This window comes from Taurulus bubalis (assembly GCF_910589615.1).
Source record: "Taurulus bubalis genome assembly, chromosome: 20".
Taxonomy (NCBI): Eukaryota; Metazoa; Chordata; class Actinopteri; order Perciformes; family Cottidae; genus Taurulus; species Taurulus bubalis.
The window spans coordinates 8,345,789-8,417,877 of record NC_136608.1 but is presented as its reverse complement, the minus strand read 5'-3'; positions in this window follow the sequence as shown (position 1 = coordinate 8,417,877).

Below are 72,089 nucleotides of genomic sequence, written 5' to 3'. Positions count from 1 at the left end.
TTACAATTTCTTTCAAACCCAAACGGCACCGAATTGATGGTGTCTGACCGCGGCCGACAGTGCGTGACGGCAAAAAACAGAGATGCATTCACATGCACAAAGAAAGCAATGTTTAATGTCAACCAAATGCACAACACGGGCGCTGTTACGAACCAAAAATATCTGCAAAGTAGATTTGTGAGGCAACGCCGCTGTCATCACAACCACCTAGTGTGTGTATCAGCACAGACAGACGGAGAGTAAAGAAAAGAGGAGGTGAAGACACTTTGCCTCTGCTCATGACTCCCGAAGACTAAATATAGCGTCTGGCTTTTGTAGCCTCCGTTAGATCCCATATTTCAGTCTGACCCTGATATGAAGACAAAGCAGTACTGCACCGTCTATCTCTCTTTTTTTGTTTTTTACTCTGTGACCCCCCTTTCTCACTGACTGAGTTATGCCTGAATTTACTGCTAAGACAACAAAGCGTGGGCCTTTCAGATGTGTCATCTCAGTAAACTGCTCGTTTGTTAGCGGAGATGTTATAATCACTGTCACGCCGGGGTCCCATCTTGTTTTGCCAGGTGGACCGGGGCCCTTCCCGCCTTCTCCGTCTGACTGTTTTGATCCAAAGCAGCTGGTAGGACGCGATACCCGTTTAGTCTGAGAAATCAGCTTGTGCAAACAAACACCTCGCTTTCTCCGCAGCCCGGCACAGGCCAGTGCATCTGCCAACCATTATATCTGAATATCTGCCTCGTATCAGCCCTCATGCAATGTGTAAGCCAGGTCCTGTTTCCAGGCCAGCAAATAAACAAAACAGGCCTCAGGCATCATTATTCATTATTAAAGATGATACGGTCCGAGGCGGAGGCAGTTTACAAAGTACACCTGCATTGCCCACAGTGATCGGGTTCGCATACCACATCTCTCAAGGGAGATGCCGAGTGCTACTCAAAGGTGTGGTGGGTTATGCATGCCGCAGCCGACGAGGTTAGGTGACATGTCTTTAAGATATGCCATTACCTCATGTGGAATTCATTCATTTGTATTCATGTATTCATCTTTTCATCAAACACAAAAGCCAATTCAAAGTTAGTCGAGGGGTGAAAACTCTAACTCATGGAGAGTCTGCCTGACACATACGATGCACAAACATGCAGCCAATGGCTGTATGTTGTCAGTCATCCCAACGCAAAACTGCCAGGCTGATGGAAAAAAATGCTGCGTTAAGCAACTCTGGAGTGTCACTGCGGTTGAAGTTAACTTGTAGGCCTACTGAGCACTTCTCCCAGGAGTACAAACTTACAAAGTAAGGAAGTGCTTTTGTGTTGATGGAGGGAAACTGAACGCCGCTATAGTTCGTTACAAGGACTTAAAGCTTGGGAGACACCTTGCTGCACCGCGAGAGAGACGGGAAGAAAGAGAGAACGAGTAAGTGAGAATAAGGGCAGATTGGAAGCAAAAGAACGACAGAAAAGTGAGGTGAAAGAGGCGGAATATAACAGTGTGTGTGTGTGTGTCTGTGCAAATTAATGTGGATGTAAAAGGGTTAAAGGGAAGGTTGGTAGTTGTGGCTTGTTTTCCTTGGCGCACCTGCCCGGAGAAGCAGCCACGAACAGGAAGGTCTAAAAGTTAATTACAACAGCTGTCCAAGCCAAAATAAATGTCAGCCCCTGATGGACGCCGCAACACCTCGTCGCCTCTCGCTCGCCTCTCAGCAGCCACTTCACCTGCTTTAAGTTAAATATGTGAGTGCCAGTGACCTGGATAATATTATATACAAGATAAACCATCTCTGAGACTCACTGAAATATTTATGTGACTTGTACATATATGTTCACGTTCTACACGAAAGCCATTAGATTAGAATCAACTTTTGACTTTGTTTAATCTAAACTCTGGATGTTGAGGAATGTTTTTGTCCACTTCTCATGCTTGTTTCCGTTAAAGTCTCTCAGCCATGCTCTTTCCCCCCTAGCTATATGTTCATTGAGCAAGCCTTGTTCAAAAGCACCGCTCCCGGTCTTTCCTCGCCTCTTAATCGCTCTTAGTTTCCCACAGCACCTAAGGGTGCCCTTCCTCGGCTAGTGCTTCTACCAATCCGGCCCCTCTGGCCTCCCCTCCAACGCCGTCCAGCCTCAGCCTCTCACACACCCTGCACCAATCCAACCGAGAGCCTCCACGCCATGCAGCCTCGAAGCAATGTGGACTTAAAAACACGTTATCTCCCAGTACACACGGATGATCCCTGTAACATTAGCATAACTTAACCCGGCACCTCTGGCCCGCCTTTATGAATCACTACAGAGAGACAGAATAAAATACACCCTTCTATGGGGAAATATTAAATAAAGCATATAGAAAAACATAACATTACATTTAATGCGTTGTGTTGTGTGCATTACACAGTACATGAACACCAATCATCCTCTATCCATACATACTGAATTCAACAGTTGACTATATACTTTTCATTTTAACCACGGATCCTCTCCAGCAAAAAAAATTGTCCGGCAAAAAAAGGCAAACCTTACTCAACTTTTGTCACAAAACGATGCAACATTATCTGGCAACACATTGCGTTGGCCAATTACATAAATGCTTGACCCTTTGTCATAACATTGTTATTCTGCTCTTTAACTCATGATCATCACGATGAAAGGTTTTCACAAGGTTTCCAGAGTTGTGGCATCTGGAAATCTGGTGTGTTTTGTGTGTCACAGTACACATTGTTGTGGCATCTGACAAGCTTTAAAATGTGTGAAATTAAAATTGAACATGTTGCACCTCATATTATCGTCATACATGTGCATGTAGCAACAAGAGCACACCATCACAGCCCTTGTGTCCTATTTTTGGTCTGAACACCAGTTACGACTAGCGAAACACCAGCACTGTTGTTAGCACTTCAGGGCTGTTTTGTTTAAAAATGGAACTTTGTTTTTTTTAAATATTTTATATTTATATATATTTATATTTATCTTTTAAAGTACAAAGAAGCTCCCCTTCTTTGTACTTTAACCTATACCTTACACTGCAAAGAGCTTGAAAATGCTCGCTCATTAGCAAGCAGGAGAACCTTGCCACAATAAATATTACTGTACAGCTTCGATTTGATACATTAGCAAGGGTGCTAATCAGAAGTGCTTACAACTAGAATAATGATTACACCTGAAAGCCCTCTGAATGCTTTATAGGATAGATTCCTGTGTTGAAACACAGCATCGCCTGTGCATCTCTCATTGCGAAGCGGTGAAGGACGAGTGGGTGGGCAGATGGAGGAAGGCGACACGTCTCGCATCTTCCTCACGCTGTCACTTCTAGCATCCTCTCCTCTTTAGTCTCCTCTCCTCCTCTCCCCTTTTCACTCATGGCGGGAGCAGTGCGTGGGAGTTGCTCAGGAGACATCATCATGAGCCACTTCACTCGAGTGCTGCCTTCAATCAGCCCTTGAATTAATATTAATCATTTCTCCATCCCCCACACAACAACCCTTTCGTCTCCAGACTGCTGCTGATAAATACTGATGTGAGGAGAAGCAGCAAAAGGATTCACAGATATGTGACAGTTACCACACCTCGGCTTCGGGCTTCTCTTTCTTTGCCTCTTTCTGTCCCGGCAGTTTCACGGTTCAAACTGCCGTTCAAGACATAATTGTCCTAATCATTGCTGAAGGTCACGGCCACTCAGCAATATATCTCCGTCCCCCTGCCCTGTCCTTCTCATCTCTCCTCTTTTCTCTTTACCCCCCCCCCTTCCCTTAGCAACCATCACGTTACCTTTAAGGAAGAAGACACTGGGAGCAACTGTCCATTATAAATCTTCAAAAGAAATAGTAAAGGAGTGAAAGTGTAATTAGGACCTTTATTCTCTGACGTTTTTTTCAAACAAAAGAATGAGTTATCAGCTGGGAAACGTCAACTGTCCTGCTGTTACGGGCATGCTGCCTTCAAGAGAGAAAAAATGAGAGATGGGAAGAAAATATGAACCCTAAAATCAGAAGTGATCATCCAGAGGAATGTTTTTGTATGAGTGTGTGTGTGTGTGTGTGTGTGTGTGTGTGTGTGTGTGTGTGTGTGTGTGTGTGTGAAAGCGAGAGCGCTGAAGATGGCTGAAGGTCAGGGAGACATTGAGGCAATCACTCTAATGAAAACAAACGAGGGGTACAGTTGGAGGGGAGCGAAGGAAAGAAGGGAAGGGACAGAGACAAAAAAGAGAGAGTGGGTGTGTGGAGAGATAGTCTGCCTTGCCTCAGCCTAATCAAACACAACACAGTGCTATAAAAGGCTGGTGAGAATATACAGATACATAAGCACACTCTGCCACGTACTGTTCTTTTATTTACATGCCCTCCTAACCTTTAGTGAGACTTGAGGCACACATGCTGTACTGTACATAAGCACACACACACACACACACACACACACACACACACACACACACACACACACACACACGTAGACATGGCAGTGGCAATATGTGAAGGTTATTCCTGCAGAGGGATGACAGTGTTTATTCAGGGCTAGCAGGCAGACTCTGTGACATTCAGCTAGGAGAAAATGATTAATGCTACAATATACATAGGCACGAGGAAAAAGAAGAAGAGGAAGAAGTAAGAAAGAGTGTTGCACTGGTCCTTCGCAGAGAGTAGAGGCCTTTGTAGCCACAAATACACTGTCTTTCTTTAGCTCGCTGTGCTTCATTTGTGTGTCTGAGAGAATGGGTTGAAATTACAGTGATCATGACTCTTGATATCTGATGCTTTGTCAGTTTTCATATCAAAACCCCCTAATTTGTTCTAACAGGTTCAAGTATAAAGAAACAAAGAGAGAGAGAGAGAGAGAGAGAGAGAGAGAGAGAGAGAGAGAGAGAGAGAGAGAGAGAGAGAGAGAAAAATAAGGAAGGACACAAAAGTTTGATTCTGAAGAGAAGAGAGGGCGGGCGGAAGAGAAGAGACGTACATGAGATGTAAGTGAATAAAACCACCATTACCAGGCTGAATGTAAAGGAAGTGGGTTTTTAATTAACAGCGCTGCTAATTAACTAGTGGTTATAGATCAAAAAGAGATACAGAGGCACGGGGAGATGTACGGTACGCACACACTCGTCTGCACAAATTGCCTGAAGTACACACACAATCACGCCATAATCGCACTCTGCACATAATCACACGCTACCCGCACCAATCAGTAAGCATGCGGACCCAGAGGCTTCGGACCAATAACATGCGGTGGAGATCATTGAGACATTACGAGTGATCAATAAGTGGAGGGCCGACCGCTGCATATGAACCTTCCCAGAGGAGAGGCACCGCCTCGGGCAGAGAGGAGAGTGAGCTGTGTGGACGCGTTCGCTGCAAAACAATGCAAAAAAAAATCAAGAGTGGGGGGAAAAGATCTAGTGTGAGATTCTGCTGCAAAGATAAGCATTTTTATAGATAATTTTCAGATTAAATGGTTGATTCAAAATGTGAATAACTTCTCATTAACCACCCACTGTTCTGCCTACGGGATGCTAAGACTATGTACAACTTTCACAGCCTGCTAGTACTATCAAGCGTTACATTAATAATCAACATGTAATATATGTATTAATAGGTTAGATTCATAGAAGTGTGGGAGGTGCAAGAGGTTACGAGCTTGAGGGGGTTGATTTTTGTATTAAAGATGGTAGTGCAGGAGTTTGTGGAGCAGTTATGATATTACTTTGGTGCCTGTAAAAATTGAGAATATTACAAAACTCTTGTTTTACTGAACCAGCCACCTGAATCAGCCAGTCTCAGGTGAACTATATAAACAATCTATTCTTTTATCTATGCCCTGTTTCACATAGAAAGTGCTGTTTCACTAGATGAAATTAAACAAAATTAGTGCAAACACGACAACCGACTCCATTGCTCCATCAGTAAGACAACCGTCTCTCCAATCCAGGAAAAGTTGTGACGCAAGTTACTTTTAATTGGAAAACGACAACGGCCAATTTTCCATTTCATGGCCCTAAATGAATCATTTGGGAGTGATGAACGCTAAACTTATTTGGCTGATTGACCCAGTCAACAAACCAAGCCGCCACTCAGCCAGTCGATCCAACAGTCAGCAAACCGTTAAATCATCCGGCGAGCCAGTCACCCGGCCAAAGCCAAACAAACTGACTCAGCAGCTCTCAGACAGCATCCTAGCTGAGCTGCTCTGCGCCGGCCTATTCCACTTCAGAGGAAGCCCTCTAGTTTATTTTTCATTGGAAAGGGGATTTGGCTGCTATCAAGAGGTAGCAGCCCAGTATCAAACGCATGTCTGGCTTGTAAACAGGCAGCTGGCAGCTCTCCAAGCTCCCCACAGCGTGCGGCGCGGCCGAGCTGAGCGGAGTGGAGTTGTGACACTGATCCCACCCCTATCACTCCCCGACAGCCTGCGCTAATAGACCCTTCAAACACTTTCACCTCTATCTATATTTTATTTGAGACATGCCAAGTCTGTTGTGTGTACACGTGTTTGTGTGTGTGTGTGTGTGTGTGTGTGTGTGTGTGTGTGTGTGTGTGTGTGTGTGTGTGTGTGTTGGCGTGATACGACTCTGGATGTGCATCACGTTGTGTGTGTGCATGTCTCTCTGGATGAGGCATCTTCTTTATTGCTTGTTGTTGACATGGATCCCTTTAGCCCTTAACAGGAGTCAGCAGGAGGGCTAAGCTGCTAACCAGCCACTCTGAGAGACACACACACACACACACACACACACACACACACACACACAGAAACTCACACTTTGCACTGCTTCACCAGTCCAAAAGCATTATTCAGCAGGTCAACAGCCACTCTCACAGCCGGGAAGTGTGTGTGTGTATGTGCCTGTGTTTACAGTTTGTGTCTGCTGGATGTATGTGTGTGTGTGTGTGTGTGTGTGTGTGTGTGTGTGTGTGTGTGTGTGTGTGTGTGTGTGTGTGTGTGCTTGCGCTCAGCGCTTCAGGCTAAGGCACTCAGAGTGAAATTATGTTCTCAGACTGGCTCCGTGTTGCCCTCTTTATCCTGACAGGCGAGGAAACAGCCACAAATAAATAAGCAGAGAGCTCTCCCCCCAGACGTGACCGCCATGGCATACTAGCACTCCACAAGGCGGCGTGAAGAAAACAGGATTGTATTTTATTGTAGGGGTGGCAGGGGACTGTGACTCGATAAGCATGGTGTGTTTGTTGTATTTGTGCCACTTAAAGTAAAGCAGCTTCTGTGGGGATGGATGTTACGGGGGCGTGTGAGGACATAACAGGCATGGAGAGATCTGCTTCACGGCCAAAGGCCCATTTACACTTACAGGCAGTTTTTTTTTTTATGCAATACAACTGACTCCATATAATAACTGCTATTTTGAAAGGTTAAATATGAGTTTTTCATAATGAATTTACTCATTTTGTTTGTAAAAACAGTCAAGAATAATATTGAAGCTTTTTACAGATGTCATTCACAGCTAAAATCAATAATTATTTTTAGGTCAAATATAGGTATAATATCCCCCCTGAATCGTTGTGGTGTGTCATAAAGCAATATAACATAATATGACTAAAGGACGGCCACACCGTATTTTCTCTTATTCAGGCTAATTAGACCTTGGCCGGGTTGAAGTTGGGCACTATCTGAGGTTACCAGTTCATGAACAAATAAAGATGAGCGTAACTTCTCTGACATACAACATCTAAAACGAGGGTCAGGGAGCTGTCAATCGAGCTTCAGAAGAGGTCTACAAATAAGTCAAAACACCTCTGAAGGTTTTGCCAATCATGTGTTGGGCCTTCAATACCTGACAGTATAACAACAACTTAATATCCTTTCTACAAATAAACTGTCAACTGAATCTATATGGATTACCAAACGGAGATCAGTTCAAATAGAAGAAGTTGTCTGGTCTTGTCAGGATTTGCATGACAATATTTGCAAATTCAACTTAAATCTCATTGTAATTTATTGACAAGAGTTAAAGTGAAACGTCTCGAAAACATGGGCAGAATTATACATTAACTTTCGATCTAACCGCTGAGTCAGCAAAGATTTGAGTTTTATTTTTTTCATCTGATGATAACATATTGGCAGATGTAATTTTGTAATCTAAATGAACACATAATAAACTAAGTTTTTAAAGAGGATGGCATTGCATTTTACAGTTAAAAAATAAACTTTTGGACACGGTTTCTAATTGACCTCAAACAAATCTTGACATTTCTGAACTACATTTTCTTGTGTCTTGTCGATGTTAACACAATATCTTTCTGTGATAAGCTGAAATCGGGAAACATATCAGCCCAGGCTCTGGTCATATTAAAATCTCATACAGTTTTCATTAAAACATCTTGATCATATACTGTGTGAACATGGGCAGTTTAAAAAAAATTGTAATCTAATCAGTCATCAGATGTCAAAACAAAAGCGTGTTTAGATTTTTCCCATCATGAAGCTCCAGAACAAAGTTATTCTGACCCAAATCCAGCCTCCCAAATCCCATATTAAAGTCCAACCTTCGTCCTCACCTAACGGCTGCCTGTGCATGTGACGGCTGACCTGATGGTTATTCAGTCCACACAAACAAGGTCCTGTTGGAGAGACTTCTAGAGAACACAAAGGCAGCAGCCATCAGGTCGTACAGTTTCGTAATGAACAGCCATTTTGTTTTTGCTTATAGCCAAAGGGAATCGAATCGATTTTTTGTGTTGACAGCGGTTTTATTTAAATGTCCACGGCTAAAGACAAAAAAAGGGAAAAAGTGAATGTTCAAATGGTGGCTGATGATAATGAAAAGAAAACCCCTCCCCAGCTGGCCTATAAAAGACTTGCAGAGAGACATCTTTGAAGGTCCTCCTTCAAAGCCCCGGCTTGCTTCCACAGCCGCATCAGGGGATTTCTGTTATTAATTGAAGTTAATTTTCTGGGATATCAGTTTGCTGGGCACGTGGGAAAGATTGATAGCCCCCGCGCGTCTCCCGAGTGTTGGGATGTGGAGGGGGACGGGCGAGAGGACAGAGAAATGACACTGTTCCCTCACCATCCCACAACCCGGCTTTCACTTTTATCATCCCCAAATCAAATTACAAACATCGGAGGCCAACCTTGGCTGGAGGAGATTTCCATAAGATTAATTAGGCCGGCTATCCAGAGACAGAGTGGGCAGGGAAAATATAAAATAATAAATATGGGAGGGGGTGATGGGGATTGGTCGAAGGATAAGGGATGAAATGTGTGTGTCTGTGTGAGAATGGGCAAGTCAAATGGACAATGGGTAATTAGTGCGAGCAGCGGATTCTCAAAGGCACGGGGAGGACAGCCGGGCGGGGGCTCTCCGTTGGCCCCGTGATGTGGAGGGCCGTACGGCGGGGCCCACATTTAATTAGCGCCACTTTGATACCCACAGGAGTGCCAGGGGCCCGGGGGCAACCTAAACAGTGACTGACAACCCCACACCTCCGGACGCTCCCTGCTCTCCAATTATAGATGCACCAAGCTGCGAGGGCGCAGTGTAAACCATCGTACAGAGGAACTCACGTGTGCGTGCGCGCACACATGCAAAACACCCCCCCCCCCCCCACCACACACACACACACACACACACACACACACACACATTTGTACTGTATGTGCACAAAATGCCCAAACAAGCCAGCCAACCAGGCAGCTGGCTCCAGCCTCTTCCTATTTGTGTGCTACAAATTGGCATTTGGATTAAATGGAGCTTGAGATGCCCTGAAGGCGGGAAGACAAGACAATCTCTCACCTGGCCTGATCTGCGAGCGGAGCAGACGTTTAAAATGAGGATTAATTTTGGGAGGCGAGAGAAGAAAAGAGGAAAGAAGCATCAGAGAAATCCTCTGCCTCTGTTTTCTGAGACAAGGCGCATTAGCAAACAGGGGGTAAAAACAGGCAAGCACGGCAGGTGCACACACACACACACACACACACACACACACACACACACACACACAGAGAGAAAGACTTGCTGTGCCAGTGTACAATCTGCAATATTAATGTGTGGAAGAGAGTATGAATAAGTGACTGGAAAGCAGGAGCTTTCGCTGTGTTGCGCTAGTCTATTTTTAATGTGCAGGGATGTGCCTGACACCACAACATTTTACAGCGCTTGAGTTACGTGAACAAACAATGCCCGGGATGCATGAATTATGCAACCGCAGTGTTTTCACCCGACTCCAAAACACATATTTAGTAAACAAATTGCTTACTCTTCAGCTAACAAGATGTTTGTGTAAATAATAGATATTCAAATCTGATCTCCCGACAGAGAGGAAGAAAGTTGTATTATTTAACACGTTCTCTCTTCCTCCCGCTCTACGGCTCCCTCGCTGCCAATTGGCGGCGCCGCGTTGACAAACACATAAATGAAAACATCAACTGCAACACGGTTGTTGTTCTTTGCCAATATGCCCCGTGAAAACACTTTTTTTTTTCTCCCCGCGGTAACATCCGCCGCTTGTCATAAATGAATTACCAGACTTTGAAATATTAATCCACACGACACACTTCCCTCACAAAAGGAGGGGAATGTGAAGATTTTCTCGTTGACAAGGCATCGCTGACTGCTTAGATTTTGAATCAAAAGAAATCAATAGGATAAATGTTGTATGTAAAAGGCGGCAGCGCTAACAATATGGCGTCTAATCACATGCCTTTGCTCGCGCTGTCAGAGATAATTCCCCCACAAGTCTCTTACGGGGAAACCGCGCGCTCGGTCGTGATGTAACGCGGAGACTTTTCTACAGCAGATTGGTGTCGTCGGCCCCCGACAGCGGCAGCGTACACAACGGGCCGCGTGGTGTTTATCCAGGGAGCGGGAGGTGGTGTTGTTTCATCAATAAAGCTTGTTTGATTGGGGATTGCCTTTAATCGATAGAGGAAATCAAAAAAACAGACACTGCTAATGGCTGGATAATCTGTGACAAGAGATCGGAAATCCTCTAAAAGCCCAGGGGTTTGATCCGCATCACACCCCTGGGCAACGGGAGGGGGCATGGGAAAGATGAGTGTTTCTATTGCACGTGCACACACAACCGGGAACAGACGTTTTGCTCGAACCTAAAAAAAAAAAAGGCAAGAAATCAGCAGATCAAGGAGTAAAAGTGATGATGCCTCCTGTTTGATTCGACGAAAACACTTGTCACAAACTGAGCAACTAAAGGGGTTTTCCCCTGTATGGACTTTTATGTATTGACCTTTTGCTTGTTTTATTTTGTTTGTATTGATCTTTGGTTGCAGCCTCAGCAGCTAAATGTATCGATATATCATCAACAAATCTAATCTGCCATGATTCAACAGTCAAAACTGTCAGATCTCGTATCTATACACAAAATACACTTCATTAATGTTCGTAGATGAAGAGTTGTCCTGTTATCTAGCTGAGACAAGGATAGCAAAGATTGGTTCATGTGACAGTATCATATCAGGAAATATCATGCACTGTGGTGTGAATGTGACAAGTTATTGTTGTTATTGTTATGAGAAGAATAAAGCGGTCATTTTTAGTCATTGGGCATTGGTTATACCATTCGTCATTAAGGTGAAAAGACTCACCCGGAGCGCTCAGCGCCGTCAACACCAAGCTAGTTTGTCACACGACAGTGGAGCATCGTATAGGGTTTGGGGTGCTCAAACTGCCAAAAATAATAAAAACATTTGAAAAACTCAACAGCAATGTCTATTTCCAGAAACCATGTGAGCAGCCTTGCATCTATACGTGAAACTGCTCATGACAAGGTCTGTGGATTATCTTGAGTAACTGGGTTATGCTTCCTGGAATGTGGCATTCAATTAAATGTACTTTTTTGGCACTTTGAGCACCACAAGCCGAGTGCCATAAAAAGCAGACATCTCTACGGACGATACCGCCAACACTTGGCAACTCACAATAAAACAACCTGCAGTGATGCACTACGGGTAAGACGGAAAATATGTCTTTTGAATTTTGTGGTGAACAGTCCCTTTAAACACTACGCTGATAATGATCATTGCTAACATTTTCCCCAATCCTTGAAGTGCCTAATTTGTGTAGTGATATACTGGTTAAATAAACACCATACTAAACGTTAAACCTTCAGTGGCAGAAGACAACTTGTACTTGATGATCACGACCCTAAACTTGGTCTTCTTGAAATAATATGTCCATGTTCGGGTGACATATTTCTTCCACTTTAGTACACAGCCTGTATTATTTGCCATCTCATGTCTCCCCACTTCAGACTAGGCTGCATGCACACATGCATACGTACAGTATATATTCTCTAAACCCGTCCTACAGGGCTGATGTCATGCCCACCCATCTCCACCACTACCACATTAACCCATTTGTCACACTCGAGGTAGTCCATAGAGTCGACCCTCTTGACCCAGACACTCTCTCACCCAACTGCCTGAAGAGCCGGGGGTGTCCCTTCTGTAACCACCGACACCCCTCCAACCTCACATACTACCACTGCCCCCCTCTCCTCCTTCGCCACCCTCCTCTCTGTCTACACGTGCAGCCTGGGGAACCCAAAGCAGTGCCAGATGGGGCCTCTTGTTGCCACAACAGGCACTCATGCATTTGTTGCAAAGCAGCCTCCCGCTCTCCTTCGCCCTCTTGGCCTCTCTGTTCGCCTTATACATATTGATGTACAGAAACTTGGCGTGATACGTAGAAGTTGACTCAATTCGTGTAGACCCCCGACAGCTGTCAGACATTACACCCAATCAGTTTGGCTTTAACCAGCCATTGGGCAAGGAGCCCAGACTGCTGAGCACCAACGGCCTTTATTGGAGGCGACAAATTGGGCCCTCTCAAAAACTCGGCCATTTGCTCCGTGTCGCAATTTGTCACCGCTTCGCTTACGTTCTTTGGTGGTCACCGACAGTATATCACCTTTCCCAGAGGACACAATTCCACATATTGCATAAAAGGATCTGTCACTATTTCCCCCTTCCCCCGAACTCCTCCTTTCTGTCGCAGACTTCACTCTCTATCACAGCGCCTCTCTCAGCCGGTGATTGACAGAGGAAGTTGCTCATCATCTGCTATTTATCCCTCTTTACCATCCAGATGTGTTGCCTTCTTCCAGGTGAACATAGATGAGACGGAGCTGTCACATCGCAATAAACATCTGATGCTATTCATCGTGATTTGTTGTCAAGAACAACATCTGTATAAGTACATAAATCAGTGATCATCAGGTTGCCAGCTGTCTAGCGAATGTATCGGGTAGTCATCTCAGAAATGCTCAATTATTGTTGTGATGTGATTCAGTCACACACTGGGAGACATAATTAAGGCTCTGGGATTTTCAAAATCAATCTCTCTATGCATGGTTATGCAAGATGAAATCACAAAGACAGCAGGAAACAAGCTAAAAGGGATCATGTGCTTCAGTGTGATATTGAGCTCTGCATTTGGATAGCGAAACTGAATAATTTCCTTTTCTACACTCTTTTCCAAGATATTGTTTACTTCACTTATCATCGATTTCAGCACCGACAGGGGATTGATCAGACTTTACAGTGCTTGATTGCTGGGCTCCTTCGAGCTCCTTCACACTCACCACTGTACTCATATTCTCATTGCAATTTGAAATCCCCTCCTCACCCTCCTGCCTGAAATCCATCTGCCAGTTTACACAAACTGCATAGAATAAAGAAGTAATAAACTTCACATTCACGCAGCTCATGTTGAAGCCATCAAGCCAACGGCCGACACCGAGCCTCATCCATCCAACAGCTGCAATCCATTATCATTTGTTATAGATTCTGTATATCAACAAGGAAAACATTACATAAAGGGTTCCATATGGTCAAGAAACGCCATTTTGTGCGTTAGACACTAAACGGTTTGGAGTAATTTAACATGATCCCTTTGGAGAAAGAATCTTTCCCCCTTCCAGCGAAATTTCTGACACAAGACACAAAACATGTGGTGTTGATGCATGCGAGTGCAATAACATTTACCCTGCAAATCACTACCACATTGGGCTGTGTTGTATCAGGTAAGCTGCCTGAACAATAACTGTTCATACAGTAAAAAATGATGTTTCCACTAGTGAAGGAATGGCGAGAAATGTATCTGCATTTTGTGAAGCAATTAATAGGAAAAGGATTGCAGACATTTTCTGTTTGAGCACATTTAGTCAATAATAAATCAATTTTAATTTGACATTCAAGGAGTCAAATTTCACAATATGCACAATATGCACGCGTCAATCCTGACAGAGGAAGCTTTTCGAGTGAATTTGTCTGCATGTATTTGTTTGTTGGCAGGGCTGTGTGTGTCAGACCTGTTGTATCCTGGCTGCCAGTGTTGGCTGAGACCCAAGACTCCCAATTAAGGCCGATTGCCAACAACACGCTGGCTGCTGCATCCTCGTGTGTGCCAGGCAAAACGGGAGTGTTTGCTCCGCGACGCCGTGCTACATTAAGGTTTTAATGGCACATCAGTTTGTCACACAACTGCTGTAAACACCCCCGTCAGTGAACTGTGAGCAGTGCACGGCAATCTGTTGGTAAATTAATGAGGAAGGGGGGCGTTCCCCCGCCCAAAGTTGGCACCTTGCCAGGAACCCGGCTGTAGAGGCAACAGGCTGGTATAAAACTGCGAAGGACGGAGGGACCAGGTTGGGCACAGTGTGGGGTCGAGTGTGGGAAGGAAAGCAATACAGGAAATAAGAAGAAAAAAACTGTGGGAAGTAGCATGCGGAAGAAGTCGAATACAAAAAAAAAGGTTACATGTGAGAAGACGTAAATGGAAGCAAGAGTTCCTCTACATCAAATAACTTCTCATCAACAGCTTCCAAACATTTGGATGTGTAATTTTCCTGCTCGAAATAGAAATCTGAACAAGAGCTGAAATCCCACATGTTATAGGAATCACTCTGTCGCTTGGTCGAGGATCGACATAGATGTGTGAGGGCGGTTCAGATTTCACACTGAACAGGGTTCCAGACTCCGCCAGCGACGCTTCGGCTGAGCTAATTCGCTAAATAGTCTGTGTGAACAACCCCTGGCCCCACTCCACCCTTTTCCTCACTTCAAAGTAACTTTATTAGGGGAGAGATTAGACTGCACTTAACCTCTAATGATGCCATCTGAGAGGCTGAAGAAAGGGGTTTCTGCACGACGCTGTTTTATTTGATAGTTTCAATATGAAGAAAGTAATGCGAGCAGCGGGGGGAGAGGCATGACAGCACCATATCTGAAAGCAACGTTCTGTCACAGGCGGCCCGCCACCACTCTGACGATGTACAGCTGTTTCCCCCTCCTTCTTTCCTTCCCTTCCACCCTTTCCATCCTCTCTAACCTCCCACAATCCCTTTCTTTCTCCTTCAGTCAAACTGCCTCCTCCTCCCTCTGGCTTTTTTCCCCCCAGAAAAAAAAAAAGAAGAAAAAAAAATAGGCCAAGGTAACTTGCCAGCACCCCCCCCCCCCTGGGGGTTTGTGTGATATTTAACTACGGCTACAGTGGCATTTACTAATTTTATATGTGCAGAATTTATGTCAGATTCTTATTCAGCGAGAACAGGGGAGAGGAGCAAAGGTGGCTGGCTCCGTGTCCACTGTGTATACACTGGTATTATGTGAACTATTCACAACACGTCCACTGACACGAGCATCGCTATTTTGTCTATAACGCCGCTGCATTCCAACCCAGGTGCCACAATTAAAGCCTAACCTTAGCATTTGGGGAGGGAGACATGGAGGAGCCAATTTGTTGTCCACCACGCGCCCCTATACTCCGATACAGAGAGGCCAATAAAGGTATTCTTTTCCTTTTTTTCAGAGGGAGCTCACAGCCCAGGGCCACATCTTGTTGACAGCGGTGTGAGGTCAATCAGATACGACCGATACAGCGACACAGACTAAAGACAAAGACAAGCAGGCACATACACACACACACACACACACACACACACACACACACACACGCACACACACAAAACACACACACACACACACACACACACACACACACACACAGAGGCATGCACATGTGCACACGTACAGTAGAGCGCGTGCAGGCCCTGCTTACACACACACATACACCTACATACACATACACACACACACACACACACACACACACACAATATGTAATTACTTTCCAAAAATAGTAACTCTTTCCCTTAGTGGACGAATCATCAATGATTAAATGCACATATGGAAATACTGCAAAAGCTTTCATAAATGCGCCTGGGCACATAATATTGAGGTCAGACATAATTTCGTCTTTGAGAAGAAAAAAATTGCATCGTGAGCACAGTCTTGAACTTGGATACACAGGAAGTAGTGATCGGATAAGAGCACGGCCAACAATACAAAATAACTCCTGTCAACTACACCGTAAACAAGTCAATGATTGTATCTGTATAAATGAAACATTGTTTTGTCGGAATCAAAACTCAATCCAACCCAACCAAGATTAGAACAACAATAAATTGCAAATTATGGGTAGTAAGTATTGCTGGTAACAACAAATGCGTCAGTAATCAGAGTAACATGTGACACCAATCGCTGAACTCTGATCGCTCCGGAAAAGGGAAAGAAATGTCATTATGACATTCCAAGTCCACCATTTCGATTGAATCACAAACCTCCACAGACAGGCAGCCCTGAATAGAACAAAATCACAGTGACAGTTTAGCACGGAAGAAGAGACAGTGAGTGAGAGAATGCAGAAGAGAATGAACGTGATTGAGACTCAGAATAAGAGAGAGCAAAAGAGTCGAGATGTGGAAAAAGAATGATAAAAGGAACTGCCTGAAAAGGGGGTTCAGGAGATTGACCTGTGGGGCTTAAAATCAAATTGCAACGGTATTGTATTCCCTCCCATTTCCAGTACGGCTAGTAAGCTCCTTATTGATAGAGGAGAGATGAGACCACCCATACCTGGGGCTCATCCTGCTGTCACCGTGCAGGACGGGCACCAGGAGGAGGGAGGAATCACACAACACATGTGGGGCCTTTTCTATTTTGCAGCCAAAGCCAAAGCCAAATCCCCGGGGTGGGATCCCGCCTCGTCCCCCTACTCAATAAAATAATTAGCTTTTGGACGGCCCGGCCGTTAATCAAGCTGCTCTAACATATGCAAAGGCGAAAGGAGAAAGAAAAAAAAAGATATTCATTTTTTTTATCCGCCTTTTCACTTGGCAAACCGTGGCACTTTTATCTGTAAAAGTCGCTGATGTGAGTTTTTTTTTTTTGATTTCTATAAAACATATGGCACAGTCAGATTGCTTTTTAATTTTATGTTTAGTCTACAGGAAGCCAGATTATTGCTCCCCGGACTGAGGGGGTTGAGAAGTAAATGAGAGAATCAGCACAAACTGTTTCATTTCAAATAAATCTGCTAGGTGCTGGAGAGAGGGCACGTCATATGAAGATTTTGTTTAAATAAACTCAAGCTTTTTTTTTTTTTTTACCTCTCCCCAAGATTCCTCTGTGTGTAATTGTTAGTCGTAAATGAAACATCTGTTTGGCTGTGGCGTCGCAGTCGAAGAATGCCCCAACAATTACAGCAGGCCTCAGACAAATAAGCAACCATGAATGGGACGCATTAAAAAAGCTCGAAACAGATTTTATAGTAGCACATTTAATAGCTTTGTAAATAATCCAATTACTACACAAACACTAACATTAACTTGCTAGTTTAATAGCACTTGGACTCAATTCATTTGCAATTCTACGAATAAAGATGCTATACAAAACAAAAGAAACATATGGCGGAGGATTCTGAACTCAATGGCTCTTACGGAAACAAAATATTATGCAAATGCATGAAACGTGATGCAGAGGTGAAAGGAGGCTGTCTGACAACAAGTGAGATGCCTCTTGTCTGTGGAGGCCTTTGCAACGCGATACTGTTGGAAATGGCTCTAAAATATGGAGCGCTAATTTAAGGCCTGACACATTTCACTGTCTAATTTTCCTATTGCTTCAAATTACAATCAGGAGGTTGCAGATATGTGTTTTACACTCACCGCTTTGGGGGATTCATCTGTATTTTCGCACCTAGCTGTATATGAAGGGCAATTGGGCTTAACCTTAGGTATGCAAATAGTTCTTTTCTATGCTATGCTCGAGAATGTATTTCAGTTGAAAGCAAAAGGTCACAAAGATGACTAATAATGTCAGCAGGAACCAACACTATTCTGCTAATTATTATTATGTTGGACTAAAAAGTAATGACAAGATAGTGCAACCGTCTGGAAAAGGAGAGGCACAGTAAAACTAACTGTCAGCTTTGACAGTGTGAGGTACTTGACTACCTTGAAAAAACAATATTATCCAGTTGATAGAAGAAACCAAGTCAATGTGCAACAGTCAGACAGTGGATGAGAGCACTCACAGAGCCCTTATCCTTGAGAGAGAATCTGTGCACTCATGGATTTTCCTTTGCAGCAAGCATGAACTCATACTGAAATGCTAAATAACAACGACTTCTATACGGTCCACCAAAACAGGGAGTAACACACGGCGGCCCACCTCATCTTTTATTTTTTATTTCCATCCTCCTCCGGCCCCCCGTCCAAAAGCTCACATCTCTAATGCATGAACCTATCGCCCGGCATTGTGGAGGAATCCAGCATCAACCAACAAAGTGTTCAATAAAATATGGAGGCATGGCGTTCAAAGCCATGCTAAACGCACCTGACATGGGGGAGAGAGAGCAGGACGTGCAGCTTTTGTCAGATAGAAGGGAAGAGAGCGAGGAGCACATGAGAGAGGAGAGGCTGAGAGGAACTGTTGGGAGGAATATTGTAACTTTCAGATCATAACACTTCCACTGTGGCTTGGGAGCAATGATGGTCGACTGCCAGCTTACACAGATCTTGCTTGTGTGTGTGTGTGTGTGTGTGTGTGTGTGTGTGTGTGTGTGTGTGTGTGTGTGTGTGTGTGTGTGTGTGTTTGCGTCAGTGTATGTTCAAGTTGTTAATTTGTGGGATGGCGTGTGGTGTGATTTAATGAGCCAGTTAAATTCCATCCTGATTATTTTTAGCATCAATAAACTGTGCTACAGTTTTTTTTTGGTTTTTGGAGGCATCTAGCGGCGAGGCGGCAGATAGCAGCCAACTGAGAACGGTGGCTAAACGCGACTGCCCCTTTCTAGAGCCAGTGTTTAGTTTGTCCGTTCTTAAAAGTTAGATTAGAAGATCAAAACCAATTTCAAGTGTCTATAAAGTAAATATGTAGCTGGAGCTAGCCGTCTGTTAACTTAAATTAGTTAACATGACAATTCACCATTTACGGGTTAGTGATTTCTGGTTGTCTGGCAAAGAAATATTCTGGCACTCATTGTAAAAGATCAAATTGTTGTTTTTAAAATGTAATGTTTGTATGAATTAAACAAGCGACATACTGTGTAGTGTATATAAGGTTAATTAGTGAGCTTTAAACGTGCTGGTGGGTGGCATTTCCACTCTTTATGCTAAGCTAAGCTAATGCAGCCGGCTCCAGCGACATATTTACCAAGCCGGTATGAGCGTGGTATCAATCTACTCATCTAACTCTCAGCAAGAACGGAAATAAGCTTATTTCCCCAAAATGTTGAACTATATAACTGGGTGATTAATAAAGCAATTGGTTCGCTGAAGGACACGCCGCAGTGAAATAGAAATTACAGATGTTTTCCATATTTTCATTGCTGAATTATGACGCCTCACTGCTTTTTCACGCCGCTAGTTTGTATGGAGCGCGTGTCTGCCTCGGTGTGTGAATGTGAGTGGCTTACTGAGGTAGAGAGAGAACAAGAGAGACAGCTTGAGCAGGGGAGATTGAGCACAGCGGACTGTGTGGCCAATGATGTCTGCAGATCATCATGTATCATAATTACCCGCAGCAGAAATTAGAGTAGGGATGTTGAAATTTCCATCATGTCTGTTTTCTTTGGGCCTGGCGCACCTAATCACCTCCAACGGAATGCGGCTGTCAATCATCGCATGACTCCTGTCCTCAATCCATAATTCCAGGGTCCCTCGAGTGGCGCTGCCTGCTGGACCAAGCACACACAGACACACACACACACACACACACACACACACACACGACTGAATGCACAATTTCTAGTATTTACACACACAAACATACCTGTACAGTACACACACTCAGCATGATTAGTTAAGAACAAGGGGCTGAACGCAAGCAGCCAAATGAAATAAATAAATAAATAAATAAAATACAAGCTGGCGTTCTCATAAATTTTAGATGACAGGCTTATATTGATTGGGGTGTGTTTGAAAAACAAGTTATATCCATGGCCCAGAGCACTGAACATGCACTCTGTAATAATTATTTATGATATATTTGGAGAAGGGCCCAGTGATGTTCTGGCATAATAAACTGGAGCAGACTACAGACTGTAATCACCTGGGCTATCTTTCACTACCAAGGCCGGAAAGAAAGCATAGGAGCCATACAAACTTTTTCTTTTCCTGGCAGCTGACAGAAATAATCAAAATTGCCTTCCCTAATGAGTAGTTTGGGTGTCACATCAAATTATTTTCACATGAGATATAATATTATAAATGATAGCGTGTATTCACTTGATTGAAATGACTTGACATCAATTTTATTCTATATATGAGATCTGTATCTAGTGCTCCTAACCCCCGACAGTACATCTCTAACCAGACGCCGTCCGTACGTCACCGTGCTGCATTGAAATGAAAATAAAAGTGCCACTTTGTCTTTCTGAGGGCCCGAAGAAGAACGACAGGTGGCTGGTCGCCCGATCTAGTCTGCTTTGCAAACCCGTCTGGTTTGCAAAATGGCCAGATTCCACTTTGGGTGTATGTGTGCATGTTTTTTTTGTGCTGATAAGCCCCAAGAAGATGAGACGGGGACCTGCGGCTGACAGGTGATGCAATTCACATTTAACAAGCTTACACTCCAGTGTGTCCGTACATACAAACAGGTCGTAAGTAGCTCGGAAATCAATGGGCCCCGGTGGGGAAATAGCAGTGCCCCCGATACACATCCGCACTCCTTCATGTCTGGTCAACGAGAGCTTAGACATTGCTAATCCATGTTTAATATCAAGGAACTGTGGCATACGCTGAGGAAATGGGGCGGGGGGGGGGGGGACACGGCATGCTCAGATTTCCAATTTGGAACAAATAAAAAATTGAACAGTAATGTAAGGCTAATCAGGAGCTGTTGTTTACATTGCCGTGATCCCTGACTCCATGTGTGATGATGTTTTCCCGTGGGGCCTTGGTGTGTGTGGATGTTTGTTTGCACGTGAGTGTGTGTGTGTGTGTGTGTGTGTGTGTGTGTAGATTGCACTGGGCAGTTTTTCCTCCAGTTTGTTGACCGGTTTCCTCCGTCCAAACACAGTGACCATGCACAGGTCACTCTCACGTGTGTTTCCAAACACAGATGGTGCTCTTCACTTGTCTGGCTACAGAAGAGATATCTCATCACCCGTTTCATTTTTGCAGGCAGCATTGTAATTTCCTGGGTCATCCATATTATGTGAAATGTCCCAATTACTTTGAACAACTTTCGGATTACTCAGCCTCAGAAATCACAACGGGCAATGTGTTCCACATGTGGAAAGGCTTATTAGCCTGATCATCATCTTTTAACATCTGAAAATGTGATCAGTCATTACTCCAAGCCTCAAAACATATGTGTGCCGCCCTCCAAATGCTTTCCTTTCTGAGTATGCGTTTCTGAGTAACCCCGAAACTAGTTCATAGACAGATAGTCTGTAGATAAGGAATCAATTCTGTCTCTCAATGCTTTCTGCAGCCTGTCTGAGGCATTCTTGCTTTAATGATGTCAATCTTTCAAAATCTTTCAGAAATATACATTTGTTAATTCACATTTGTTCCCAGTTTTTAGCAAAAGTTCCCAACACAGGAGTAAATAGTTCATTTGTTGGAGACTATATTATTTTTTTATTTAAGATTATAACCAGACTTTAAATAGTTAGTCATCGGTTTTAATGTAATATTTGTAACCTATAAATTTGGACTCACCTGTACCAACACACACATTCCACAAACTAGTTGTGCTAGGCCACACACACACACGCACACACATACGTGCACACACATACACACACTCAAACCCACCAGAGAGTTGGGGGGAGGATCCTGCAGAGGTCAGTATAGCAACACCAAAGATCAAAGACTTCTTTGACTTCACAGGTGAGCATGTGGATGTGTGTGTGTGTGTGTGTGTGTGCACCTGTGTGTGATCCCTGTTTGTGTGTGCGTGTGGGTGGGTGGACAAGACTTCTGTATTGCCCGCTGTGGAAAAACTCAAGTAGTTGAGTATGGACCCTTCGTTTCTTAAGTTGGCACAAAAATTCTCACTTTTTTAATGTGATTCTTTTTATTTTTGTGTTTTGACGCATCCGCCTTCACCTGCCATCATCGGAGCAGAACATAACAAACTGAAATGATCCACCTCGACAGAAAGCGGTGGTGAGATTTCCTTTGTTAATTAATTCCATGCTTACCATTCTCGTAAACTCTGGATTTCTAACACATACCATATACATGTGTATCGCACGTATGAGAGAAAAAAAGAAAAGAAAAAGGTTGTGTTGGAGATAGGAGAGCGGTGGCTGCTGGAGGAGGAGGAGGAGGGAGGAGTGGGGGTAAAGTATAAGAGTATTCTTTTCCTCCGTTTTAATTGCAAGGTGCAAAAGTGAAATGGCTGTGCTACATGATAGTGTTAAAGGAAACAGGGGTGTCAATGGGTGAAGGAGTTGGCGGAGGGGTGCAGAGGGGATGATGGGCAGAGTGGTAGAGCGGTGCTGAGAAGTGGGGTGGTGTGGTGGTGGGGGTGGACCTGGTGTGTGTATGTGTGTGTGTGTGTGTGTGTGTGTGTGTGTGTGTGTGTGTGGAGGTGACAGACAGGAGAGCAAGTCCCCAAGGTGCTCTCTGAGGAGCAATAGATAAAGATTCTCTGGGGAAATTTCTCTCATTAGTCCTCAGACACAGTTCAGTAATTCAGCCGTGTCAGGTTACCGTTTGTCATGAGACAAAAAAAAAAAAAAAGTAAATAAATCAGTATAAGAAATAATCTGAAAAGCACCTCTGTGCTTCCTTTATTTGGATATGTCACCTCAAAGCTCCATCTTGTATCCGGCGAAGGCCATTGTGAACAGTAGCAAACTGTGTGAGATACTTATCGTCCCATGATAAGTCAACCTTTAATGATTAAATGAGGTTACTCTCTCGCAAGGGAGTATTTCAAACCTGATGGCAGCAGTATCATTTGGCTCCAAAGTAGGCTGTGGCAAGATAAATATGCTATCCGTCGCACACTGCGCTGTTTACCGGTCCAGTAGAATGAGTGCAATCAAGGGGCTGAATTCAAAGTGAGAAGACACAAAGGAAGAGCTATGATGTTGACACCAGAGATATAGCCGGAGTAAGAAAACACTGGTCTAACTGGGTAACATATTAATCTTGCCACCAACAGAGCCTGCAGTTATCTCCTCCGCACAAGAGCTTCTCCTCGAACAAAAGAAGCTCTTCCTCAAACAGCGTTGCAAGTTTTGGACATTTTTATTACACTGTTAGCGGCATCAATTTTGAGCAACAAAAGGAGCCCCCGCTTGTGTGTCACCTCTGAGACAAAGCCAAACCAAGACAAATGAATTCCTCGGGCATGTGATTGTTTAAAATGTGGGGGAGAGCGGATCTATTCTTTTGCACATCTTCTTGACACAACAGCTCGGATACAACGAACGTGCCCTTTCGGAGACAGAGACACCGGGGCGAGACAGACACGCGGTTGTGACAGTCGGGGTAAGGCGGTGGGGGCACCAAAAATGCATGAGGAAAAACTCAACTCATTTCTGGTTCATTATATTTTCAGCATTGTAATCAATAATCACAGACGCCTGCCTGCCTCTTCCTCATTCTCTTTCTATCTGGGAATGAATGAATAATAGAAACATGAAATTCCTCTTTTTGAGATCATAACTAAAACGGACCAAAACCTGTGAGGACCATTAGTCTGAAAATAGATGCTGCTTGCTGTTGGCCTTTGTCACCCTCTCCTGCTTCCTGTAACTCATTGTCCGCCTGCATGCCTTAGCGAGGAGGCCAGGGCCTTTTACTCCACAGTCGAATGGAAATGGAGGTCTGTCTCCGTCTGTAATTGCTCCTCTGTGTCTGCATCATCTTAACCAACGAAAAAAGGCAAAGACGAGCGAGAGCATGAGCGGCCTGCTTGCCCTCAGCCTCAGCAGTCTATTATACCTGACGCTCCTCATCTCACTCATTATCCTCCTGGGTTAAAGGTCAGATGGTACCCATCCCAAGTGGTCATTTAACTCTTCTTAACACAACAAAGAATGCAGATGACATCGCTGTTGCATTAAAAAGGTTAGGAGCAGCACACGGCAGAAAAGTCTCTGCTGGCTCGCTCATTGCATATTTAAAAGAAAAAGAAGAAAAAGAAACAGGGAAATAAGCACTTCAGTCGTGGCCCCCACCTCCATCTGTTGGAATGACCGGTAGTTCGCCTCTCACCGTGCTCAGGGGGAATAACAGTTCAGCCTTGTGGCGACCTTGGATATATCCTGGGCCATTGCTGTTTTAATACAAGCACAGCTCCCACTTTATGAATGCCTTTGTATTATTAATACGGTGAGAAATGAGAGGCGAGAGGTGAGGGACCGCGGGACTGCGGGCTGAGTTTATGGATGCCGTGGCGCCCAGCAGCGTGGTCCGGCCATGGGAGTAGAAGACGGCTGAGTGGTGAAATTATTCTGAAAGGCACATAAACTTTACCGTGAGTGAATACTGAATGACAGAGGGGCGTTTCTGGGCTCAGGGCCACACACCAACAACATTACAATTAACAAGGGTTCATTTTTAATACATTTCATCGCTCTTTTGGGATTAACACACCGCTAATATATCACATCCTTCCTTTCCAAATTCCTGTGCCAACATCGGGTGTAATGAAACTGGAGTTGCCTGTAAATGTAATTCCTCGGGCAGGCAAAAATGATGTTCTTCAAGCATTGTGCCTAACCTCTGGACTCCGAAAAAACCACAAAATAGAATTATTACACCCCAAGAAGTCGGGTCGGAGTCAGTCATGCGCTGCTGTTAGTCCTGCTTCTGTCTGTGATGGCACATTGATCAACTGTGTGTCCTCGGGCACAGACATGCTCGCCAAGCAGAAGCAGAAGAAGCTTATAAAACACTTTTAACCAAACTTCAGGGCAAAGCCGGGCTGAGGATAAGTGCATTTCAGACGAGGGGCTGTCCGTGATTTTCGCCCGTGTGGATATGTGACTCTGTGCGTTGGAGCTGGATGGAGGCTGTGTCAAAGCGCCTTGTAGCCAATCTCAGAAACAAGAAAAGTGCTTGAAAGTGGGACAACTCCCTGCCAAATGTAGTACACAACAAGTTTATTTAGGACAGCACAAAGTCATCACAAAGTCATCTGAGCTAAAAAAGATAGGTCTGGCAAGCGAACAACAACTTTATATCTTCCCATTGGCTGGCATGCATGCGGTATATTCACCCAAAAATGGGTGATTTTGACACACATAACACACCCGATACAAAATATACAAAAGACTGGATATAGTGAGGCTTTACTGTGTGTGGAAATACACACAAGAGAGCTATGAGGGAGAGACAAAGATACAACATTGTAAGAGATTATGACTTTTCCCTTTATTTGAATCTGCGCTCAAGTTGAATAACGCTATTTATAGAAGTGGCTATGGAGCTGCTCTGAGAATTATGTAAATTCAAATAACATATTCTTTATATCAGAGAAAATAATGAAGGCCCTATAATGTGTTCCTTGTAACAATGAACGGGTTTGAGGAAAATTTTCCTCAGACCCTGATCTTGCAGAACAATGCCTTGTTCATGGACAATTAAAACAAAGAGCAATGGGGTTCTGCCGGGACACAGCAATGAGCAGAATTGTCCTTTATGGCGCGTGCAAATTGTCCCCCTTTTTCATTTTTTCATTTTTTTTTTTACAACGTTTGAGCAGGGTCGACCTTAAGGGAGAAAAATCACACAAGCGGCCCACTTCATCTCTCTTATTTCTTATGTCTTTTCGTGTACAGTATCTGTCTCTCTTTGGGTCTTCTCTCACTCAATCCTTCTGCCTTTCCCGCCATCTTTTTACTCACATATTTTAAATCCTACCCTTTTCAACTGTACATGATAGCTGATGGGGGAAAAAACACCATCTCGGGCTTTCATCTTCGGCCTGCTTCCCTGTCTCACTTTGCACTCTCAGGCTTTACTAGCTTGTAACGAGCCACGATTCATAACACATTTATTTTAGAATGATATCTGGTGAATCAACGGGAAAATCGGCAGTGAAATCATAGTTGCTTTTTCAGAATTAGTAAGAGGAACAGACAATATTAATCGGGCATCTTTCCTTTCAGTATCAGTGTCAACCTCAGATGGGATGCCCGACATGATTCCAGCTAAATCAGTGACATCACACAAGTTCGCTCGTCCCTCAGAACTGTGAATAGAATATTTCCAGGACTTTGGTGTCTAAACTAATGCCCAAAGAGGCAACAGGTGGACACAAAATACATACTTTCAAAAGCCAATTACATTTAACTTGTATAGCCCCAAACTACAACTTTTTCTCAGGTGGTTTTATCGTCTGTACTACATCCTACACCCACTCTACTATGCCTTTGATTTGGACAAGGAAAAACACTTTAATGGAGAAGAGAGAAGGGAGAACCAAACATTTCATTTCAGATTTGCAGAATGTGTCTATACAAAGATTACAGAAGGTGAGAAAAAGAATGGCAATATTAAGTATATAATATGTTCGATGAAATAAATATATCTTTTCGAATTTCAGGTTTGGAGTGAAGACGATTGCTGGTTTCCTGCCCTGTGTGAGTACTGCACCAGTGTAGCAATACACACATTATAACTCTGTGGGACTCATGATGGACAGCCCCAACTGACATCCCTTGAGGATTTCCTCTGGAGACAGAAAAGGCCTTAAGGCAGAGGTCTCCTCCTCTCCAAAACAAACGGACCCGGTGAATAAAACCAATGAAAACACTGAATGAAGCAGTTTTAAGTCGGTGTTCCTCTGATTCTGATCGGCAGACTCAGGATGCGGCTCACGTTTGCTCAGCTTGTTTCTCTGATAACTTCCTTCAGACATCAGATGACTGAAATCCTTCATCTGGTTAACATATATAGTTTAAAAAGACCAACATCTACAAGGGGTATCATAAAAACATGACTTAAAACTAGAAAAACAAGTTGATTTATGACAGCTTGTCAGACAACCATAACACTGACACCTGTGCAAAATGGATATTGACAGGCAACCAAATAAAATGGGACGTTTCCTTAATTAAAATGACAGATTCCTCTGGGTTTGAAAAATGTATGAAACATTTGGGATAATCTAAGTAGACAACTCTGAAAGATATATACCATATGTATATTTGTTTTGAGACATTATAATCTGGAAGAGGCATGTCATACCTTTTGACAAAAGCATCCTAACTTTTGTTTCTTTTAATTACATCTGAAGGAGCTTCGGTAGTTGTGTATCTGAGGTTTGATGAGTCACACTCTCTTTGACTAATCTCTGATCTGTACTGTATACTTCATACATCAGTTATGCTTTTTGTGGAGATAAGTTCATCAATGAGGCTGGGAAAATTGCTAAAATCAAATAATTTCTTTGATATATCACTGTGCCCACAGATAAAAAAACATGTGACAGCTTTCTGTTCCTCTTCTGACCTGAACGTGACCGGAACAATGTATGTGTTAAACTGATTTAAAACCTCTGTTTAAAACTAAAACACAACATTTACTCTTCTTTTTGCTTCCATACTATGTCCGCAGACTTCATTTATAATAGGTATAATAAACAATGAACACTAATTACAAATGCTCTAATGAGAACACCTTTTGACATTTAAGATAAGGCAAATAGTACTAAGGCAGGATGTTCTCCCCAAGTTCTTCTTTAATGAGTGTTTACTCTGTGCATGCCTGATGATGTATGTTTGTGCACCTATTCATGCAGCTTTGTATTTAGAGAAGAGATGAAAAGGTTAATAAAGATGCACAGGCTAGGATGACAATGCCAGAGGCTCAGTGCATATCGGAGTGGTGGGAAAAAACAAGGATCCCGAGACTCCCTTCTCACCTCCTGTCGTACATATCTCTATCTGCCCCCCCATTTTAAACATCACATCCTTTTCCTAGAAACCATGTGACCTCCGAAGACCCTCGCAGTCATCCATCCCCCTCCAATGCTGGTTAATTAACGGCCGCGCAGCTTCGGCTTTCCCCACTAAATAGCTAGACATTGTAATCAAACCCCACGATCTGACAGGACGCGATACAAGCTGCTAAGCAAAGAAAAACACTTGCTCACTCAGAACTGGAGTCGAGGGGGGAAAAATAATTACGTTCGGCCTGGCCAATCCAGTGTGTGAACGTGCACGTGTTGTGTGTGATAAAGAGGATGGCCGCATAAGAGACACACTATTAGGGTCAAATCAATTGTTCACAGTTTGGTAGAGAGAGGGATATATATAGAAAGCGAGAGAGAGATAAAAAGAGAGAAAGTCAAACTGACCAAGAGGCAAAGACACAAAAAGCAAGGACAGCGTGTGACCTTTCCTCCGACCCCTCCCCAGACATCTCTAAATTCCTCCTATTGACGATCAACACCCTGAAAAGGTTATGAGAGGCATTCACAATCACTCTTTCATGAGCTTCAAAGCTCAACGCCTCTCCTTTTCTTTTTCACCCCAATTTTATATTACTCACCAGGAAGAATGAAAAAGGTAAAGGAGTGGCGAAAAATATAATATGGCAATTTGGCTAAGTAATTACAGCATTTTACTCTCAACTACCAACCATCTACCCGCGGCCCTGTTGGCTGAGAAAGCTAATAATTCAATTTCTCTGTGACAGTAATTGTCAGTCGGTGTACCTAAAGGTCATATCAGTCACCCAAGAGAAAGGGAAGGGAGAGCCCGATGACACAATCACACAAGAGCAATTTAACATCAGAGCTAATGGGAGGAGTGCAGCGGTGATAGACAGAGAGAATGGTAGCGAGGTGGAGAGCAGAGGAGGTTGATCTAATGACAGAGCGGTGGATGGTCCGAAGACAAAAACATCCAAGTCTGAAAAACTTTAAAGCGTCGGGGACTTCTCCTTTTCAGTGAAATGTTTCTTTTTGAATGTGTAATGTAATTACTTTGGATAAACAAAAATGCATTAGGTTCATCATGTGCTATGTCTAGCAAAGTAATAGTGTTGTATAGTGTAGCACAAATGACGAAGAATAGAAACATCCCTTCCTAAAAAGTTTTTTTCTGACAGGCATTGATGGGCTAAAATAAAGTATTTTACTGGTCACATTGTAAATATAGAGTACTGCATTAACTTTAGTCCTTTGAAACACATTTCCAGGGCTTTTCCCTCTCTTTCAGAGATATGTCCTGTATAAATAAAGACAAATCAATAATAGATACAATAAAAAGTCGATGCTTCAGAAGGCACGAAGGCAGGACTGTGGGAGAGGTAACGAGAGAGCAGCCTAGCCTTTGAAGTAATTGACTAATACAGTAGCGGGTATTAAAGTCATTGAGTGCCAAAAGGGAGCAGGCAGCCGCTTGACCCTGAGCCACTTTGGACTAATCTAGCATTCAATCCAGCGTGTAATGACTGCTAGAGCTGTCAATCCTCTGGGCTCTCTTTCTGTCTCACACACTCGCATGAGCACTCCCACTCCTTAACGCACACGCACACCAAAGTGCACACACCCTCACATGCATATATATAAGCAAACCTCTCATTCTCTCTTTGCCTTGAACAATGTAGGATGAGCCCGCTGGACAGCTTGGTTTCAGTGGATAAAGCCAGGGATCAGAAGCTATCCAGGCCATCTAGAGGCATCATACCATGGGGAAATAGTAGGGCTTTTTTAGAAGGCCAGAGGAGGCTCTTTCTCTACTTCTGTGACTGAGTGTTTAATGCAAATGTCTGCAGGAAGCACGAGGGTTAAGAGGGAAGTTTCTTTGAGGAAGACTTGCTATAAAGTGGCACTGGATATACAGTAAGCAATTTGCCTAACCTCTCCACCCGGCTATGTGAAGGTGATCAATAGGTTTAATCCACACTGTGAGATGTCCACGAGGACCGGAGAAGCAGACATGATGGGAGAAAGCCAGGAGAGGAAAGGAGAGGACTTCAAAATTAAAGTCATCAATTACTTCTCTTTTGCTTTACTTATTGTGCTACATTGATTGCTGTATCTGGGGTATCATTGACATGTTCTCTTTGTCTAATGAAGGCTGTGCATTTTGTAGTCGAGCTAAAATATTTTCAGTTGGTTTATTTCCTATGAATTTTGGCTCAAAAAGGTTGACTGATAGTTGAAGTTGTGCAATTTAAGTAGATAAATATATGTTTTCTTAATTTGGTAATAAAATTAAGAAACTACTCTTACTCAAGTGCTATGCTTAAGTTACGTTTGTAGTTCACTCTATTATATGCTACTTAAACTGCTATTTTGGGGAGAATTATTGTACGTTTTACTCTTTTCAACTACATTAACCGGGCAGTATAGGTAGCTACTTTTCAAAAGTATGTAAATTGGTTAATTTTAGTAACACCTTGACCAACCACATCATTGAAATACTGCTCACACATGAATGCATCAATGTCAATTATACGATAATATAGCCCATATCATAACACTGAAAGGCTCCATTATGCAACCAAGTACTTTCACTTGTGATACTTTAAATAGTACTGCAAGTACATTTTACATTACACAAGTTAGGATCTGGGTACTTCTTCCACGGATGTTTTCATGTAAAAATTGATACATACCAAAAATCAATACTTCACTGACAGTCAGGAAAAATGGTGGGAAACTTCTTGCACTTTTTACAGCTTAACTCTAAAACTGCAAACTTTTGTCTAGTTCCACATATATGGTTATTCAATGCAAAACTATACTAACCAAATTTATTTTTATGATTAATTTTGTTACTAATTTTCAGACACTTGTAGCCATATGAGATATTTTAGACAATGGATGAACACACAATACAAACAAGTCATCCAGCACGTGGTCTGGTGCACATCAGTGAAGCAGCATGCGATAAGACGGTTAATGAACCCTCCTGCTCCACTATGGGCGCCTATAAGGAGTCCGTCATCCATCCACTGACTCTCTGCAGTGTCTGCAGCCCTATCACCACACAAAACGACACCTGTCACACTGCCTGAGCAGCGGCTTAAAAAAAAAAAAAAAGGAGAAAAGAAAGCCAGAGAAACAGAGGCACTTCACAACACTGTCATTGCCATTCATAATACGCATTGGCGTATAAAGAGGGCCATTAGGGGCCCCAACCTGGGAGCCATTAAATCATTTTAAATCGTTGTAACATCCCATTAGTGTCAGTGGTGGGACCACATAATAGTCTGTATTAGAGGGATAACCACAAGACGCTCCATTTGGACTGAGTCACACGGGTAATCTGCTCTCCTGTCCTCGTCCCCAGATCCTCACCTCCATCCTGAGGAAGTGAAGGGTCACTAGTGACTGGAAGTGCCAGCCCAGACGTAGGGGACCTTAGTGGGGGCTTCTTCCCTGTTGCCTGCTGCTGCTGCTGCTGCTGCTGCTGCTTTGAATCACTAGGATGAGGAGGCTGCTGAATAAGGAACACTTGCGCAACCACCCCGATGAATTAGGCATGATGCAGGTAGCCTGTAATAGGCCCATTATGGTAGCTTGAGCGGTGTCAATAGGAAACAGGAGAATTACAGCTTGAGTTGTTTTGTCTGGCGGAAGGAAGTCTGTGCTGGTTTTTCTCAAAGCTGTTGAGGCAATCAAATAACTGAGAAAATCAAGTCACATAGGAGACAAAAATGTTTAAAACTAGCTTCAGAGACATCACACATATTTATATATACTGCTTTGATGTTACAGGAATTACACCTATTCGCTTTCTTGCCGAGAGTTAAATTAAAAGATCTTATGACTGCTAAATGCTCAATATGAAGCAAGGGCCAGGTTAGCTGAGCACACACATTAGTCCAGCAGATAGCCCCCTCATAAAAGCACAACTTGTTGCTTTAGAGGTGGTGGTGGGCAGGTTTTGTTACTTTTGGACAGAGTCAGGCTAGCTTTTCCCCTCTGATGCAGTCGTTATGCTAAGCTAAGCTAATAAACTGCAACATTAGATCAGTCTAAACTTTTGAAAGAAAGTTATTCGGCATATTCCATATGAGCGGGCCCAAACACAGCAGTCCTCCTCCTCTAATAACACGGTGTACACCTAATATGTGTTTTGTCATCAGAAGGAAGTGTAATCATTACAATATAGTCAAACAGACAAAGTTGCATTGCAGTTCAACATAATTGCTGTCCATATAAATCACACAGGTGACAGGGACCAACAATACAAGCCAAACCTGAAAATATGTCAGGCTGTTGTAAGTTTTTAGAAAAACTGTAAAATATGCATCTCATCACTTCCTCAGCTGGATGATAAATAGCTCGTTCGGCGGACCCTTGGCGTGCCCTCAGAGTTCTTAAAGGAACAAAGCCATGATGAATGGATCAATGCCAGCGGTCCAGGAAAACAGCTCTTCCGGCCGATAAAAAAGATTTGCCAATGACAATTGGGGGACAGCGGTGACCCGGAGAGTGAGTCTTTGGGGTACAGCCCCCCCAGAGGGGCCCCGGTGATGGAGCTAGGATCACCATTAGGGGGAAGATTAAGTGGCCCCGGCTTCCTCTCTCACTTAATTATACATGCAAGCCCCCTCTGTACCGCCCGCTGCAGCACCTCAGAAAAAGGCAGAGTGCTCCTTTGTCTCAGCCACTGGCCGGCACTTTGATTGCTTATTGGCCGTCTCTCCTGACAACCGCCGGGCACAGAAACAACTCCCATTGGCCAAGGTGTCAAAAAAGCAGAGAAGGAAGGATAAAAAAGGAGAGAGAGGGGGCGTACAAAGAAGAGAAAGAGAGAGTTGGATAAGAGACAGACAGGCAAGGGAAGATGTGCGTATTTAGTTTTCATTACACTGGGAGCTTGAAGAGGATGGGGGAGGAAAAAAAATGTCCTTGTCATAAAGGGAGTCTCTGGAGGTGCTTGGAGGCGTGCTGGTGCCATCCACTGACACTCAGCTGACAAATATGGAACCCCTCAAAATAGAGCAGTTCATGCTTGAAAACAATGGCTTATGAATAAACAACAGGACCAAAGAATCCTGCTAATAAACAATATGATACCACTGGGGGCTGAGAGGCAGGCAATGAGACTGGCAGAGGAAAGCCTGTTATAGGCATACATGACAACCATTGCCCCAATAGTCCAGCTGGACTAGACTCAGGCTCAAACTGAGATTTCACTGTTCAAGTGTTTCCTCAATTCTTAAAAAAAAAAAAACAATAACGGCAAACTGGGGCCTAATTTCTTTGGCAGATTGTTGCACACACTATAAAGACGCTGATCAGAGGCAAGGCGGGGCTACTAAGTGAATCTCAATGATGATGACTTCCATCCATTGCTTTCCGTGGTTCAATTCCCAATCCACACCACATGCATCCAAGCCAAAGTGTTCCAACATGTTGACAAGGGAAAAAAAAAACAGCTTTCTAAAGCAAAACAGAAAATATATTTTTATAGAAGAGGACAGTAAAAAAAAAACAGAACAGTGAACACACTCTTAAGATCGGGTTGCGCAAAGGACAGTGTCAATAATTAATCATGCAGGCAACTCAGCTTCAGTGTACTCATCATGTTTTAAGAACATAACAGGCGATGCTGTTAATATGTAATGGGGCTGCAGAAGATGCTTCTCACCCCTGAGTTTTCACGGAGAAAACATTTAAATCAAAGTTTATGTCCTGAGGCAACCTGGAATCAAACGCAGACCGCCGCCGCCAAATCTGGGAACATTTCGAATGGATTATTTGGTGTTAGTGGGTTAATAGCTAATCAATACATGTTTTGGTGAAGTCCCAACGGTCTAATCCACCTCATCACATACAGTACAAAACAGCTAAAGAAATGAGACAGACTCCTCAGTAAAGGTGTAAAATAATCTTTATATTGGGAATTTAAAGCTTTTTATGAGGTACATAAGTATCTAATTTGCAAGCAAATTCAATTATAAAATGTCGTTTGATTGAAGTGTTTTTCTGGTTCGAAATATTTATTTTTAAACTTATCAAACCAATGAGTTTTTCGTATCATATTATATCTTGAATTTGGGCACATGGGACTACTGTTTTTCTTTTTATTTCAATACATTTTGGAAAAAAAACATTAGTCCCATGTGCCCAAAAAGTAAATAGATTAATAAGGACATGGCTGTATCTCACAAGGAGTGCAATCAAGTCTTTGGTACTGTCTCTGTCATCTCATAAATGTAACATAAAAAACATGCAGGCATATGAAATGTAAACAAATCCATATAGAAGACATTAAATAAACAAAATATGACAGTGTCTTTTATTTTTTTCAAAAATCTTGACTTTTTATGAGATCTAAAGACTTGAAAGTTGTCCTATTAAATACTTGCCCAGAGAATGTCTGTGCTAGATCTTAAGACCCAAGTGAACATTACATCAAATGAACACATCACCTATAATCACATAATACGCTTTGACGTGGAAAACACAAACGTGGAAAATGACATAGATCATAAAGTTGACTTGGAATCAATGCTGACGTGTTATCTCAACCAAATTAGCAAAAATTGCTTTTAGCAGTAAAATCAATAATCAAAGCAACTGTTTACTATTCAAGCAGCCCCGTCAAACCTCAGAGCAGAATTATGGGAATATTTGCTTGAGACTAAGAGGAAAGTTTGCAGAGAAAGTTAAAGGGATTTTTTGGCATTTGCATGGAAGTGGAGTAGCTCTCTAAATATTGAGAGGTTAACTAAGGCATGTCATTTTCAGAACATAAAATTCTATGCAATTCTGCATTAACATTTATGCCCAAAAGCTATCTATTATTAAATATAATTTGAGAATGATGAGCTGAAAGTGACATTAATGGCAGTAACAAGATTGATATACTTGGACTGAAACTTAAGACACTAGCAGGCATGGGCACGTGTACGTACCCGTGCACGTGCACATGCACGTGCCGGTGCACGTGCACATGCACTCCCATAAACACAGCAATGCAATAGTTTGATCCTTACCTGTATAGGCAGTGCTACAATGTAAAGCAGACAATTTTTACATTACAATTTCACATTCCAAATTAAAAGGGAAGGACAAAGACTGACATTTAAATAATTACTTTTAAATGATTTAGGAAATGTGATTTATGAGCATAATTGTTTACATAATTCATAAGATGACTATCACATTACGGTGCATAAATTACGCTGCTTTCATGATAATTCAAAGCCAGCCCTGTTGTCTGCGGTTTATTTAATATGCATTATAATCATAAATCAAAGTAAGCAACGCTAATTTTGACACGCGGTAAAACTAATCACTGTCTGAATTCTATCATCAAATACAAATACATGTTCCCATCTTAACCAGAGACGCAGAGGCACAAGTGAAATCAATAGGAGAAAATCAATTAGAATGTGTTTGCATGTATGGATTGACACCTTGAATCATCAGTCCTATTGATCCTCTCCACTGTGATCTTCATGAAACCCATTTGTTCCATCTAAAGTTTGCTCATCCAGCCAATACGTTGTTCTTTCTCCTCCCCCTCTGGTTTGCATAAACAATGGCAGAAGGGTCGTGAAGAAAACAGCATAGGGCTTCATGAAACCTATATTCATGTCCTTCCGAAATGCATTTTCCGTAGAGGAAAAATTAAAATGATAAATGAAAGAAAAAAGGACATTTCAGAAGAAAAATTGAAAGCGTTGTTGACAAATTGGTACAAACGCCTGCGAACTGAAGCATGTAGCATTCAGACAAATTGAATGATGATCCAGTTCTAAGCTGCGAACCATCCCACCCTAAAACAAAAAGCCCTGATGAACATCCTTGTGACTGAACTGATTTCAGTTAATTATAAATTATGCAGTCATTGTGGGCCCACAAAAGAAGACATTCCCACTCTGCAGTCAGATGTAATTACCAAAGTCAGGCGCACTTCACTGTGTGTGATCCGTCCGACAGCTAACGCTGACTGATGACCTTGCCCGGTAAAGACTCTCTCAGTTGGGTCGATGAACACCCCTCCCTCCTCCTTCCTTCTAAACCTGCTCCCTCCAAAGGTCTTAAGTATCTCTATACCGGCTCAGACACCCATGTGACCCCCAGTGTTCATGGTACAAAGCTATTGACAATTTGGATCATCACGCCGCCATGGCTAGTCTTGCTTATCATTCACAATCAAGGGTTTATCACTCCACGTTGCTATGTAGGGCAAAGAAATATGACTCCCCGTCAGCGGGTGGCAGAAAGGGTTGGGCCTTGGAGTCATGTAGAAGGGGAGGTGAGGGGCTAATTTGACACAGCTCGCTTGGCTTGCCATAATTGCTCCGTCACTGTCAGTCCTTGAGAGGCCTTCTCGCCGCACAATTTGGACACAATTACCAGCCGTTTACCAGTGGCCGTTATGCCCGTCGCCCCATCCCCTCCTCCCTCTAAAACCCCGCCTGTTCTCCAGTTTGGCCGGTGGCTAGGATGTGCCATGCCTCATCAAACGCGGATGCGGCCCATTAATGAACACTGTTAGCATTTCTCTTAAACTTCTCCTGCCTCTAATAAACATGCAGTGTTCCATGAAGGAGCATTGCCATCCTCGTGACATGATATTTATTGTCGGTGCTGGTGGGAGGGAGCGAGGATGGGAGGACAGAGGTGAGGGGAGGGGTGGTTAGAAGTGGAGAGAGATACATCAGCGATGAGTAGGGGAATGAGGGAGGGGAGGTGAACAAAGACAGATGAAGAGGAAGGGAAACAGACTGGAACATCTCTTTCTGCCATCACACCGTTAGTGGCTACCGCTGAATATACATATGAACTCACCTCAGGGCTGTATCGGCATTTTAAGACCTGAAATAAACACATCACACAGGCCTGCAGTCCACATGATGAAATCCTTATGTGCAGTGTTTGAAGATTGAGCCTGGAAAAAAAAGTTATTTTAAATCAACATTAAATATCAATGGCGAAAGCACACATTTGCAGTTCAGGAGAGAAACATTGCTCACAGTGAAACAGTTGTAGGAACGTGGCACATATTCGTTAAAAGTAACCCAAAATAGAATACACATTTTAATCAAACTGTTACTGATTACAAATGTTCAGGTTCTCTACACTGAATATTTCCTCATACATGCACTCACACAAAGACACATATAGCAAAAGTCACACATAATCTCATTCCTCTGCACCTTGCCACCTGTTTTGTCGCCACTGCCAAACACAAGCAGAGAGAGGAAAAGAGAATGCAAAAAAAAAGAAAAAGAGTCAGCGGCTGAAAGAAGGAGCGATAAACAGCAGACGGGACACCTGTGGTGACCTAATGACATGTGTGTCCTCTAAAGAGCCTCTCATGGCCCCCTCGGGCCCCAGGGTGGCCCTGTGTGTCACGGCCAGAGCTGTTGTTACTGATGGAGGCATGCAGACACACACAGGATGAAGCATCCCAGTTCCTCAATAATAATGTAATATGTATTATAATATGGTAGACTAAGTGTTTTGGTGCACATAACACAAAGCACGAAAAAAAAAGCGATGATCGAGCATCAGACAATTGTGTTGTGTCTCCGGAGACGGTGGCCTCCACAATAAGCCACACTCCCTCGCGCCTCACCTCCGAGACCTGTAGAAATTAATGAAGCCCCAGTGCAACTGCAGTCAAAGGCACAAAATGGCCGCTCATTAATTGCCTGCTGTCACAGGGGCCATTATGACACAGCTATATATTAGAAAACTGGGGTGCATTGTTCCCTAGGCCACTGATGCTAAACAAATGATTGAGGAAAATAGAGAATTTGCGGGTCAATTTCTGAGAAAATGCTGGAGCACATTTCATTCATGAAAACGTTACTGTCTTTGTCGTGTAGTTCTAGCTCTATTTGCATAGCCTTTCAAATCTGCATGAAAACAGCACAATGCTTTTCCGTCTAATGCAAAAGACGGTAAGAATGAACAAATAACAAAGGGATGCTAAGTCAGACGGACTCCCGGCACATACACGCAGCAACTCACGGCACAAACAACCCTGGCAGAAAAAAAGTGGAAGACTTTTTATGTCTCTGAGGAGATAGGCTAGCATCCTACTAAGTGTTTGGTTGCTCACCGAATAAACTCATTAATTTGCTTAATTATGAAACTCCCTATCAATTTCCCCTCCCCGGGAAGTGTGCAGTGGATGCAACAACATAACACATTTAGAGGCTATGTTCTCACTATCACATAATAAACAAACAGAAAATACACCAGGGCCTGATTAAAGGCCTTTACACTACAGAAGAGGACAGAGAGAGGAGACGGTGTTTGTTTCTCTGCTCACAGATGAAATTGTTTCAGCTTGTTTTTGACAGCTACAGCTACAGACGAGCTGGCTATTATTATGTGTGTGTGTGCGTGTGTGTGTGTGTGTGTGTGTGTGTGTGTGTGTGTGTGTGTGTGGGGGGGGGGGGGGGGGGGGGTTGTAAAAATTAAAGCACACCACTAACCTGAATAAATTAATCCTTTTTGTGTATGTGTGTGTCTGTGTGGGAACGCTAATGTGCAACTGCACGTTCAGACAGGCTTTGTTCGTCCTGATTCATTTTTTTTGTTTCTTGTACTGTTTGTATGCTTGTGCGTGCATGCACGTTGTGTCCATGCAAGCATGTGTGTGTGAACATTTGAGTGTTTGATAAAAGTGATGCATGCTTTATTGTGATGGGGGAGCTGTTTGCCTCGTTCTCGTCGCTCACAATTCTTATCTCATGAATACAAATTAAAAGTTTGAAGCCTTTTGCTTGTCTTTTTTTTTTACTTTCCATTCTAATTACTCGGAAGTGCGAGTTAAGATGAGAGCAGGGCGTTTTATTAGACATACAGTAACTTCCTATACTACAAATAAATTGGTACCGAAGTCCTATGTTCAACATCTCCTATACACTGCAACAATAAGAAATATACTTTTTAACACTGAACCAGTGCGTCATTCTCATACTATGTAATTGCAAAAACATTCCTCGTTGAAGAATATGCAACGATAACTATAAAGTCAGAGTAAATAATATAATATATGCATTTCAGCTTTTCAACGCACGCACAATTCATTCAAGCATTTGAATACAAACAATGTATACAGCATTTATTCAAAAAACACATCTGTAGCTTGAATGTTCAACTGAATCTTTTGCCCTACAAAGCCATTTACTGTCCCGTCCTTTTGGAACAAGCTCACCCCTTTAACCCACAGTGGTGGAGTAGCGGTGCATTTAGCCTTGACGTTGACAGCTCAATAGTGATAAAAGCATATCAATAACACACATTAATACACATGCATGTGCTGTATGCATGCATGGACACACCCACACACAGCAACTGCAGTTGTAGTTGTATGTACGAGACATTCACCTGCATACACACCCACCCACCCACACACACACACACACACACACACACACACACAGAAGGGTGGGGGGCTCTCGTCAGACACGGTAAATCCCATTATTTGGCCCTCATCCCGGAGAGTGAATTGAGAGTCAAGTAGGATGCATGTGGTAACCACAATGAAATTACAGCTGCTGTGAGGCCGAGCACTGCTAATGCACCCCCATTGTGTCCTTGAGTGCATCTAAATAAGCAGGGGTAAAAGGCAGCCTGTGCTGGGGCTGCCAGGGTTACATACATGGTGTGTGCGTGTGTTTCTAGAGGTAAATGGAGGCCTGCCCATGATAGAGGGCTGTATTTAGGCTTGATGATGGGTAACCTGCGGGGACCACCTGATGCGGCTTTGTTGTATGTGAGTGTATGAGTGTAAGTGCAGGTGTTTGTGTGTGTGTGTGTGTGTGTGTGCAGGCCCAGGATATTTTCCCTGTCCCACTTTAAAAAGGAAATGATTCACTGTGACCATCTACCTGTAACTCAGATCCTGCAAATGCTCCAGCGTGACGAATGTAACAAAAGCCCTTTGTGATATTTTACCTGTAATAAACCTGTTATTCCTACGATTTCTTATGTCCTGCACAAGTACAGAAGTAGGCTTTAGATCACAGGCCTTTGCTCTAAGACAGAGTCAAATTCCTCCGGATTAAAAGCAGCCATATACTCTCCCGTAGCACAGTAACTAGGACATGGTGGGGTGGGGACTAAAAAAAGAGAAGGAAAAGAATGAGAAAAAAAAGAAAAACACTAAAACTGTCAGTTGAAGATGCAAAACAGATATCCGGATCTATCCATTATGAATGAGATATATTTGAAAGGTGGAGGCTGAATATGAACAGTGAGGAGGAGGAGGAAACTCACTTACGCCCACATACCCGGCAACGCTTAACCCTCTCACAACCCCAAACCCCCCGCGACCCCTCCTTTACCCCTCAGCGCAAGCTCCAGTTCATCAACAAAAGCCTTTGTAGAGTCAACAGTGCTGTTTTTATTCATGTTACATTTATCTTCAGAGCTGTCCATCAGGCGCGGCGGGGACGGCTGATCTAAAACAGAGCCTTAGACTCATGACAGGAGGATAGAGCCGTAACTCTGGAATGCTAACCTCCGCTGTTATTTGGCCCGCAGAGAGAGCCACGGAAAGGGAGATGGAGGCAAAAGAGAGAGATACACAGCCTAATGACAGCTACAAACACAGACGTACCTTTGTTCCAGCGCCATAAAACAGCACACACTTCAGTGGGATTGCTTTTGCTTCCATGGGCCTAATCAAACTTGTGTTATTTAGACTTCAAACATGGCCTCCAAAGAGAGACAGGGAGCGAGCTAGGTGTGTGTCTCTTGCTAATAGCTGCTAGCATGATTCGGTTAAGCTGCTTATTTCCGACATAAATAATGCATCCAGGCAGATGCGCTTGACTTTAGTTGAATATGAATCGCTCGCGTGATTGACACCGAGGCTTGTTGAGCGCCGAGTTGATACTACAGTCTCACCTTTGGAAATAGGCCTGTCTCATTTAATATCCCCTATGTTAACATAATTATGACAACCAGCACTGATTCATGTATGTGTCTGTGTAATATCCATGACAAAATTAGGCTACTATTTTTTGAGGGGGGTGGGGAGCAGGCTGAAGAGATTTTAGTAGAGTATCAAAGGCAACTAGATTGTCTGCCTGTTTAACAGCTAAGCCAAATCAAATCAGAAATAAGAGGACTATCTTCAGTTTAATTCTGGATACCTTCACAAGTCACCCTACTTACCCACCCACAAACCCTGCCCCCTCTTAGCCCCCTTTTTTTTACAGTCATTGATTCCAATCAATCAACGCTAATTAAGCGGGCACCTATACACATATATGTCACGTGCTAATAGGGTAATGATATGGGCATTTAGTTGGTGCTTTAATCTTATGCTACTTGCAGCTAACACATAATGACACTCTCTACCCAGCCATGGGAATATTTATAAGAGACTGCTGAGAGCATGTGGACACACACACACACACACACACACACACACACACACACACACACACACACACACACACCCACACAGTTACACCCACAGATTGGTACTTCACACTGGCTCAGTGTATTAAACCTTATTTACAGGCTAACAGCTATAACCATTACAGATTCGGTGGCGGAGAAACCACATTAGGTTCAATGGGCCAAAAGCATGTAATCCAAAACAATAAAATGTAAATTTGAGTCACTCTTACGCACCAAAAAAAAGCACCCATGGCTCATCTGCAAACAGATGAACATCTCTGTGATACAAGAGGTCCCCCCCTCCCTATTCTGTCTCTTTTAAGACCTTGGCGAATCAAGAAAGGAATGTTTCTCATTTCTTTTTTAATCCCCCCTCAGTGTTAAGGTGCTGTGGATAAATACATTGCAGACTCCTTCCCTCGCATAACCCACGGCCCTCCCCATCCTGAGCACAGTGAAACGGCTCACAGGCGAGAGTACAAGTTGCTGAAAGTTAGCACTGAAGACACCGTGCATAAATAAATATCCATAACTGGCCAACACTGTTCATGTTTTTGAATGTTATCAGTGTATTTCACATGCCCATAACTTACTTTCATATACATTTTACCATTTTTCCTATGCATCCGGCAGAATATTTTTTTGTAGTGGATGCCCGAGTACACACTACACTATAGTGGCAAAATAAAAACACGCACACTTTGCATTCTAGCATATGTATGTTATCGCAAATGGCCGTTTCATTTCTCCAGCTGCTTTCATCGCATTTTATTTTTACGAGGCAGTGCAGACAGTCAAAAGTCACAAGCTCTATTCAAACGCATGACGTCACAAGGACGCGGTGCGCTCGCTCTCCTGCTGAGCCAGCAGGATGCCTCGGGCTGGTGTACGTTTTTCCATGACAATACTGTGGAGAGGTTCAGGTAGGAAGGCAGCCTGAATCTGTTCCAGCAGGAAGCACTTCACTGACTTTGCTGAGTTGTTATGACTGACGGGGGCCGGGTATGGAAGACGATTTGGCGTACAAGAGTTCAGATTTACTTCAATTACAATGAAACGTTCGATTCAAATATTCACTGTGATGACATATCATGTTCAAAATTGTCTAGAAAGCTCTACTTTCCTATCATAACGAAAATAACCATGACTATTTGTTCTTTCAGGACTAACCTAATTTCATCCAAAGGACCCTTTTCTTTCTAAACTGGACACACTTTAAATGCAGCAGCAGGTGCGTGTCTTCTATATTATCGTCCTATTTGTTTCATGTTGTTATTTGTGGAGGCTTTTACAGATGACATTCTTCCTCTGCGTATTCTGAAAGACAGTCAAGGTGAAGGAGGAGCAAATGCAAATCGTCATTTGACAAGCAACATCATAATCAACACAGGCATGCAGAAAAGTTTCCTGACTTCACAAACACTAAAACTAATCACAGGCTCTGTCCTTGCAAGCCCTTACATGGGTCTTTGTTGCTGCCGACAACCTGCCTCTGTGCAGCTCGTCTCCTGCACCACTCTGTTGTGTGATATGCAGAAAGAACCCAAGGTAAACTCAGTGGTGTTTGTAAGGGAGTTCTCTCTCCTACTCCCGAGTGATCATTATTTGATCTTGTTTGGTTTATTATTCATCTTGAGGGAGCTGGTTGTGACTTGTGGATAAATGCCATATGAAAGGTATTGTGTGCCGAGGATGCATCCTTACTTTTATCCTGGCTCCCAAAACAGATCAATTAGTAAAACTAAACAGTAAATTATTAATCACATTGCTTTGTGTCCCTGTTCCATCACTGGAAGAAAACAGTTCATTAGAGAGACAGAGAGAGGCAGAGGGGGAGTGATTGAGAGGGGCTTTAAACCGAGCTGATGCTGTGTGAACATTTGAAGAAAAAAAGAGGGAGAATTATCAAGCATGTCCATCATTCCAGGTAACTTCCAAACCCCCCCCCCCCCCCTCCGAAAATGACGTGCACTCATAAAATGGGGTCAAGCAGTGAAGGAGTTCAATGTCACAGCCATCATATACCTTGCCCGTTGGGGTGCGTGTGATTAAAATAACACACAGGGATGTTTCATGTCATGGTGAGCAATCAGACCATATTTGCAAAAATATTCAGATCAGATGAATTTTAATGAGGTGTACACTCGAGGGGGATACCGCCGCCAGAGCGCCGGGGATGGAAGGTGGAAGCGAGCCCGTCCCCTTATTTGCCAGAAGACAGCAACGTACATAAACTTTTTTTTTTCCTGTCTCTCTCTCTCTCTCTCTCTCTCTCTACCTTTAGATAAAAAAAGAGAGACCGATCCAAATTCAGGGGTCTACTCAGTGTTCAGATTGCTCTGCTGTTCTGAGTTGGGCAATTTGAATAAATTATTCCAAATGAGAAAAGAAAAAAAAGAAAGAAATCGCTCAGTGGGGTTCATTTTGTTAGAAATTATATTTTCGCAGGAAAGGTTAATTTTGAAGGGAGCTTGAATGACTGAGATCTGGGGGGCTGCAGAGGGACTGAAGGTAAGGGAGAGAGAAGAGGGAGAAAGAAAGAGAAATAGAAAGGGGGGGGGACTGTACGAAGAGCATTGGGCGTCAAGGAGGAGAAGGGGCGAGAGAGCGAGGGAGGGAGGGAGGGAGCAAGGAAGGGAGGCAGTTATTAAAAGCGATTGCATTGCCTCCCGGATGTCTCAGGAGAGCAGAATCAGTGGAGATGTTAAACCTTGCTTGACACCCCAGTTGGATAATTGTGGGTGTGGGAGCTAATCAGCGGAAGATGTCTCCTCAATTTAAATCTTGTCAGTTAGTGAAGATTAGGCCCTCCTGTCCCGGCCACCATTAGCTTTGTTGCATGTCAATGCGCCGGTGAGGGTGTCCGCCTGGTCCGGTAGCAAGGGTAAAAAGGGGAGCGTGATGGAAACCCAAGATTTATTCCAGCTTAAACCAGTATGGCATTTTCAAGAAAACCCATATGAGGGAAAAGGGAATTTATGCAGCCTTTTTGAAAATGCATTTGTTACTACTGACCTAACAGGGGCACCCTGTGGAATAAGAAATATAGTGTGGGGATGTGCTCCAGATTTTTCTGCAAGAAAAACATCAGCAGGGTAGTTAAATATGATGTCGTACACAAACTAGGGGCCAGGGAAGCAAATTAGTGTGTATTTGCTAAGAATATATAAAATTAAGGGGAAGTTAAATTTTGGCAATGCGCAAACCAACCGAAGTCATTAAATGTAAAAACACACTGTGTCCCTGTACACATGCTGTAAGCGCTGTTAAAATGCTAAGTTATGGGATGAATTTGGGCTGAAGGAAATCATAGGATCCTGATGTTAAGGCTATTAAATGAGTAATAACCTGTGACAGTGTGATCTCATTAACAAAAATGTGGGGAATAGTTTTGACCCAGGTTAAAAGGAATGATGGGTGGAGGTGGCTAATTCAAAAATGCAATGTAGTGAATTTTACAACTCGAGTCTGGCTGGCTGCGGGCCATGACTTTGCATTCCCCCCCTATGGTAAATATTTGTAACAGATTTTTCCTGCAGGACAATGGCTCCTTTCACTAAAGCAGGTCCCGTAACCTCGGAGTGAACGCGAGGTCAGGGCAAATAAACAAGGCGGCCGTGCCAAGCTGAGCGGCTCCACTGATTCCTGGGCCGGGCCTGCTGCATACCAGGCCCTCTGCTCTCTCCTCCTCGCCACCGGAGTCTGAGTGCTGACAGATGTTTCGAGCTAAAAGGGAACTTTGAAGGAAAGAAAACGAGGGGAGCTTTTCTCTCTCTCCCTCGCCCCGCCTTTTCTCCACATATCCACATCTTTTTCTTCTCCTCTTACCTCTATCCGAGTGTGTCCGGGTTCCCAACACAGCCTCGGACACCTTCTGACAACCTACAGCATAAATCATACAAAAAAAAGGCGAATAAGGAAATCACCATGAACTACTTCTGAATAGCACCAGTATGATCCACTGTGAGCATGTGTGTAACCTGTGAACCGGGTTATAATTAGCAGCTGCACCGCTTTGCAGTCTGACAAGAGAAGTGTGTGTTCAAAAGTGTCTTAGCAAGAGAGAGAAAAGAGAAAATGACACTACACTTTAATAAGTCGGGTTGTCTACAGATATTTGTGTGTGCTTTTAAATGCACACACAGTCAGAAATCCTGATGTTTCAATAGCACCGGCTCCCAAACCCCCAGACCTCTTCTGTTCTGTCGAAGCGGTTAATGCTACTCTCAAAGAGAGAGAGCTACCGCCGGCTACCGCGAGGTGTAACGAGTTCAAGGCCCATTCAGGCCTGAGGCAGACGGTAAACAGTTGTTGCCGGCTGTTTTTCGCGGAGCGCAGACAAAGCCTCTCTGTGTGAGAAACAACAGATACAGCTGGGCTGAGCGGAGTGAGACATCGATCCATAAGCTCGCTCTTTTACACCCCTCCGAGCACTCGTCTGGCAGTCAGAAGGAAGCAGGAGCAGCGGCGCATGCCAGAGCTGGGCAATGCACTGCAAAAAAATATACCCCACTTAACCAGACGTTTAATCTGGTGCTGATCCTAAAAACCTTATATTTCTAAAGAAAAGAACAGAGATAAAAAAATAAATATATATATGTGTATATCAGCAGTCAATAATAAGGGATTTGACAATTCTAAGTGTAAAATGTGCCATTATCTTTTTAAAGAAAAAGAAACTGAATAATACAATATACACTGGTCATCTTTTTCTAAACAGCAATACTTGACAAATACATATATCTTTTAAAATCTATTTATACGTTGAGTATTCTCCTGAACTCACATTGGCCATGAAGGGCCCAGTTAAAAGTATCAAAGAGGGTAGACAAGAGACTGGCGTTTAATCTAATCTACGTTCTAATAGTTGGGGAGACATTAATTATTGATAAGGCTGGCAATTGATTGGTTAATAAGTTAATGTAATTGAGAAATGAAAATCATCAGAGTTGAGTGTGTGTGTCGGCTACAATCTCAGCCGCACGGGGGGGTATTGAGTGTGCGTGCGTGTGTGTGTGTATGTGTGTGTGTGTGTGTGTGTGTGTGTGTGTGTGTGTGTGGGAGGGGGGGTCTTAGGGGATTGCCCCTACATAGGCTTCCATCATTACTGCCACACTATAAAAGCAGAGTGGTGATTAAAAGGACTTGATTGATTTGACTCTCATTGGGATAAGCTGTCCTCGTTCCGTCACTGGGGCTCCGCCTGCAAGAGAAAAAAAAGTGTGTGCATGTGTGTGCGTATATAAATGTATTTAGTGTGTGTTAATGCATAAAATCTAATAAAATAATTAAGAAATGTGTCTGTACATTTTAATGTATTTATATCTTGTGAATTTCTGTCCGGAAAAAAATGTGGACAGGAAAGTAAATATCTGTAAATCTTAATGTTTAATTTAAACTCAAAATATATTTGCTACTGCGTAAAGGCATGTGTATTTAACATATAAATGTACATGAGAGTGTGTCTGGACTTGCAGCCCAGCTAGAGGAGTTGGAGAGGATGTGTGCATGCGTGTGTGCGACTGTGTATCCATGTCGTCAAGAGGTGGCCCCACTCCCCCAGTTTTCACTTGCCTTTTGTCTGCACTCTGTACTGTACTCTGCTGCTCTCACACACACACACACACGCACACACAAACACACACACGCACACACACGCACGCACGCGCACGCACACACACGCACACGCACACATACCCTGAGAGACGGAGACAGACCCTGCCGCCTGACACAAAAGCTATTGATTTTACTATCTGCTGCGATGAATGATCTTCCTCAGCCAATTTCTGAATTTAGAAATGAGTTCAATACTAATAATGATAGTGGAAGGATTCTTTAAACTGTTGGAGTTGAGAAGGGGGGGGGATGGGGAATGAGAGGAGGAAAAAGAAGAAGAGAGAGAGCAGGAGACGAAGAGTAAGGAAGTGAAGATTTGTGTGTGTTTGGCTTTGGAAAAAGAGCGGATATGATTTCTCGCCATGGGTGAGATTAAATAAAGATGACACCAATGGTTTTAAGAGTCTAAATTACTACATTCTACACTCAAATACAATTACTCTTATTTGGCTTTCCTCAATGGTTTGATAATGGAATAAGCGAGAGCTGGGATTTTTTTTTTATATACTTTTAACAACTTCCAACTTTTATATGAACAGTTTTCATCCACCTATTTTCACGCACCGCTCTTCTGCATTTTACGATGCAATTTTCAATATACAGCATTCTTGCGAGCTCGCTCCTAAATCCATTCATGTATTTCATGCGCCATAAAGACGCAACTAGTCCAGTTTCTATTTTGCATCACACAAATCTTCCATAAAATAAAATAAAAATACAGGCACATAAATATTTAACATGGCCTCTGTTTAGATGGGGAAAACTATTTATGTCAAATTACACAACAGATATGTTGAGGTGGAACTCAGCCGACTGGAACATTTCTTCCTAATATGTCATTTCTGGGTCCACATTATTTTCCTGGTTATTCAGAAAACCGCCGTAAAAACATGTGAAACGGCCATGTTAAACCTTGCATGTGGTGAATCATGCTGTAAAAAGTGTGTGTGTGTGTGTGTGTGTGTGTCTGTGTGTGTGGGTGTGTGTGTCTGTGTGTGTGCTCCAGAAATACAGACAAAGTTGTGTGTACGTACGTGCAAAAACTACAGTTTATAAACGTGACCTTAAATGCGTTTGTGTGTATGACTGTTTGCATATGTGAGCATCAGATTTTCACAAGTCCCCCCCTCTCTCTCCTGGTCTTTTATTTGGGCAGGCAGGCAGCGGCTTGGCGGGGCGATGTGTGTTAATCAGAAGCCCCGTGCCCCGTCGAGGTGTTAATTCAACCCCCCTGTAACAGAGAGGTGTAGATTAATAGATAAGGGAGGTCTACGCAAGGGTCAGCGCAGTACGGCCCTGACTATGTTCGCCCGCTTGTCAGACACCTGCCTGGATTAAGCCGCCGGCTTCCCTCTCCGTTGTGCACAGGTGAAAGGTCAACCATTTACCCAGTTCATTGGTCTCTCATTCAGTTTTCAAGGTGGGGTGGATCTGCATAAAGGCTGTGGCATCTGTATGCTTCGCAGGGCTCGTCTGCACGGGGGGTCCTGCACCATGAGGTGGAGGAGTGGACGGGCGATGCCGGATCTGCCGCAGAGGATTACTGTAAATATACTTTGAGACTCGGGGAAGAGATGAAGAGCAGCGACAATACTGGGAACGCGGTGGATTTTTTTTTTTTCTTCCTTCATTTAATTTATTTCTTGTTTAAATCTGATTTCAGCTGTACGGCAGCATATACCTTAATATGGGAGAGTGTTTTCTTTTTTCCAGGATTTTTTTTCTTGGAGTAAGGACAAGGAGATCCTCGGCAAACAGGGGAAAAAATAGAAAGGGGGGGGAAAAGGGATGAAGCGGGTTGGGGGAAGGAGAAAAACGCATGAAACATGAAACTCTGCAAATTTGACTTATAACAAGCAAAATTACACCCTGCTGTCATTTAAATTATGGCTGCCCTCTATAAAGGTGTCTTTTAGGTGCATTAATTGAATTCGGCACTATTTCCCAATAATAATCTGTAAAGTTCAGCCGTCCATCCTTCATGAGATCCCTGCCGCGTAGCAGAGGAGTATCTATTTCAGTGGCTTAATTTATTTTCATGATTCGCCGATAATGACGGCCATGCAGGCTGTACATCAGAATTAACCTTCATTTCACTGAGGTATATTACGATGACAGTCCCCGACGCATTTCACCTACACAAAGGGCATTCTCTCCCCCTCTCTCTCTCCCTCTCTTACTCTCACTTTCTCCCCCTGCCTCCTCTGTCGCTGCCCCTGCTGTATAATCATCCTCGGCAGACCACGATTGTTTGATAGCCGATTAATTTTCATAGGAAATCAAGTGGCCAGCTCTTTCTCTCTATCGCTCTTTCTTTATTTCCCCCTCTTACAGCCTCCCCCACTCCAAACACATTCACGCTTCTCTCCAACAATGGTGAACTGTGACTTTTTCTGTCAATTAGGTGTTTTATTTAATCTCATCTAACTTTTTGCTCTAATAAATTGCATCCCCCCCCCCACAGCTTCTGATATCTCCAGCGTGGTTAATTTATTTTGGACGATGCCGATGTAACAAAAGTCCTGCAAATTAATCAGGGGACATCAAGCGAAAGAGGGTCCTTCGCTCGCTCTCTGTCTCTAATTTCTATGCAAACCATTAAGTGTCAGATATAGATTCCACCATTTGCTATGGTCTCAGTCAAAAGATTTCATTAGGGACCTGACGTCACATTTTGAAGGCAGCGCCGGATCATTTCTGTCCTATTTTCTCCCTCATGAGCTCTTTGTTCTTCGCCCCTCTGTAGGATCCTGCCACTAAAAAGGCCCCTATGCAAATGACAATAATAGATTCCGCTAAGCACCGCCGCAACAGCATGATAGCCTATTTAGAGAGAAACCAAAGAAACATTCAATTTGTGGCATTAACCACGGCACATGCAAAGGTTGCCAAAAAAAGTGATTAAGAAATTACAGAATTGGTCCTCTCTGCTTGAAGTTCTCTTTCTCCTTTTCTTTTTTTCTTTCTCCCTCTCTCATTGACATGACATCTGTAATGAGGAGGGCTGGTAATTAGAATATTCTGGAGAGGTGAACCCTGCTGGAGCTGGCAGCCGTAAGACTGATCTCTCTCTCCCTCTGTCTTTTCTCTATTATTTCTTTCCTCTGTCATAAGGACGTGGACGCAGAACAGACAGAGAAACAGCTGTCTGATGACCAGACTCTCTGCGGATCTCTCTCACTCTTCTTTGTGTGTGTGTGTGTGTGTGTGGGGGTGTGTGTGTGTGTGTGTGTGTGTGTGTGTCACAGACGTTCGGAGCCCCTCTGCCAGCAAATAAATATAATCAATCTCCCATTTACATACAAATAGGCTTCTCCCCTTCATCCTAATAATCTGCCCAGCATCCTCAGAGAGGGAAAATAATATTCACTCCACACGGCAATTTCGCATTTATCATTAGATGGCTTTATTGATTGTTTTTTTTTTTCCTTTCTTTTTTCCCCTTCGGATAAAATGTTTTTCCACTTCATTTTATTAGAGGATATTGAAGGCATGTAGGGCTGACATGGCACATACGCTTCATTATTTCCTGCCCAGGGATGATTATGGTTATTGACACTGTCACGTCTTCCCCCCTCGTCATCAGTTATCAGTGCTTACCGTACCGAGATCCAGGAAGCCGCAATACGGGGGGTGTGGGGCCACAGGCGTTCAGAACATTATCATGGACGTTTAATGGGTGTAAACTGCGGGGCCGCTGCACGCGTGCGGCTGCGTGTCGCTAATGTGGCTCATTCCACTTTGTGTCATGTCGATGATAGGGGGTGACCGGCGGGGCCTTGACTGAGTGTCAATCCCACTTTGGACAAACAGCCCTTCTGTCAGTGCGATCACTAGCGCCAGGGGCATCCAACGCATCCATCATACATACAGAGAGGGGAAGGAAAGGAGAAACAGTGGGAGGCTTGAGAAACTTATTACACACTAATAACTTATTGCTAACAAATTAAAGCACATCCAAGTGGAGATCAAGATAGAAATAGACATCATTAAAGGGCACTTTGATTCAGAGTTAGTTCCCCCCCCCACACCCCACACTGTTGTTTTTCCGTGATTGACAGCCTATCAAATGTTTGTTAAAGTGAGGTGAGAAACGGCAACGCAGAATCCTCTAGGCGCCTACATGCAAATGAGGGGCGGAATCTCACTCTCCTTGCAATCAATAATAAATTGTTGCCATCTGTGGCACGGTGACAACTGCATCATATACTGTATAATAAAACAACTGCTGTTAACATGCTGTGTAATGAGCAAATTAGCTGCCACGGCTATTCTCGGGGACCGCTATCAATAACAACATCTGTTAGCCAAGTTGATCTTGCGAACACAACTTGTCACATAATTAACTTGTCTCTCGTTAGCGTGATTACTTTCCCAAATAGGCCTCTTACACTTGGCTGGATAGTGTAATCTCGTATTTTCACAAGCATTAGAAGAAACAGTGGAGGCATTGCTCCAGTTACAGTTTCTCCCCAATCTCCACTCGGCCATGTTAATTAGGTCTTAATGACCATTATTGACTCATTAACAGACATTTGGGGATCGTTTGGAGCCGCACTGACCTCAAACAACTTAAATACCATTCTATCAATGAGGACTGTAACCTATTCAAATTAGCTTCCCCCAGGTTCAAAAAACCTTTCTGAATAATTACCCAGCATTCCTTTAGATTAAAACCACTCACTCAGCACTGCGACGCTGGTGTTTCTTCCCCACACCGTGAAGTTGAGGTTTTGTGTTTAGCTCAGAGGGCTTGGCTGAACAAAGGTCCTGCCTTTTGCATCAGAGCACTCGCACAAGGAAGTCTGTTGAGTAGATAAACAATTAAAACATTTCCAGGATATGCAAAACGACCCTTCAAGTCCTTTGTGCCTCTCTAAGAACTGGCTCAGCTTCAAAACTGATTGTGTAATCATGGAGATGAAGCGGTTTGATCAGTATCTAAGTCGCTCCAGCGTGCGGGCCGTCTAAAACAAAAGAGACAGTGGTAAAATGCTGAGTGAAGGTACAGTAAAAGATCATCAACGGGCGCTGACAAAGCGCTGCAATTAAGATAAATCGAGATCTGACAAAATGTTTGTCTGAGGTGTAAACACGTCAAGTCAACAGTACTGAAGGTGCAGCGGGGGAAACGACGGGAACGGATCACAGCGTTTAACAGCTTGTCACAATCAAACAAGATCATTAAAAATGGAGAAATTACATGGGAGATTAGACTCTGAGGGAAATTGGACTTTTGTGTTGATGAAGGGAAGAAGAAAAAAACAAGTTTCTTTTACAATATGAGATGATACAAAGGCCAAAAATATGTTGCAGACTTCACGATGGAGGCCGCTTCTAGATAGGGAAAAGATAGCATACTACTGATAAAACACTTTATAACAACAAGAGCACACAATGAAGACAAAAAAGGGGCTTCACACGCGCATGTGTGTGTGTGTGTGTGTGTGTGTGATCTGCCTGGGAGCACGTGACGATAAAGGTGTTGCGAGATGATTTACCTGCTCATCACGAGCGACACCTCCTGCAGTACCCCCACCTGGCAGACCTTTAGGAATTATAATGGGACAGCACGCTGCGGAATACGTATGTTCTTTGAAGTCCTTATTTCAGCAAAATTATATATACACACTATATGTACTAAAAAAAAAAGAAAAAAACTTTATATCTAATTAAAATGATAACTGCATTCTCATTTTTCAAACTCTCATATCCTGAGGGCCAATTGGGATGAGTGCTTTCCCCCCTCCCATAGAGCTTCCCTCTCTCTCTCTCTCTCTCTCTCTCTCAGTCATCAGTCTGTCTCTCTCTCCATCGCTCCCTCTCTCCGTCTTCCCCTCACTCCACTGTGGCTCAGTGAACTGCTCCTACAGCAATATCCCATCATTACCATCTCCCCAGCTGAGCTTCAGCCAGCCATTATCATGCAGCATTATTAATCTTCTTGTCTTATCAACTTGCAAATCACAAACCATTGAGCCTTATGGCGCGGTTTGGGGTGCGCCGTTATTCATTTTGTAGGTCTACCTAGCCTCCAAGTCTTTCTAATCAGCCGGCGATTGTCACTCTCTCACTGTTGCCCTGCCCTCCTCCCGGCCTCAGTGCTCCGTGGCCCTGGAGAGGATCCAAGCGTTTCACACCACTGTCTTACTCACACTCTCTCTCTCTCACCTACTCCGTCTCCTCTTTCTTCCATTCCCCCAGACACTGTCTCACACACACACTGTGTCTTTCTGCCTCGGACATACCTACACAGACACACACACGCACACTGACCGATATGTATCAAAAACTACAAACAATTAATTAAGTTGCAATCAAATGTTTTCTCTTTTTCTTTGCCTGTTCTTTGATCAGACTATTTCCAAATGATTCTGTTGCCTTTTCTGGGTTGTATTTTCTGGTACTGTAGTTTAGGCAGGTTTCAGATTTGAGTTGGTCTTCTTTTGTTTAATGAAAAAAACATTTTGTATTTGTTTGTTCATAAAATAAATTGAACACTCAGGTGTTGTATCAGCATTAGTATTGAACAAATTCAACTCTGTATATATAAGTGCAATTCGTACATATTGTATTATGTAGTTATTATACAAATGAACAATTTACCAAAGAAAATTCTGTTTCTACAAGAATGATAGAGTGAACATTTGCTCCACCGGTGCCACATTAAATCCATATTAATGTTTCAGTAATAACAACAATCCAATTTCCATGTGTCCAATGTTATAATGTTTAATAGCACTGACTTGTACCATTCTGCATAATTATGAATACGTTGTAGTACATTTGGCTGATAACGGTTTTACATTCTTAATTCATTTTGAATGCAGGAAGTGTACTTCAATTTTGGTATTGATGCTTTTAATCAAGTAAAGATCTGAATACTTCCTTAACCACTGACGAGCTACCGATCTACCCTCTTTTGTTTTTATATCATTCTTAAAATAAAATGTATTAAACAAAAACATTTATTGCTGCTGAAAGGAGAGAAAAGTTAGGAAACATATTATTTATGGGTGAGCATATTAACATACGTCTGCCCAGAGCTGACCTCTCTCCCTGACACATTCGTCCACAATGTTTCTGTCATTTCTCCCTCACTCGCTCTCCCTGCTGTTATTAGTATTCGAGGGAGGAACACAGCGGAGTAGAGAGGCGAAGAGAGGGAAAGTTTCTTTAAAGACACACCATTGACCCCTGATTCTTGCTCTCACTTGAGTTTGCTTTTCTTCAGGGCTAAAATATTCACCCTGGAAAAATACGCCATGTCTACGGCTCTGCTACTCGAGGAGAAATGTGTATAAGAACACTGCGAGGAATGTGTGTTCCTGTGAGTGTGTGTATCTGGATTTGCATTTCCTTTGAAAACTTTGCATGATAAATCACCTTTTTTTTCCCCTTAGCTCATTAAGCAGCATACAACAGGTACTGAGCATGAAATATTTAGCAGAAGACAAAGTGTTTCATGTGCTCCTATGGACCCAGCTATTACCCAGGCCTTTCGCATAACATCCGCTAAAAACAGCCCACCCTTTGATCTTCATTAATATCGTTTGGTTAAATATTTCAAACATTATTTCATATGTTTGATTAACATCTTTCAGAATTATTCAGTAAAACAGAGTTTAGCTACGAACGTTCAACTGCTAATGATGAAATTGTGATTACCTCCCCGTCACTATCAATCCAATGCCGTTCAGCGAGGAGGGCTAATATTTCATTTGATCAGTAATATATGGCAATGCATACTGGACAGTTCATGAAACTTCATGGATCAACTTCCACCCTGCATTCAAATATGTGCTTAAACGCCCTGGGTATTAATATTCGCGTTGGGTGTATTTTAGAGCACATTTCAGAGCACTGCGTGCCCGACATTGTAATTTCCAAGCTTATCTAATCAATTCTGCAAGCTCCATCGGCCCCATATCAGGCCTCGTGAAAGAAATCAGCTCAGTAGCACCTTCAGAACACTTATAAATAATGAAAAACAGCTTTTAAAAAGAAAGAAGCGCTTAAGGAAAAAAAAATGTTGATTAGAAAAGTGCCTTTTATCCGTGCCTTCAAATCTTTCACATTCTGAAGATGCGGAAGACTCCGGGCAAGCCGTGACGAATAAAGTACCCCTATCTGACCAGAAAAAAAAGAAAGAAAAAGAAGTATTAATTTTTTAGATAAAAAGTGCTGACAGCGCAGAATGAGGCCAGGTGGTATTTGGATATGAGCGGTGAAGATGAGATGAGAGCCCAGAAGATCACTTTCATCTTGTGTATGGAGTTGTCCTTGAAAACTTCTCTGAACTCTGTGCTGTCTGGAAAGCACCGTGTTGCTTGTCTTATCACTCATTTATCTTTCTCCGTGTGCGGATCTTGTCGGTGAAACATATGTCAAAACCAGCGTTTGACCCAGGTGGTGTGGGTCAGTCGATTTGCCAGATGAGCACTGAGCCATCATGTACAAGCAGAGGACGTCTGTGTAGCACTATTGTCTGAGGGGGTGGTGGGAGGGAAAGTTGGAACATGGGAGCAGGTGAAATGGAAAGGAAAGGATAAAAAAAGAAAACTTTAACATGGTTAACAGCATGTGTCCTATTTTGTCATGCTGGCGCTATGCAGGGGTAGGCGGAAGATGGGCAGGGTGAGCGAAAATACTGAGATTTTATGCCCGTCTATAAATTAGGAGCTGTGGGTTGATGAGCAGTGAAGGAGAGTCGTGTCTGAGCTCAGAGACAGAGAGGGAGAGAGAGAGTGAGAGAAAGAGAGAGAGAGAGAGAGAGAGAGAGAGAGAGAGAGAGAGAGAGAGAGAGAGAGAGAGAGAGAGAGCTACTATAGCTGCCAGATGATACATTACACACACACCCAATGATACACTGAGGTCTTGATGACAGTTATCCTGTTAGGCTGTTATAGAAAAGACTGCTGGGCAACACACACACACAAACACACACACACACACACACACACACACACACACGCACACATGCGAGCACACACACAGCTGGCAGGCACTGAGGCCCTGGTGCATCTCCTCCGGTGAGGATTTGCATTCTGCTCCTGGCAGGTCGACCGACAAATTGCCCAGGCAGCCGCGGGAGACGGAGGCTCTGGCTGAGGGGAGGGACGCTGCTCAGAAAGCGCCTCATCCGTCTGATACTCTCTGCGGAGCCGCTCCTGCATCACACCTCACGTCCACAGGCAGGACTGATAGGGGCGGACAGGCAAGGACTGTCTTTTGGAGACCGGAAGGCCTGCCGGCCATGGCCGGACCTTCCCTCCCTGAGGCCAGGAGGGGCTCGGAGGCCAGTGTCCCCCCCGAGCTCGCCTTAGGCCAGCAGCCCTGAGGCTATCGTTCACAAATCAGCCCCCGTTTTCCCAATCAAAGATGCCAACTGGGGGAAACTGGCCCAAAGTGCTGCTTAGTGCTTTGAATAATTCACCACCAGAAATGTAGTCACACGAACGGACCATCCACTGAAATTAGAGGGGAAAAAGATGCCAGAAGACCACCGCAGCCCCCCGTCCTGACCACACTAATTTCAGCAACACTTCAAAAAAAGTAAATTTCAATCTTTAATCAAGGGATAAAATGAATGGCAAAAAAGCGGGTTGGGAGATGAGCAAATAGGAAGAATTGCCAGCACTCTGTAACGCATCAGGATCAAAGTGATTTTTTCTTCCCTGATCCTTATATTTTTACATGATTAATGATTGAGGGCAGTTCTGCAGCCCTATTAACAAGCTCAAGTTAAATACGGCTGATGTAAAAAGACTAATGTTGAAACTGCTAGTAATAGACTAAACTCTGTTCTAAGATTCTTGCAGATCTGCATTTAGTCGCTACTTTCCATCAAAGGGTGAACTTGAGAAAAGACGTGCTCTGCCCACAAAACAAGACTTAGGATTCAAAGATGATTAAAAACTTCATAGTCAGCATTTAGACAAACTCAATACAGTTCACCTTGGGTGTATGTGCACAGTCAGAAACACACAGTCGTACACAAATACATCGACATAAAGTCCCAGGCGTTTAGGCTGATTAGGTCGTCTAATTGTTGCCTATTCATCCCGGTCTGGGTATTGTGCTCCCAGTGTTACGGGCCAAATTACCATTTGATGTCTTTCCCTGTATGCCCAGAACACCAAGTGTCAACAATTATCACGCCCAGGTGCCCATGGCCTAACATGCCCGGGTGCCAGACCGAGCCAACCCCGGCTACGGGCCCAGTCAGGGGGAAAGGGGTCGAAGCCGCGGGGGTGAGGACAAAATGCAAGAGATCCTGAAGAGAAAGTAGTACAGGTAACTGGGAAATATGGAGAGAGGAATAAGAGAGCAGGAAGGGGAGAAACAAGGGGACAAAGGAAAGGGGAAGAGCAAAAAATCGACAGGCACCCTCCAAAGTGTCAATGTTACCTACATAAGTGCCAGTCTCTGAGGCATGGCACAGTGGTTTAATAGATATGTGTGTGTGTGTGTGTGTGTGTGTTTGTGTGCACCAGGTACAGTATGTACATTCCCGGCATCCCCCTTGTGTTTGTTGCCACGCTGCCCTCTCTCCCCTTCCTTAATGAGGCTGGACGCGTGGCTGCCTCAGCACCTGCCGTGGGTGGCCACAGGGTTAATCCCGCCTGGCTTCCTCTCTCACTTCGTCTTCCGTCTCTCTCTCCCTGCTATGCCTCTGGGCTGCTGACGGCAGCAGGCGCTGTACGAGAGGGCGATGAGGAGGGAGGGGAGGTGACAGGAGGCGCAGATACCCCGGGGTTCCCCCCTCCAGCACAGCAGAATGAGTTGTACCAGACGCCGCTGGATACCTGACAAGCGGACGCCTTCATAAATTACCAAATGAAGATTGATCGTGCGAACCCCTCACCTCTTTTTGTGTCGCCGTACGGGCAGACGCACGCATAGGCAGGGAGATGCGCATGCACACCTATGCATGGACAGGATGGTGACACATGAAGATACACGAGAAGAAGAAAACACACACTGTACACAATCAGGGAGTCATCTGCGGCTGTTGTCAGGCCGCAGGTGAAAGTGATCTGGCTGCTTCATGCTCTACACGCCAGGTAAAACAGCCAGTCAAGGGGGCAGTCGGTTGGTCGGTCAGTCAGACTGGTGATGCAGACTCCATTACAGGTCCTGTCAGCAAGGCCAAAGGAGGCTGTTTTATTTATGGAGGGGCCAAAAGATGTGAAAGCAACTGCAAGGGTGCTGGGAATGTGTGCACTCGAATCAAGAAAGATGTGAGGAAGACGCACACACACACATGGACACGCACTCATGCACACGCACGCAACACACCGTGGCAAATGTTAAATGTATAGTCTCTGCACGACTAACCCTGACATCCGTGTATGCTGTGCTGAATGTACCCCGGTGGATAAAGGGCTGGATTTCAGGGGAAGGACCGGGACCGTTCACTGGAGATTGATGCCTTTCCATCTGATGCGTAAAGATCATCTGCATCAACCCGGCCCCGCCCGCCGGTGTCCCGCTCGCCGTTAAAACCATCCGCATCAGCAGAACGTCCCCAACACACACACACGGCACTCACGGGCGTTAATCGACTTGTGAAATCACAATCAGAACATTGTCTCTCACGCGCACACTCCTTCTTTCTCTGGTACATTTTTTCCAGGGACAGTAACCTTGTCTTGCAAGTTGCTTACTCAACAGACCTTGTTACAGAGTGGGCGCTTTACCTCTCCTGCCTCCGCCGAAAGGTCAGCGCTGTCGCAGCCGATCTCATTTCAATGGGAGCCTGCTCCGTTATGATCGGGCCATTATCATAAGCTGATTCACAAATTGGCGCGGTAAGGGATGATGGGATGAGGGCCGTGAGGTGCTCGGTGGGTAAAACGCAAGATAGAGGGGCAGCGAGGAGAAATGTGCAAATGGTTATGCAGCGTGTACAGACAACAAACTAGCCGTGGTCAGAGGGGTGTGGGCGCCCGTCTCTGACACCGCCTGTCTCCCGTCTCCGGGCTGCACTCCTTGTGATGAACTGTGCCGGTAAATTGGCAGCGCTCCAATGAGAGACAGAAAGAATGAGAGAGGGTGGAAAGAAGAAGACTGTACCCTCCTAACTCCCTCCTTAAAGGAGCCTTTTACATGTGTAGACACACTAGAATGACTTGAGGGCCTGTCAGCAGGCTGGGAAACGGAGCTGAGGAGTGGAGGAAGAGAGGAAAGAAAAGTCAAATAAATCTGACTGATACTCTCCTCCGCCGGTTGGCCAAAATGCCAAATGCAATGTAAATCATGATGCGCTGACTGTCCGTCCCGGCCGAGCTGACATTACCCCACCAGCTGTCTCCGCTTTACGATTTGGCCAATCATCTCATCAAGAGGCACAGGCGCAGAGATTGATGTTTATTCAGAACCGCTAGACATATTTCAGTTCCACAACCAGCGAAAGAGACACTTTAACATTAGTCAAGGCCCTGTAACTGAACCCAGGATAATTTAATATGCCATATAGGGGACACGAGGAGACCGAAAACGTTTCCAGTATAGCCATTTATCTTTATCCTTTCTAAAACAGTGGCCAGGGAAGTTTAGAGAGGGTCAAGTTCATGGTTCCTAATGGTTTGACATGCCTTAATATTCCTCTTAAATATTAATACTGTGCACGTTTGATTTCTACACAGTTGCTATAATGTGCCATAAAGGGCACCCATTCAGACCGTATAGTGCTGCATGCGTGGGGTCCGACTCTTGAGGTGTGCAATAATGACAGTTATGAAAATCTAACAAATGTGCCGGTTGAGTTTCTGGCAGAAAGTCAATACTGGCTCAACCTCTGTCCAGATGGAACTGCATACTTTGTTCCTCAAGCTTGCCACCCTCAGAAAAAACAGCTAATCTGAGCGCAATGGAGGGAAATGGTGGAATGCATAATGTCATGACCATAATAAGCAGTGTTATTACAACTATTAAACTGAAGTCATAAGTCAGGTTCAAATGGACAAAATGGGAGGGACAAGGGAAATGGCAAAAAAAAAAGAGGACAAATTCCTTTGGCTTTCTTCCCAAGCAGCATGCATTAGCAACAGTGTAAGTACTGTTTTCTGCCCTGGTTTTGACCCTGGGGAGTGCACTGACTTCACCCAGCCGTCAAAACTACGCAACCTCATGTATATTTCCACAGGTGAGCAGTTAAAAATGTTCCAGAAAGCTAGGCACTGTCTGTAATGAATTACTAGCTGCTGTCATTTCCCCAAAACATCCTCCATATCTACATAATCAAACCTCTGAGTAAAGCGGAGAAAAAAAGACGGGAAATAAAAAAATATATATGAATAAACCCCACAAAGCCACAGTGTCTCCCTGCTCAACAGAGAAATAACGGCAAGTTTAAATAATTCTGGAGAGCGGCTGGCCAATAAATTTCCGAGCAGAGGTTAATTTAGTGAGGGGAAACCTCGCCGCAATTACCTTGTTCGATGCCTCCCCTCCGAATGCCCTCAGGGCCCCGTCTGAAATGTCACCTAGGAGGAGGGATGGAGGGCTGGAGGTTTGGCGAGATGGAGACCCACCTCAAGATGCAGCCATGAAAAACAAGACAATCAGGACAGGCTAAATGCTAACAACAATGGAGTCCTATTAGTGTCTATCACCAGAGTGGGGGAAATTACTTTCCTTCAATAATCATCCTCTCCCTTATAATTTTCATCAGATTTTCTATATAAATAAACGTTAAGGCGCACAGAGACAGGGGCTGTGTAGACAGATGCAAATAAAGACAGAGGAAAAAAAGAGCAGAGACTATGCCGTTACAACTGATTTTTTTTAAAACACCAGCAAAATTGCTCATCCTGAAATCATAATCACATTAGTAATGCATGCAGAACAACCACTTTATTCTGTTTCAAATGCCAAATGTTTATTGTGGTTCCATGATCGGGGATGTCACGCAGTTAGCGTCTTACCCTGGGTCCTATTTCATGTGATTTTGTGGATCAGTGACAGAGTGACTCCCCACTCCCTTCATCATCCACCATGCTTGCCAGCCAATACACAGGACTCTATCTTTATCACACTCCCATAAGCTCTGGGCCTGGCTTGCTATATCTACTGCAGAGATCTGGGATGCCTGTAATTACTGCACTATCCACTCAAATCAGCCCCGATCCAAATCTTTATTTCCCCGAGGCCCCGGCCAGGCTCCTAGCTCGCTCGTACCTCCCAGGAAGACACAGCCGACGCCTGCGCTTTTTAATCAGGCCTCGACTCAAGCTGTTCCAGCGGAGAGGAAAAAGACGGTCAAGCTGTGCCAGTGGCTTTTAGAAGGTGAAAGGTTCCAGCAAAGTTTTGCCCAAATACAAACACTGACAGGCAGTTAATTCGAAGGGAGCACAGTGTGTTAGTCAGGTGGGAGTTACACATTTCCTTTTATAAAATGTCTCATGACACACAGGCGTCTGACTTTTGAAAACTCAAACAACAAAGTCCAGATGGAAGTCATTAGTGAGCTGTGGTGTCCTGTAATGTTATACAGTACTAATGACACAACAAGGAATTACCAGAACTACGATCTAATTTAATTATGCACCTCAGCTTTATAGGGACACATCTTTTTATTGGGCATACGGATGCTAATATTAGCTGAAATAAACATGTTTCCTATGTCCCATGCTTCAATGTCAGTGTGTGATAAAAAAACATAACAACCAAGAGACGAAGAAGCTCATTTGCACTTCAGAGCTCGATTTAGCAATCTCTGCAGGCCTTTGCTTATTTGCCCATCACTTCCCCGCCCTTCTGCATTAAATGCTAACAAACCCAAGCTGCAGGAGTCCAAAGGCTCCGCATTAGAATTTATAAACAGTTTAAGAGAGACGTAAGCAAAGGCATTCACGCAAACAGCATCAATATTTCACAACTCATAACATTTCCCCTCTCATGTACGGTTAAATCCTCATCTGGAAATAAACGGCGCTTTAGACCGACCCGGTAAGCTAATTGAGTTTGACTGTTTGTGAAAATTGTACGAGCGGGAGCCGACGCCCCCCCTTTAAGAGAGAAAACATCTCCGCTGAGGCTTTTAATGGTGTATGTACAAATAAAATCAGCCTATTTGATCAGCCTTCAGTGTATTGGGGGTACATGCAATGAATGTGCCAGACTGAAGTCTTTTCACTGTCAAAGGAATTACTCGTTAAAGTCAGAAAAAGATGTGATATATTGTGGAAACTGTAGCTTGTCTGGTGCTTCAGGAGAAAACTTGTTTTCGTTTTGTGCTACGCAGAGTTAAAACAGATATTTCAAAAGGAAGAGCGGGCGGATTTTAGCTACAGGTTTAGGAAAAAAACAAAACTGTCTTCATCTCGTAGAATTATCTCATCCCTCAGCCTGGAAGACGCAGATAAAAAAAACACGTAAAAAATACCCCACCTCGTTTATAAAAGTAACAGCCCGGCATTTATTTGACACAGAGGACAAAAAGTGTATGTACCTTGGTGAATGTGTGCCAAATAAATTAGACAAGCAGCTTGAGCAAACACAAGGGTCTAATTAGGTACACAAATTCAAAGGACATAATGTATGAGGAGGATGAGGGAAATGTTAGGTTAATGCCGCGCAAAGCAGGAACTCGCCCGCTGATTTGGGCCCAGAGTGCGGGGCGAGAGTGTGCAGCATCCTGAAGGAGCTTTTGAAGTGAGTATTGTATTAGAGGCCCCTGCTACAAATCACCTCCTCGCTGCTCAGACTGAGCACTGCCCAAACACCATCACTCCACACACACACACACACACACACACTCACTCAAGTACATGCATACTTGTAGTCAGACTCACACGCTCGCAGTAATATTAAGGAGTGAGAAGTGAAAATAACGAGAGGAGAGCAGGGGAGATGAGAGAGAATAATGGAAAGAGTGGGTACTCTCTCCTAGGTAGCAGCTATGGAGGACACCCATTTGTTTCTTTTTTTTTTACTCGGTATGGAAAATGGTAAATAGAGAGTCGTGTGTGCTGTGAGGACAGTCTCCTGTGTGTGCGGAAGCATGTTGGGATGTGTGCCTCCTCTTGCTAATGCATCACTTATTTTCTGTGTCTGCGGTGTGATTGCAATGCTAATCAAAGCCGAAACTTGCGCTTCCGCAGTGGGATAACGCTTTACATCTCTTAACACGGCACAGGTGGTACCGCTAAAGAAAACATAAAGACCCGTGAAATCCTTCTCCTCCTCCTGCTCCTCATTCCTCCTCTCTCAGGTGGATCGCTCATTAAAAGATTGCTGTACAGCAGGTGTTCGGTCACAGAGCACTGAAGGAGAGGGTGCTTGAAGTGGCAGAAATCACAAAGTGGATCGGAATGCCGTCGCACGTAGAGGCGCGTGAATGGGGGGGACGCAAACACACACACACACACACATTTGTGTTACAGAAATACTGTATTTAAGTGCTCACAAACACACTCGGGGAGGGGGGGTGGGTGGTTGTGAACACCTGCGTGGAGCGGGTCCCTGAGGATCTGACTAACTGAGACCGAGTCCTCTCTGGCCCAGTGCGGCCTGCTTGGGTGGGCCTACTTCTGCTGATTCTCCACGTACAGAAACACAGGCGGGCGGTGAGGACAGAAGAAAGAAAGACTTGAGGTAAAGTAAGAATGAAAGACAGAAAAACAGGGAGACAAAGAGAAAGACAGAAAGTCTCAGGCGAAGCGACACCAAAGACTCTCCTTCACACCGCAGATGTCAGTCGACGCCGCAGCCATCGTGCTCCCTCACCACATTATGATAATGCAATAAACCCTGTAGAAAGGCAGGTCGCAATAGTTGTAATTTCCCCTCGCCTGCTCAGCCTTCATGTAAATGCTGCCGTCTGGCTCCATAGGGGGGCCGGAGTGCAGCCTGCGCCACTCTGAGCTGCACCACCGAGATAATAGCAAATGTGTTTGCAGGGGATGCTATTTTTACGCAGGGATGCCAGATCCCATTCCTTCAGCACAATTTTTTTTTCGATTATTTCCTTGCCTGTCCTCCCGCCTATCCCAATCCCGCCTGCCCGCCCGATTCAATTAATATTCAGCCAAAGTAAGTATGAAAGTACAAAAATCAATTTATCATGCTTCAGAATCAGGTCTGCTGTTCTTTTGTGATGGTGCAACGGTGGTTTACATTCGGCGGTTAGATCGCTGAGGCCCTGTCTCGCATTGTAGTCTCCTTTTGTCTTCCTGCAGTCCCAGGGAGGATGTTGTCTTGTCTTTGGTGCCAGGGCTCTGACATCCCGCGTGTGTGTATGTGTTTGCGCAGGCATCCAACATGTGTGTGTGTGTGCGTGCTTGTATGTGGGGACCACTTGTTATTCCCAGGGTTGGAGCTCACTGAGGCCTGTGTCTCTGTGTGTTTACAGCTCCGGGGGCTTGTTGCCTTCTGACTACAAGAAAGACTGATGAATAAATAACATCCAACTCTCTCTAGCTCTCTCCCACACTCTCCGAGGCCTTGAAGTTTGTGTGTGTCTCTGTGTGCGTGTACACGTGTGCCTGTACCTGTGCGCACGATGTGTATGTGTTCAAGCATCTATGTTTGTGACCGCAACGTGTGTTTGTGTGTGTGTGTGTGTGTTTGTGTCTTCGGCATCTCTCGGTGGACCAGGCGCTCCCTTCATCTCGCTTGATTCCTGGCCCCTCTTGGCAGGAAGCCGTCAGAGAGGGAATGCCAGGGACAAACACACGTATGGAGGGGAAAACATCCTCTTTATCCTAGGCATCAGTAGGAATATGCAGAGGGCTGTGTGTGTGTGTGTGTGTGTGCACGTGCTCACGCCAGCGTATGAGTGTGTGCCTGTTTTCCTGTTAGTCAAAGTGAAACACTCTGGGAGACTGAGAGGATAGAGAGACATCTAGAGAAAAAGAGGAATGCATTAAACCGTGTGTGTATTCTCCTGAGCGACACTACCACGAGGCTCCAACCTGTCTCCCAGGACGGGCCTTCATTAACCCTTAGCCTGCTAATTTTTAGCTAACTAAATGGCATTTATTTACCCGGGCTGGACATGCATGCATATACGCAGCGTGCCTGTTATTGCCTTGGTGGAGGAAATCACATGAAGGCAATTAGAGTTAATGCCTAACCAACAAATAAAGGCCCCTTTCCAAGTGATCTTAAGTGATTTTTTTTCTTCTGCAATGGCTATAAAAGAGTCTCTTGTTAGCACTACAGCAGCCAGATTTTCATTTGTCTCTTGCGGCTGCTTATGAAACGTGAGCAGGAGGGGGAAGTGGTTTTATTTACATGGCATTATGTTACATCAAGTGGTTGTGCTCAATTAGGGAAGCCGTCACAATGGTTTTAAGTCTCTAATACAGTGTGCTGAAAGGGACCATGACTTGTTAATAGGGTGTAATTCCTTTTGTATCTGTATCCATGTGCAGCGGTAGGGAGGGAAAGAGAAGAGGAGGAGGAGGTGGGGGGGGCAAATCCGTATCATCAGTAAAAACAATGCATCAATTAAGCAATTAGCGAGGAGCAAACTGGGCAGCTTTCCAAACCCTCCCAATAAGGCACTGTGCCAAGGGGGCTTGTAACGTTCATTATACCCACATCACAGAGATGGAAGGAGGGAGAGAGAGAAAGAGAGAGAGGGAGAGAGAGGGTGAAACAGGCAGAGAGAGAGAGAGAGAGAGAATAAGGGAGGCTTGCCTTTCATTTGTAAAGTGGAGGCATTTGTCTGCCAGCATGGAGACGTTTTGTTCCGCCAGATGTGCTTTTTAGCGAGGCCACATGGTCGGTCAAGGCTGGGGAGAAGGTGTGTGTGAGTGCCAGCGTGTGAGTGTGTGTGTGGGTTGTGTGTATGAGAAGGGAGGGGGGGGGGGGGGACACACCAAACGGCCTCTTCGCTTCCATCTGATTAATTAAGACTTGAAAGGGGCCCAGTGGCAGCAGGGTTTTAATTGTGGTAATTGGGGTTAATAAGGTGCCATTACATGCGCTGATCACAAGTATTGTTTCATCCAGACGGGTAAATTGAGCGGGGTTAAACACTGATGGTAGAAAGGATGGGAGGAACAGGGGGGAAAGAGGTGGTGGTGGTGGAGGGGGGACTTGGCAGCCATACATGCCACTTGTTTCTGCATGTTAACACCATGTAGCCGCTGTCAGGAGCTGAAAGGCTAATATAAAGGAAACTACCGGTGAAGGTTTGGAGCTAATCAGCAAACCTGTTGTTGGTTTCAATTTTGGAATTTACAGATTTGGAGATTTGGAGTTTGATCCAACAGTTTAATTACATTTCAGAATGACATGTTTAACGAAAACGTCTTACTGCCAACTGTACCCCCATCGTCAGCGTCCTCAGAACGGCAGTAGCATAGCTCGATTAGCTTACAAATTATATTCATTCAATGGACCTTTTTATGCCTCATTTTGGTTTTTGATGATTAGAAATCATTTAACATTGTGTTTCTGAACACATTTTGTAACTTTTCTCCAAACCAAAAAAAAAATATTTCTTGCCGTCTTCTTGCGAGACGACAAACTTGCGGTCATTCTTTACTTATAGCGTTCTTTATTTTGCTCGTATTGTCTAACAAGAGGCCAAACATCTGATTTGGATGGAGATTACAATGGCAGCGGTCAAGCTTTGAAGCTTCGAAGCACTTGTGTCAGCCTTACACCTGATCATGCTCTAAAAACATCAAGAAATTGAAACAAAAAGCACTCCACTACATAAAGTATAGTGGCTCCACCATCCAGATTTCTCTCTTTCAATCTTCTATTTTGCAGCAATTAGAATCCCTGCAAGATTCTCCCATTAGCTTGACTGGAATCGACACACATTTTGTCTGACATTCTCCCACACAGTCACCAGAGAGCACCTGAGTGGCATTATGTGCCCTGGATAGAAATTAGTTTTTACTCTCTCTCGTGTTCAGACTGTGCTGACGATATATGGCATGCTAATTAAGTGGTCCGAGGATGATTAATGCATACAACACTTTAAGATGTAGGGGAACATCCATGCTGTTCTTCGTTCAACAGGTGTGTACTTCTGCCCCTGATTGAAAGTATTAACACTCTCATTTTTTGAGACGGGAAGAAATTCTCTTGCTCAGCATCAATCTACCAAAGACTTTTTTTTCTTCCAGTAAGTCCATTTAAAAGCTAACACTTCAGAGCTAACTGCATCAGTATCTGTAAATCATTTGTAACACATGCAACAAAAAAAGGGACAAAGTTCAATTTTGAAGGATGAAAAACTGCAAAAACGTACACGCTAATCCTGCAATATTTTACGCAAGTTACATATTGTGTGTTTTACAGATATGATTCAAAATAATAGGACTTCTGAGATTAAACATCCATTAATTATTCTTCCATCTGTATAAAAGTTGTACACATCCTGAATCATTTTTTTTCCAGAAAACAATGAACTGCGTCACATCCCCCTCCCGCTGTGGACAGTCATTTTGGGTGTGCCTGAGTGATTTGAGCTAACTTGGCAAAGCTCTGTGGAGTGTGTCTTCTTTACCTGCTGACAGCGAGCACGGAGAAAGAAAGAAAGTGAAAAGACGGATCATCCCTGGTGGGGTTGTGCTGTCCTGTGCTCTACCTTTCTGTCAGGTTGCCCAGTGGAGAGACAGAAGAACGCCAGGCCAATTAATCAAAGTCAGATGTGGCTGGATGCCTCGAGTCACTCATGATCCCTGTCCTCCCCCCAACACACACACATAGACAAACACACAGCACAGACCCTGTTCTCTCTTTCTTACTCTCTCATGCTATTTCTTTACCTGTCTCCATGTCAGAACTGGAGAGCGTGTTTTGAGAATACTACACACACACACACACACACACACACACACACACACACACACACACACACACACACACACACACACAGTACCTCTACTGCATGCCACACAAATATTGCATTACTGTGCTTTTGGGGACCTTCGGTACCTGCATTTCTTATATTAACCATAAACTCTCGCATTAACCTTCAAGCAGCCGCGTAAAAGCAGCGAGGATCAGCACAACGTCCTCACTTTGAAGGATTTTGCTCATCTTTTTATCGTGGCAGACATCAGGTCCCAGCCGCTGAGACTTGAGTGTAATCTTTTCCACAGGATGTAAAACAGTGACAACCTCCCTCCCCTGTCACCTCAAAACGCACAGATCATCTCTCTCGCTTCTCCTACATTTTGTCAAAGTGGCATTTTTGCTAAAGAAAAGACAGTTTAAGAAACAGCAGATTTAGAGGCACCTCATTGTCTCTTGGTGTCACTTCGAACATGCTGCTCACCTCCACACTTTAAGTTTTTTTTGGCCCCATTTGACTCTCATTTACACTACTACTGCAGAAAGACTATGACTCTTAGCGCGCTACAAAAACACTTGTACAATCTCATTATAAAAAGTTCCTTTTGTGGGATAGACACTTTTTGTAATTTAACTAGACTTAATACAATGTGTTTTATGATGTATATTTCTGAACTGATCCACTTCTCTCCCAAATATAAAAGGCACTATGGTTCTTGTCAGCGCTAACTTTGCTGCATGGACATCCTCATGTGTCTCGTGCAATAAACAAGACGTTACCATGCAGCATGGGATGCTCGATGGGTGTACTGGGAAATCCTGACGCATCTGTTTTAAACCAGGTCACTGAGGTGGTGGACAAGCGGCTATTACACAAAGGCTTTTGATGTATCTTGTATTACAAATAACACAAATGTATGCTTTCCAATCGAATGGAGACACATGTGTTTTATCTCAATATCCATTGTAGGTATGATCCATGAAAAACAGACAACCTAAAACCACAGCGCACACACAAATACACACACACACACACACACACACGAGGCCCAGCTGTGCATTGGGCTTTGTATTCAAAATTGAAACTGCTGCTCAGTTCTGTGAATTCTAAATTTAAGCCACAGACCATGCTATGTACTCCAGCAGGGGGAAACCTTGAAATGAACTGTCCATTAAAGGCAGAATTTTAGTTTAAAACATAAAAACAATGATCAACGTAAACTCACAGTGCTGATGTTATGTCAAAGACGACTATGTATTATGTTGAAGAGATATCTACTGAAATGACCAAAGCAAAGCATCTTGTTATGCCAACTTTACCTTGAGAGGTGACAGTGAGTCACTGTAATTCAGTCTCAATTCAGTCTGCTCTGAATCCAACATAAGAGAATGAAGAGCTGCCCTGAGGTACAGAGTCAGTGTACGTTTTGATCGATGGTTATTGGATCAAATCCCAAATTGCAAAAAAAGAGAAAACAATCTGTATTTTCCAATAAACAAGAAGTACCGCCTGATAATTGTATGCCTCCGCCATCCTGTCAAGTTGTGGTCTAAATCCATGTCTGTCCAAAATGGCATCAGTTCATAATTGCATCCTGCTAGACATTTGTGAAAAATTATGATAGTTTTTGAATTCCTGAGCTATGACCAAAAACATGTTTTGTGGGATCACAGTGACCTTTGACCACTAAATGCAGTTTGGTTGGTAGACTTCAAGTTTTAGCAGTTTGGTCAAATTGTGCGTATTCTTACTGTTTGTTATTAGCTTCTCTTTTACATAACTGATGACTTTAATGACAACTGATGCCAAATCTCACACATTGCACCTGTAATCTAATGTTATATGCTTTATTGAACCTGTCAGTATAATGTTGCTTTCAGGGCAATGAAGACTCAAAGTTTTACCAAAGTTCAACAAAACTTTCACGCTGTAAGCAAGGCTTGTTTTGAATGGCAGCCAATTTATCAGGATATGTACAATATATACGCACACGTTGCTTCTCTGCTTGAAGACAGAGATACATGACACGAGCAGGGCAAACTGTTGATTATGGATATAAGGGACACAGATAACAGCTGTAAATTTGCAATTCAGTGGAAAGAAAACTATGATTGGAGGATCTAATTATATTGAAGGTGACATTCAATGCAATTATATGGATGTACGGCAGGTTAAAAGTGACAGGCAGCCCAGGACTCTTCATTTCCTCTTTTTGCCTTCCCTCTTTTCTCTCCTTTCTCTTCCTACTCCTTCATTTTTTACTCTCCTCTCCATTCCTTCCTCCCCTCCCCTCCCCTCCCTTGACGTGGGAGCCAGATGAAGCTCTAATGGAGTCTACAGGGAGCCAGCATTTACCGCATCTGAGGCGAACAGGCAGGTCTCTTCTGCTTTCTGTCCCACCGAGGGCCTGTCTCTCTTCCCCTCTTTGCTTCCCTCTATTACCGCCATCTCCAACGGCTTCATCCGCGGAAAAAGCCCTCAACGTTCCATCGTCTGCCCCGGTGAGCCATGCTAGCCAGCCTCAGTGTTCTTCTGCCTCTCTTTGATGTGTGCCAATGTTCAACAAGCTCCCTTCTTTTGTCGAGGCACTTCCGGGACACCTGATTCAGACAGAGATAACAGCTCCTGCCAGGCTGGTGGGGGCTACATTCCTAGGTGGTTGTGGGGGAAAAAAATTGAAGATAAAGAGAGAGAAAAAACCCCATCGGCTGTGACAGCATTCCATGATCCTCCACAATAGAGCCACTGGTGCGTGTATGAGCTTTTTCCACAGCCTCTGTATAAACACAGTCAACTCCTGTTGCAGTACCCAGGGGGTGTAAAGCACACAACTTTTCTGGATCTTCCTCCCCGTCGTCTCCCTCACCACCCCACCACCCGAGCGAGTGGTGCAGAACAATAGCGAGTGAATCTGACGGCGACCTACTCTAGATAGAGTGGGGCCGTGCAAAACAGACAATGACCTTTAAAAGACAATATGCTAATAAATAGCCGTGGCGAGGGCCTCGGCACTCCACACAAAGGGACCTTGGGAAACCAGCAGAGTTTTAATCAGGTGCGGCTCTTTTAAAAAGAGCCTGTGGCCACATAATTGATCCCAAAAGGTAGGTCCCCACGCAGAACCTTGGGATGCCGTTCCATTACTATAAAGAACTAATAGCACTCTTTGTTTTGCTCTCCGGGAGGATGGGGAGATTTAAATCTACTGTATATTCTTGTGCTACAAAGGCCACAAATGGTAAGCATTTTAATGATGAAAATGTTTTGATGTCTTACACCTACTGAATATGGAAGAAGGACGAGTGTGTGTTTTGCCCCTCCAGTGACGATGCATAGGCAAACAGCCTGGCCGAGATAAAAAGGCAAAAGCGATGAAAAAAAGTCACTGAATCAGTGTTATTACTGATTCGGTTGGGAGGAATTGTGTGTGTGTGTGTGTGTGTGTGTGTGTTTGGAGGGAGGGGGGTGTTAACTTTCATGCCAAAAGTGCCCTCCTTGGCTAAATGTGCTGCTACTGCATCCATTTTGCCTGGAGTTGTGAGAATATGCCACTGTATTAGAATTCCATCAGCATTTCTGTCACCTCCACAGCAGAGTATGCGCACACTCACACTCGCACAATGTCTGAACTGATTCCACAGCTCGGATACAACGTTGTTCCACAGGTTAAAGACAAACTTGCTCACTGCTACAACACACATCAACATCAAAAAAAGCATTGGGAAGGGAGACGAATTATCTCTACAACAATTAATCTCCTCCTTCCCTTATGAGTGCTGCCATTGATTTTGCGATAAAGATGAGATAAATGAGTGTGGAGCCTGCTAGTGGTTTCAGTGGCTGCCAACATGCTGTTCCTGACTGCAGTTAGTCAAAGCTTTTGTCTGCCACAGCAATGTAAACACATGTGAACCCTTGGCAGGAGAAAACACATCTTAGCTAAACTGTGGTTTACACTGATTACAGGCTTGCAGATGCAGCAGATTCTGTCAGAGAAAAACATTACATGAGGAGGGATCCTCCGACTTCCAGTTGTCAGGTGAAACCGCAGCGGCCTGCTCCTGGCACGGCTGGCTCCGGTTATATTGGCTCTGGTGTAAAGAGAGCTTCTAGGATCTGTTGTTTATGAAGTACTGCCACAG